The sequence below is a fragment of the Atractosteus spatula genome, assembly GCF_055471065.1.
Source record: "Atractosteus spatula isolate fAtrSpa1 chromosome 10 unlocalized genomic scaffold, fAtrSpa1.hap1 SUPER_10_unloc_6, whole genome shotgun sequence".
In the NCBI taxonomy this organism is placed as follows: domain Eukaryota; kingdom Metazoa; phylum Chordata; class Actinopteri; order Semionotiformes; family Lepisosteidae; genus Atractosteus; species Atractosteus spatula.
In genome coordinates, this window is record NW_028296626.1 from 1,124,891 (window position 1) to 1,196,979 (window position 72,089).

A 72,089-nucleotide genomic window follows, 5' to 3' on the forward strand; every position below is an offset into this window, starting at 1 on the left:
TTGTTAGGATGTTAATTCGCTGAAAGATCCTCCTTTGCGTAGTTTTCTGTTTGGGAGTGTTAAAAAACCTTATTTTAAAACTGCTTAGCTTTTAAAGTTAAAAGCGACTGGTCTGTGCGAGGGTCTATAGGCCGTTAACCACGCCGCTTGACCCAGTAGCGCCACCACAGCCGTAAAAGGAAACCGGTGTAACAACATGTCCGGGTAACTTGTTCCATTCACCCGCAGCCCTTTGTGTAAGGATGCGCCACATGTGTGGCGTTTTTATCATAGTTATCATAGTTTTCTGATTTTGACCATTTAGATTGCATTGATTGGTGTGTTGAAAAGTATTTTATTTTTATCACAGTGTAGTTTTCTGATTTTGAGATGTGGAGCATTGGCGTGGTATTAAAAAGTCTTTTATTTATTCACACAGCAGCTGTATCGACGAGTGGCGAAACAAATGTGGCGGAAACGTCGGACCCTAAGGTGGTGACTGCATCGAAGACGGCTGTTAAGACACTGACCAAAACCAAACGTGTCAAGCCATTGGAGCAATAATAATGTGCCTAAAGACTTGGTGCTTGGTGATGTGGGATACTCAGTGCGGTATATTGCAGAGTTAGAATCAAAGGTGGGCACTAATGAGGTGGATAAAAAGCGGTATTTAGAGAATCTAAATACACCGTACATTCAGTGTTTCCATAAACGATCCAGGTTTACGCCGCTAGCCTCTTAGACGTTTTTTCTAAAGAGGATGTCGATCTAACCTCTGGATTTCGTTACCTGATAATGCTATTTCAGGGAGCATTGGTGAAGAGCCACCGGGATAAATGACTAAACATGCGGTCTAAAAAGTGTTTAAAAGACCGACTGCTTGCCAACATCAAGCGTTTGTACATAAATAAAAGAATTAAACTGGCAAAACCATGTTTGTTGCGTCTTCAAAGATTCAGAAAGAGGCATCAGATTTCCCAAGGGCCGCCCGAACCACACAATGAAAATGCAGTGGTAGAAAATAACTTAATGCCCGAGGGTGCTGTAGCAGAACAGGATGGCGGTAACTTTGAAAACCGAGAACCGGTTGTACTGAACGATCTGAATCAGGTTGGTGGCGGTGCAGGGGCGAATAGAGGCCCCTTAGTTTTCCTGGAGCGTATACGTAGTTATAACAGGTCTTATAATAATTTTAGAGCAACAGAGCACCGTGAAGAATTTTGTTATGTTAATCTCGACAGAATAGCCCCGCTGTGCATGGTGCAGTCCAGAGAATATTGGATGAACTTTCTCCAAACATCGGGGCGAATGATTTTGTACAGTTGCGTTTGACTGCGGGTGGTTTTAACAAACCCTTGTTCTCACGCAGGAGGCACCCCGGAGAATTAAATGCTGCCGATTTTTTAAGCCACATCTCAGACTTCTTACAGAGCCACACAGAGGTTCTCACCGATGACAGCCTCCGATTAGTGATGACGATAGTTAGGAATATGCAGGGGGGTGCCCGCCGAAGATTTAAATCCATTCTGTACAGCCGGGTAATTGCTCAGAAAAAAGCGCACCTTATCGACTTACATTACACGGGCGGTAATCTGTTTTTCGCCAGGAGTGTGTACGGTTTGTTGAATGAAGGTTGTACCAATGGGGAAATGTTACAGGGCGCTAAACGAATGCACAAAGAGTTGGGTTTTCCAGAGAATCGGAAAATTAGTTTGTCAGACATTACAGCTTTTGAAAAACATTTAAAGGTGGTCATTAAAATTTTGTACATCGTCCAGGGTGATTGGAAATATTTTACAGCGGGGCCCACACCACCAAATTCTAAAATACTTTTTTGTTCTACTGCATGAAGAGCATTTTTACGGGGTTTTAAATATTAAAGCTTTTGTTGGGGCGGCGTATTTTTGCACTAATGCGGCGTATAGCCTCAAGAACGCACACGCCTGTGCTAAAGCTTGTAAAACATGTTTAGATCCCCAGTGTTGCGAAATTGATGCAGAATTTCTGAATTGCCCGGCCTGTAAGGTCTTTTGTCGTAGCTCTCAGTGTTTGGCGAGACACTTTCAGAATGCGGCAACAGGTGTTAGTAAATGTGAGAAATGTGGGGTTTATAACCTCGCATGTCACAAATGTAAAGAGAAACTGTGCTCGCGTTGTAACAACGTGATTGACACCCCTGACACACATTTGTGCTACATACCGCCTTTGGACAACCCCAAAATTTCAAACAAGTACATTTTTTTCGACTTTGAATGCATGCAAGAAATGGGGACACACATATCAAATTACGTCCACGCCCTTCATATTAACAATAAACGAAGCTGGGAATTTTATGGTGAAACTTGTCTGAAGGATTTTGTGTGTAAATTTATCGATAGACGTTTCAAAAACCATACGTTCATATCGCACAATGGCAAGGGATATGACAATTACCTAGTAATCAGACAGTTGTTAGCTGAAAAGATGGACGTTGAACTAATTAATCAGGGTGGTAAGATAATGTGTATGACCATAAAAGCTCTGAACATCAGATTTATCGATTCTCTAAACTTTCTACCTATGAAATTAAGTAAACTGCCGGCAGCCATGGGGTTCCTCAGGGGTAAGGGTCATTTTCCACACTTGATGAACACTTCAGAAAACCAAAATTATGTGGGCCCGATGCCACCGCCAGAACTTTACGGCGTTAACTACATGCTGCCAAGCAAGAAAGCCGAGTTTTTGGTTTGGTATGAAGAATGCAAGGGAAGTGTGTTTAACTTACAGAGAGAGTTGAAACGTTACTGCCAGTTGGATGTGGCAATTCTAAGAGAAGGTTGTGTCAGGTTTCGGGACAAGGTCATGAATATGACCAGACAGACACGCTTGACTTAGACAGGGGCCGCCTGCGTTGTGTGAATCGACCCCTTTCAGTTTGTGACCATCGCTAGTGTCTGCATGGCCATGTTCAAACTCATGTTTTTACAGGAAGAGACGATTGCGATGCTACCCCATGACAATTACCACCGCCAGCAAAAACGATTTTCTACACCCAGTATTCAGTGGCTTATGTAGATCGAACACACAGAGCCCGTTAAAATACAACACGCGTTAACCATGGCCGGTGAGTTCAAGGTTGGTCCATATTTTCTGGATGGTTATGCTGTAATTGACGGAGTGCAGACAGCCTTTGAGTTCAACGGTTGCTTTTTTCACGGTTGTAGCGTTTGTAATTGTGAAAACTATTTTAATCCGCTGACAAACACTACTTTTGGTTGGTTGTACAGAAAGACGATGGTGAAAATTAATTTTCTCAAAATGAGAGGTTTTAACGTGCGTTTTGTGGGACACGAGTTCAGAGACATGCTTGTTGAAAATGGAGACTTGGGTAAATTTCTAACAGCAGCGCAGTTACCAGAGCCTCTGCAACCGCGCGATTCGCTTTTTGGGGGGAGAACAAATGCTATTTGTGTGCATTACACAGCGCAGCCCGGTGAAAAAAATCATTACTATGATTTCACCAGTCTGTATCCGTTTGTGAACAAAACTAAAAAATACCCACTGGGGCACCCCCGAATAATTTATAACAACTTTGGAGATTTAAAACAGTATTTCGGTTTAGGGAAGGTGAAAGTTTACCCACCCAGACGTTTGTACTTTCCAGTTCTTCCAACCAAAATTGACTGTTTTTCACACTGTGTCGTACGTGTGCTGAAACAAAACAGACCACTCCCTGCGAGCACAGTGATGAAGATCGCACCTTGACTGGTGTCTGGTGCACCCCTGAATTACAGATGGCCTTAGATCTGGGGTATAGAGTGTGTAAAATTTACTAAATTTGGCATTTCGAAAAGGCCTCACACGATCTTTTTTCCGACTACATCAAACTGCATCTGAAAGGGAAACAGGAAGCTTCGGGGTTTCCAGAGTGGTGTACAGATGTCACGAAACAACAAAGATATATCAGCGAATATTATGAAAAAGAGGGTGTCCGGCTGGACCCCGTCAACATTAAAAAGAATCCGGCCAAAAGACAGCTTTCAAAAATTGCCTTGAACAGTTTGTGGGGCAAGTATGGGCAAAGAGACAATTTACCACAGACCACCATTGTGAGAAACCCCGATGAATTGTTCAGGTACTTAGTTACAGCATATCATGAGGTGTCAGCCTGCAAGTTTATCGATGAAGACAGCCTGTGTTACGTGGAAACACACTAAACACCAGTATACGGGCCATTCAAACACTAACATTTTCATCGCTAGCTTTACATCAGCCTATGCTCGCTTGGAGTTATACAACCTGCTAAATGCTTTGCAAGGCCGCTGTCTGTACCACGACACAGATTCCGTTATCTTTGTGAGCCGGGAGGGTGAGTGGAATCTGGGGCAGGGTGACTATTTGGGTGAGCTGACCAGCGAAATCGATGCTGGACAACACATCACCGAGTTTGTGTCAACAGGACCCAAGTCGTACAGGTACAAGCTGTCTGGTGGGAAAGCCTGTTTAAATGTGAAAGGCATTACACTCAATGTAAACAATTGTGAAAAAGTTAACTTTGAGAGTCTGCTGGACTTGGTTTTTGACTATGGCGTTAACCTTTATGCAGAGTGCCGGGAATTTAAACACATTTCTATTCAACAGCAGATGATCGTACGTGTTAAAAAGGATTGGCGCAGTGAGACCCGGACCTTAAAGAAAACACAGAAGGTGGTGTACGATAAGCGGGTGCTGCAAGAAAATTTGACATCGTTGCCCTACGGATATTAACACGATGGATGTCGGGTTAAAACACACTTTTTCATGCATTTTGTCCAGACCCTCGAATTGCGGTAAAAGTTATTTTATAAAATAACTCTTGGAGAACGGTGATACCATTATGACTCGTAAACCCGAAAACATAGTCTGGTGTAACAGCTGCTGGCAACCTCTATACGCTGAGTTGCTTGTGAAATTTCCATACATTCAGTTTATAGAAGGGCTACCGACGTTGTTTTCCGACGACCAGCTACTGCCACCGGATAGAGTAAATTTGATTATAGTTGATGATTTGATGGAGTCTGCGTGTGAAAATAATGAGATAGAAAAAGCTTTTACCAAATACGTACACCACCGAAACCTCAGCATCATGTATATCGTCCAAAATGTATTTTGTCAAGGCCGGAAAAGTAGAACCATAGCGTTAAATAAAAAGTACATGGTGCTGTTTAAAAACCCTAGAGATAAACTACAGATTACAACCCTGTCCCGGCAGATGTACCCCGGTAAAGCCAAATTTTTTTGGAAGCGTTCGATGACGCTACTAAAAAACCTTTCGGTTACTTGTTGGTGGATTTAAATGCCGACACCCCAGATGACTATCGCTTGTGAACAGGTCTTTTCTCCCCAGATGAACCCGCGGCTTATGTATTTAAAGAATCTAAAAGTCGGTGATCTCGCAACCATAGACTCAGTAGAAAAAACACGTTCGGGCCGTCGTCATGTCTTCAGGCGTTCGGAGAAACCTGACACTTACATTTTCTGGTAAAAGCCAGCCCCAGTCACCGGAAAGCTATTCTCTGTGGGGCTTCAGATGATTTTGTACAGGCAATAGCTAAGCCTGCTAAGCAGTTTGGGACCCTGAAGAGAACGCATAAGCTTTTAAAGACTTTTAGTCAAAAGGGTCTTTCTCTTAAAAGAAAGAGACTCTTGGTGAACCAGTCCGGCAGTTTTATCGGGACACTGTTGAGTATTGCAGTACCATTGATTACGGAGCTTCTACAACACCGATAATGGACTACACTGGAAAAAAAATGTACCTTGTACCTCAGAAACAGCTCGATCGACTCCGAGACTGGTCCGGCAACGAAAGCGATGTGAGAAAAATAACAACCTGCAGGTTGGATGACGAAATGAGAGACATTTTTCAGAACTCGCATCTGCCTGAATATGAAAAAGTGAAATTGTATAGTCAGGTGTTCCAACGGTATTTGACATTAGTACGCCAGGAGGTTTCTGAAGAGGGGACTTTAACTGTTGTACTACCCGAAAATGCACCCGCCGATCTATTACACGTGTTACCACAACAGCCGTCATCGACCGACACTGACTTTGAGTATATTTTAGGCAGCGCGTCTCAGTAGTTCCAGAGAAATGCCGAGATATTGTTAAAGACTATGGCACGCAATAAACCATTAATAGCCTGGAATTAAAAAGGAAAATTTGTGTACAAGGGGGCACCCGTTGAGGGCTCTCACATGATTGATCTTGTCAGAGCTCTCACACAACAGCAATCAGTTGCGGCCGGTAAGAAGCTAAAAGGTTGGGATGTGATCACAGGGGTTGGGATATGTTCACAATCAATGTACCAGGCACCTTGCTAGCCAACGCTGGTAACCGAGAGCTACTTGAAAAACTCAAGTCTGCCCCACTGTGGTGTGCAGCGTCTGTCAAAACTTTAAAACCCCATGTCCCGCCCCCTTTTCAACCAATGGTGTGTTGTTATAGGGCGGATGTCCCGCCTTCCCCCACCGAGCAGTAGTGTGATAGAGAGGTTTAACAGAACTATTAAAACAAAAATGTGGAGGTACCTGACACACAAAAACACTTCGATATATTGCCGATCTGTCTGATCTTATTTACTTTCATAATCATAGTTACCACACGACTATTAAACGAACCCCGGCTTCTGTTACGACTGACAACTCCCTTGAGATGTGGAGAACTGTGTATGGCAAACACTTTAAGCGAAAACCGTCAAAGTTTTCATTTAATGTGGGTGATCATGTGCGGGTGTCCAAAATGAAGGGAGTGTTTGAGAAGGGGTATGAACAGACCTTCACAGATGAAATTTTCATTGTCAAAGAGCGGACCCCGGCTCTGAAACCCTATTACAAACTGCAGGACTACGCAGGCGATGACATTAAGGGCTCCTTCTACGCGGGAGAGCTACAGAAGATAAACACCACTGCTGAGAGCGTCTATCGCATCCAAAAGATTTAAGCAGCCAGGGGGCGTGGTAAAAACAAACAGCTTTTGGTAAAGTGGCGCAGCTGGAGCGATAAATTCAATAGTTGGGTAAAGGCTTCCGAGGTCAGAGACATATAGAGGTACTGAAAAATGAACCCCAATGGCTTCAATGTTATGCTGGCCAGTAATTCTTCCTCAAAAATGTTTCCAAAGAACACCAGCACGTACTTCACAGAGTATCTAGCAAAGGCGATTGACCTGGACGGGAACTGGGAAGTGGGTCTGGTCGAACTGCACTATCCGCATACGCTAAACACGTTTGATCAAGATGAAGATTTTCTGTTCGTCAGCAATGAGACTATATGGACACGTACCTTACCTGGAGGGTACTACTGCAACATCGATCAGCTCATGCATGAAATGAAACGTGCTGCGGAAAAATCCAAGTTTTAATAGTTCTGTTAAACCTCTCTATGACACTAACCTTCACATCACTGGCCGTAACGAAATGTTCAATATTCTCACATTTGAGAAAATTTTGGAAGGTCCCGTTAAGAAATTCTTTTCCCTCGTCCATTTGTAGCTTTTTAGGAGTACGACCCTCTTGAAGTATATTTCGGAAAGCGCTTGTCACGCCCCCTCCAGACTTTCCAGTGGCATGGCCCAGGCATATTTAGACAACATGTCCATACGTGATAAGATGTAACAGGAACCATCGTTGAACTCACTGTAGTCTCTCATGTCCACCAAGTCGGCCTGCCACTGCCAGTCCATTTCGGGTACCAGCGTCCTGTTTCTCTTAAAGCTCAGGCGCGCCGGCTTGTGCAGCGTATAAGCCAGCTGGCCGGACAACCAGTCTGACACCCGGCCGCGACTGGCGCTCACACCCCGGGAACTCGTAGCTCTCGCCAGACTTCCCACGTCGCCGTAACTCCCCGATTCCCTAGGGTTATAATAGAGCGCGCTCAACCCCGCGGCAGACATGATCGCCTTCCAACCCTCGTCGCTAATACGCGCTTTCATACACTTATTTATAAATCATTAGCTCCGGTGGAGGGCGGGACATCCGACCATAGCAACACACCATTGGTTGAAAAGGGGGCATGGTACCTGTCAAAAAGTTTGACGAAAGGTGTCGCTTTATACTACTTACAGGTCTTACTTAATATTATTTTGATTAAAAATAGTATTTTAATAAGCAATAAATGGCACCTAAAATAGTTTGAAGGTGAAGATCACGTAAAATCAACTACAAATGTGGGAACTTAAAATTTGTAAGATTATAAATTGCATGTAGCACATTAGCAACACTACAGTAATGCTAATATAACAATAGTGTAAGAAAATCCTGATCCAATTCCTTTCAAATGTTAATACAAAATGTGAATTAATTCAGAGTTTCAGAAGTGGGTATTGGGTCTCCTGATAGAGATCAGAGATGAACTGAGGCGTGTGGGAAGGTGTACAGAACTGTTGGACTCCCAGTTCCACATCAAGAGGCTGAGCACAATGGATGAGTTCTGTACACACAAGCGAGTCTTTGCTGCTGGTATGATATTACTGTATATTCTCTCTGTGGTGTAGAAAATATTCACTAGTATTCTAGGTTACAGATGGGTCAAAATTTGACAGCCTACATCTGATTAATAGGATCCATATCTGGCATACTTTCTTATTTTTAGTTTATAATGTATAATATTACTTATCTTTTAATGCCAAAATAAAGTGTTTTACATAATGTTCTATGTTCTAAAACGTTACTACAATTTAACTTTGAAATATGGTCACTTTGTATTCTAAGACTGAGCAAATACTGTAGAAAAGTGCAGTTAATACGTGAAAATGTGTTCGTTCCATTGAGTGGTCATGGGTAATGTGTATGTCTGATTAGTTGATTAATGAAGATCCAGTAGTAAAAAAGCTTCTAATATTATTTCAAATATAATATTATTTCCAAATAAACCAACTTTGGAGAGTAGGTGGCAGTGATGTCAGAGGGAATGTGTTCACAGTGTTGTCAAGGTATTGCTTATTGATTTTTAAGATGTTTTTACATTACATTTGTACTTTGATCAAGTTAAAATATCCACAAAATTTAGTTTATAGATATTTATAGAAGAGATAATCATTTATTTGAGTACTAATATAAAATTTTCTCCTAGCTGCAATGCTGAAGTCCCACCCAACAACAACAGAAAAAGAAATAAAGGAGCACACAATGCTTTGTTTGAAGATTGTGTACGCAAGGCAGGGGGCCTGGAAGTCTGGACACTGGAAATGATAAGTTGCTGGTTTTAACTGTTAGGACAATTCTAGAGGTCTTTGCAAATGGTGAACAGCAAAAGTTGGTCTTAAGTTCACATTGTAATAATATTTTCTTGGAAATATAGAACTTATAAGCTTCAAAATTTACATTTGAATTGAAATGTGTTTTTGAGTTAAATATTAGCATGTTCAGGTAATTAGTTTGTGTTTGTCTTTACTATATATATTGCCATGTTACAAGAATTTGTAGCTAAAGTTTACTAGTTGTGTCTTTTTATAATTAGCCTTTGTTGATTACAATATTGTATATAATGTATAATTTGAACTACATATTTTTCAGGTGTGAATGATTGTATATTTTCAGAATAAATTTCTAAAACAAATCATTGGCTTGATTTACTAGTTTCTATGCCTATAAAATCTCTCTTTGATGTATAATAGACCTTTAAACATATGTACAATAGTCCTCTAAGGTTATCCGTATAATAGAACTCCAACCATTTATGTATAATGAACATATAATCTTAGATGTATAATTGACATATAACGATAAATTAGAATTTCTTTCTAGAGGAATTACGGACCACATTTATATGTCTAAGGTATGTGTTTAATAGAAGTATATTCTACATCTTTTGCCCATTGGGCCAATTGCTGTTCTCGAGCTCCTAGCCCCACTTGTTCCCAGTGGAACCAGCCTGGAGCAGCAGAACAGAGGTTTTGTTTCATTATATTGTCTGCTGTTGTAAAACAAGTCATCCCTTAGGGATAAAAACTCTCCCTCGAGTAATGCGTGTCTCCCGTATTTGCCCTATACTCCCAGGGCTCATCTCTCAGCTGAGTGATCAAAAGCTGAGCTCCAAGATACTGAATTTCATGTTGGGGTACAATAGACCCTGCTGTGAGATTGGGCAGGGGAGAGCCGGTTGTGCTCCTGAACTAGTCCCTCCTCTCTTAGTTATTCCTGTATTTACATCACAGTCTATAAACTCCAGCAGTGCCCTATTGCTTTTCTTCCAGTTCCCATATTTTGTTATAAAAACAGCTCTGGTGAGTTAGGTATCTAACTCAAATCTCACAAACCTATCCAAAACGAATTCTGGTACAATTCCTTTTTTACTTGAAGGTCTTTAGCTTAGTTGGCAAGACCTGGGTTCGAGCCTATACAGTGAGGCACGAACTAGGGCAGGAGCGACAAGGACACAAACCCTAGAACCCGAATCCGTTACAATAACAAAAGGACAGAATTATATGGGGATAATTTCGAAATCGCAAATATGAGATACCATAGCACGGTTTTTTCTCACTCCCTGGCGGAAATGGGCTTCATTATTATGTGTATTCTTGATACATCACAAGGAGGTACTGTTCTCTTTATCGCACGTAGCCCCGAACACCGCGTATGGAGTTTGCGTGAGTGAGGTCAGTAACGAGCTCGATCAGACCCAATCTACGGCTTTCATCCAAAACAGCCCTTTATTTGGCTTTAAACTCCACCTGTTACCCCTCACACTCAATGTTTCAGAATAAGGTTTTAATTTAAGCTTTGCCCAGCAGAGTATTTGAGCAGAGAAAATGAATAGAAGCGCTATTCGCGCCAGTCTAGCACAGTAACCACTAACTCCAATAATAAAATAATAATAATAATAATAATAGCAGCGAAAAAATCCCGGCTTCTGCTTAAAAAAAACAACTATTGAAATTGTACATCTCCAACACTGGCTGGAGACTCTGTGTACCCGGGCTCAGCGGTTATATAGGACAGGACTCGGTGAGCTGCAGGTGAAACTCATTGCTCTGCGCTCCCCGTGCGGAATGCGCGTCTCCTCCCTCCAGACTCGTCACACCGCCTTCATACTCTACAGCGGGGAAAAAAAAAACTCCCCTTTACTGTCTTCATACATCCCTCTTAAATCCCAGAAACACAGAAACTCCGGGGCGTTTCTGTGAGTCAGTACTGGGTTTTTCTGTTCGAGGTTACAAGCAGAAACAATAAAAGCGCTGAAAGCAGGAAGTTATTTCTGCTCTTAGGCATAAACGTGTAAAAATACATTTTCTGATTCCTAAAACCTAATAAAATCCATGTAAGTTTCCCTTTTGTTCCCAATGCACATAACTGAATATAAACCAGTCAAGTTCAGGTACTTTTCTGATGTATATGAATACACTAGTTCTGGCGCAGTTCTTACAACAAAGATACTTACATTACGAACTTTTTTTTCATACGAGCTCTTGCCGTTTTTAAATTGAATATTTTGTTTCAATTCGCTAAATCACACGAAACACCAGCAACACTCATCGTAAGCATCTGACCAATCACATTCCTGAATTTTAAAAGTATTTAGTATTTATTTTATTTTTTTTTTTAAATTTTATACACCTGTTTTTCATATTCTTGCCATTTTGGGCATATTGTAAGTGGATTGTAACTTCAAATTGATCATTCCTGAGCTTTATAACTGTGTATCATTTCTTTTAACCTTATTTTATTATTTTTTAATTATTTTTGCATTTTACAGAACTTTTTAAATATATTGTGAGTATTTTAGCATAATTTTAAAATAGGACTATCAATGCTCCTGACTTTTAAACCTGTATTTCTTCTGACATTAATCTCTCCACCTGCAGATGAGGAGGGTGGTATTTGATTTTAAATTGGTTGATTTGGGGGGGAAATGTACATTAATTTCCTTGTGTGTATCACCAGTGGGAAACTTGGCATTTTTGGATGAATTGCAATCTATACTGCAAGGCCTTCAGACTGATATAGTAATGACTGGAGATTTAAATAACACATTTGATACATCACACAGGAACAGCATGTAGCAGCGAGGCTTATTAATAAGGCAGAATTAAGTGTTTCTGAGCTTCCCAAATGAGGCCCCATTTCTCTGTTCATCTCTGTGGTGCAGCCACAGAGAGACCATTAGGGTGATTTAAGGTTTCCTAGGACAGCTCCCAAAGGGGGGTGCACTTAGCTAAGCCTGGCTATCATGATCAATGGTCATCCATTGGCGCCTATCTGTCTAGGGAGTGCCAGTTGGACATCTGGACTGCATTCCTAAGTGTCAGGAGTAAGTGACTCATATCTCACCTTGATCAACCAATCAGGGACTGGTAGGGCCGAGTAACCCACGTGGGACTCTGATGCCCATGGAACTTTCAGCCAATCGACGAGCTGAAGTTCCTCCAGGTAAAAACAGGCAACACAGAGAGCCTGTAAGATTCAGATTGAGATTCAGATTCAGTAAGATTCTGGAGAGGATTCTGTGGACTGTTCTAAAGGGAATTCAAAGGAGAATTCCAGGGCAGGACGGCCCAGGAGCAGAAGGCTCCCAAGGGCAGGACATTCTCGCAGCGCGCCTCCTGACCATCCTGAGACTCAGCCCGGACAACCACGGAACGGCCAGTGTGTCCGAGTGCCAGAACTTTCCTTTGTTCTAAGAGTCTAGAGTGGAGGTTGCCAGAGAGTAACCAGCAGCAGGCCTCGTGAACAGATCGGAACTGTGGACAGCTGAATCACTATTCAGAACTAGTCTTCATCAGGAACGAACCGGTCCTCTTCCTGACTTGCTGGGACCCACAGTCATCTTTTCTCCTGTGCACAAACTTTGCTAGTTAAAGCCAACACTAACTAGCCGGTCAGTGAGCATCAGCAGCGCACCGTCGCAAGCCGCACAGCACAGCCTGGCACGGAGCCAGAGAGCGCGGATTGGACAGCAACAGCCTGCAACTGTTTCTTTGTGCCCGCAGGAGATCTGAATCCCCAGAAATTGGATGAGTATTCAACTTCAATGCATTACAGCTCGAGAATTCAATTGTTATCCCAACCAGTTGATATCAATTTAATTCCTAAGAGTTATGTACTTGTTTTGAGTATCTAATGTACTGTAGAAGTTGTAACCAAGTTCACTTTACGAAACGGTCTTAATGAATGATATACTGAACGTATGTCCTCTTGATATATGTAACACTTCGTAACTGAATGAATATATATCTTTTGTATTCTGATAACCCTCTCGATAAGATCTGTTAGGTTTACATGCATATTCTATGTATTAATAAATGTATCCTCGTGTATTAGTACCTGTGTGTGTGCGTTGTTTGAGTTATGTCGCATGGTTGGATTCTAAAGCCATCAAAAGAATCAACTTTGTGATTTACTGCTACAATTAATAATTGTCTCAGTAAATGCCCAAACCCTACAGAACTGGTGCCTTCAGAGAGCCACTATGATTACATATTTGGCGTCCCTGAACGGCTATGAAACACTACATTTATTTGGCGTCCCTGGGTGGGCGTGGCAAGACTGAAATGAATCAACCAAGCGGAATAATTCATATAAAACGCCGCGGGTTTCATACACGATAATACAGTGTGCTGAAAGCCGAAAGAAAAAGTTCCCCTTGCTCTTTAAGCAGTGCTTGATTGTTTTGTGATCTTTTGCAATCTACCAGGTTGATTGCATACTTGATCTTGTGGTTTTCTGTGGTAAAACTGTGATTTCGTACTTAAAAGTAATACTCTTTAAGTTTAACGATGGTTGCTAAAAGGTCTGAATTCGAGTCGCTATTAAGCACTCTCTCTAGCAGCGACAAGTCTGACCACGATCTCTTCCATATCTCCGTCAGCGGAGAAGCTAGAAGAATAAATCTCCATTCTCTGAGAGAGCTAGCGAAGGACATAGAGAGATTTGACCCCGCAGTGTCAGAGAATAATATCGAGAGTTATATTCAAGACCTCAGCTATAACCTGCAGTACCTGCCAAACGCCACAGAACAGGAGAAAGTGTTTCTGGTCAGGAAAACTACCAGCAGAGCTGTACATGAGTGGATGGCTAGGCAGATGAAAGAAGTCTGTAATGACTTTGAACAGCTTTGTCATGCACTTATCGAAGAATACAGTGCGTTTATTGACCCGACTGCCGCGATAGCCGCCGCCCTTAACATTAAGCACGAGAGAGCAGAGTCCCCTCGCGAATATTACGAGAGACTTAGACGAACTTATTTTGCAGGGCGAAATGATGAGGGTTGCGAAGAGAACATACATTTCAAGGGTTTATTCATTGCGAATCTCCACCCATCAGTCAGAAAGATGATCTTAATGCATACAGATGCACAGACCATGAAAATGACTGATATTAAGAGATTCGTGCAGAAAGCCTGGGAGTATGATGTCCAAAGTCGCTCTGAGCAAAAAGCTGCTAAAGCGACTGTGTTCGCCGTCAGAGCCAGCAGGGTTAATTCCCCCCTGCTCGAAGGAGCACAGGCTCCTGAGCTGGCTAAGCCCCGTTCCAAAGCAGGCACACAGGACCGCACCCAGAGTCCTAAGTGCCATGAGAACACCGGGGGAGGGAAAGGGCTAGAAAAGGCTGAACAAAAGGATTCAGTAGCCACCCGCCTGGCCAGGCTTGAACAAGCTTTATTAGGACAGGGACAACCGCTCCCCAAGGCTGCCGGAAGCGTGAATGAGCTGATACTCTCCACTGGAGGAGGCGGAGACCCGCCCCCTCCCACTCCCTCAGTCTATCTGATTGAGCGGAAGGGTTCCTGCCTGGATGAGGTCGGCCACTCCCAAGTGAGTGCTGACTCCACCCCTGAAGTCACAGAGCAGGCAGTAAAACACAGAGGAAAAGCAGGAAGCTTTTGCCTCAAGGCTGCCATGGGAGGTGCCTTACACAGTGAGACACTGATTGACACTGAGGTTGAAAGGTGTTTGATGTCACACGGCAAGCTCAAACGGGTAGAAAAAGAAAAGGGCATGCGACTCAGAGAGGAACCTTTGGTGGATCACCAGAAAGGCAAAGTGTGGAAACAGGTCAAGGCTCCTAAGCCTTCTGTACAGAAGGAAAGGGGGGCCAAGAGGCAGACTGTGCTCACACAGTGCCCACCGAACACAGAAGCCTATGTGGAGATTCCTTCTGTTCCCTCTGGACAAGAAATAACAATATTTTCTTGTTCCCCGGATATACAGGGAAGTCGTGTCCCGGCTGAGGTCACAACAGCCTCCCTGCCACAGGAGCGGTGCTCCGAGCAGCCGCCTGATCCACCAGGTAAAGCACACACCTTTTACATCCCTAAAGAGGAGCAGATCTCCCCACCTGGCGATGAAAAGGAGCTTTCCCTGTGCACCCTGGCACCCAAGAGGGGTCAGGAACACCACCCTGCAGTGGTGGAAGGGATCCAGATGGCAGGAGAGCAGGTTGGTGATGTAGCCCTCGCCCTTAGCCCTGAGAGGTCCTCTATCAGTGAGGATCTGCTTGAGCAGCTGTCACAGGGCCACCGCCAGGTGCCCCTAGTGCAACATTCACAGGTTACACAGGAGGTCCAGCTGGACGCTGAGACTACTGCGCTGTGGACACACCTGATCCCAGATGCCGATTCCCTCTGCTGTGACCCAGGGAACCTGCAGTCAGGTAACATTATTTCTCACAACTACCAGGTAGTGAGTGAGACTGACCTGATTGTTCCTGCCTCAACGGCAGGGTTTCCAACACACCCAGTCCCCCAGAAGGGACAGGGAATGAAAGCCGTGCCGGTTTTCTTACAGCCACCAGCTCAGTCTGTCAGTCTGAGTCTGACCAACAGTGGTTCAGCCAGACTGGAGCTGGATGGTCAAGCCACCCGCCTGCCAGTGCAGGACATCGCAAAGAGGGGTATCAGAATCCCCGCCTGCACTGACATGGGCCTGGTGGGTGATAGTAAGTTCAAAGACAATGAACTAGCTATCCCAGTGCTGGGGCAGCTCCCTGAACCCCTAGCGAGGGAAGGGGGGAGCGAGCAGGTGTCCTACACCTACCCCCAGCGAACGATTGTAAACATGTCGATAGAGGGATTCCTCAATCAGGAAGTGTGCAGGGTGGACCTGAACAGTGAGAATGGGATAACAATCCCAGATCACTCAGGTGCTCCAGATGACCACTCAGCCGAGGGTCAGGCATGCTCCACCGCTGCACCACCCCCTGCAGGTTTCCTAGAGCACAGGCATGAACAAATCGAAAAAGCAGATGCCCTGGAAAAGGAGGAGCAGCATCAGCCGCTGCGTCAGATCTCCCCTGATTTCCAGGATGTTGGTCCCCAGGATGCCACATGGCATACTGAGAAAGACACCATGTACACGCTGTGCCAGCTTAGAAAGGCAACAGTCACTCAGAAGGAGATGACTGGGGTCAGCCACCCGAAAAGACTTTTGGGAGGACTGATTGCTGCCGCCACTGTTGCACGTTTGCTTTTTCTGGTAGGTTTGTGTGCTACTGGCACTCTCACCCTGACTGCCCCAAGAAGGCAGGTGAAGGAGATGCCAGAGGGTAGTGACAGACTGTATCGACAGCAGCAAAAGTTGGAAAGCTTAGGGAAAACCCTACAGGCAATTTCCTATGCAACAGGGTTAAACCTTATTCCCCAAACAGTGGACATGATTGTTGGTGTTATACAGTGGGTATATGCTTGTGTGCAACAGGCCAGAATGTTGACACAAGACCTGTTAAGGGAGTTTAGTGCCACTGTAGCCAGTCTAGCCATGGCACAAATCCCAACCCACTTGATCCCACTCTTCTCAGTAGAGGAGTATGTGACATTAACCCCATCGCTCATAGCTCACCCAGAAGGCAATCCAAGATTGAATTCGGTTCCAAATCTTGAGATGGGTATGGCTACCAAAGCTATCCATTGGCTGTGTCTAAATGATTCACCAATGAAGGGTGTAAAGCTACTAACGAGCAGAGGGAGGTTAATGAACCCCATGAAGAGCAGGTGGGAAGTAAATGGCTGGTCGGCACACCACGTTTAACTGACACTGTGACTTGTGACAGGCATGATGCAGCTACCTAATAAAACAGTTCCTTTAAGTTCCTGAGGAGGCCATAGTACAGCATGGTAACTTAACACTGTACGGTCTGGAACCAGACAACATAAGACCAAACTTGAGGTCATGGATGCCTTCAGGTGCCACACTATTGAATTGGATAGAAATCCAAGAAACAGTAAGCCCTGAAGAGGTACAGGTAGTTAGTTTGCTTTAATGGAACAAACCTCCAAACCACCCTAGCAGATACCCAACACAGGTGTTGTGGTTTATCGGGGGGCTGGGAACAGGAACTGTTGTTATTGTAACACTACCGCCGGGTAGCTGGATCATGACTGGATGTACTCTGAATGCTGTACTCTCACATCAAGATGTACTCTGGGTAGCACGAATGAGTCAAAGGTAGCATGTCAAAAGAAAGGAAGTGACTTCTCCCCAAATATCTACCACAGAGGTATCAGATATTGACAGTGAACTTCCTGATGTGTAATTCCTTAGATAATGTCTCCTACCGTGTTTATACATACTCCAGATGTTATTCATCCTGTTTGTATCCAATGCTGGTTCCGGTATGAATTCTCGAGGAGTAATGTAGACATTTAAGATTAATGTTCTAATGGCAAGGGACATCACTTAACTCTGTTTTGTTTTGAAGGCAACAACGCCTCAGGACCTCGTGACCTTCAAAAAGGGGGGATATGTAGCAGCGAGGCTTATTAATAAGGCAGAATTAAGTGTTTCTGAGCTTCCCAAATGAGGCCCCATTTCTCTGTTCATCTCTGTGGTGCAGCCACAGAGAGACCATTAGGGTGATTTAAGGTTTCCTAGGACAGCTCCCAAAGGGGGGTGCACTTAGCTAAGCCTGGCTATCATGATCAATGGTCATCCATTGGCGCCTATCTGTCTAGGGAGTGCCAGTTGGACATCTGGACTGCATTCCTAAGTGTCAGGAGTAAGTGACTCATATCTCACCTTGATCAACCAATCAGGGACTGGTAGGGCCGAGTAACCCACGTGGGACTCTGATGCCCATGGAACTTTCAGCCAATCGACGAGCTGAAGTTCCTCCAGGTAAAAACAGGCAACACAGAGAGCCTGTAAGATTCAGATTGAGATTCAGATTCAGTAAGATTCTGGAGAGGATTCTGTGGACTGTTCTAAAGGGAATTCAAAGGAGAATTCCAGGGCAGGACGGCCCAGGAGCAGAAGGCTCCCAAGGGCAGGACATTCTCGCAGCGCGCCTCCTGACCATCCTGAGACTCAGCCCGGACAACCACGGAACGGCCAGTGTGTCCGAGTGCCAGAACTTTCCTTTGTTCTAAGAGTCTAGAGTGGAGGTTGCCAGAGAGTAACCAGCAGCAGGCCTCGTGAACAGATCGGAACTGTGGACAGCTGAATCACTATTCAGAACTAGTCTTCATCAGGAACGAACCGGTCCTCTTCCTGACTTGCTGGGACCCACAGTCATCTTTTCTCCTGTGCACAAACTTTGCTAGTTAAAGCCAACACTAACTAGCCGGTCAGTGAGCATCAGCAGCGCACCGTCGCAAGCCGCACAGCACAGCCTGGCACGGAGCCAGAGAGCGCGGATTGGACAGCAACAGCCTGCAACTGTTTCTTTGTGCCCGCAGGAGATCTGAATCCCCAGAAATTGGATGAGTATTCAACTTCAATGCATTACAGCTCGAGAATTCAATTGTTATCCCAACCAGTTGATATCAATTTAATTCCTAAGAGTTATGTACTTGTTTTGAGTATCTAATGTACTGTAGAAGTTGTAACCAAGTTCACTTTACGAAACGGTCTTAATGAATGATATACTGAACGTATGTCCTCTTGATATATGTAACACTTCGTAACTGAATGAATATATATCTTTTGTATTCTGATAACCCTCTCGATAAGATCTGTTAGGTTTACATGCATATTCTATGTATTAATAAATGTATCCTCGTGTATTAGTACCTGTGTGTGTGCGTTGTTTGAGTTATGTCGCATGGTTGGATTCTAAAGCCATCAAAAGAATCAACTTTGTGATTTACTGCTACAATTAATAATTGTCTCAGTAAATGCCCAAACCCTACAGAACTGGTGCCTTCAGAGAGCCACTATGATTACATATTTGGCGTCCCTGAACGGCTATGAAACACTACAAGCATAACATCTAAAATGGCAGAACCCTCTAAATCACTGAAAAAATTCAGGCACATTCATAATCTATAAGATGTTTGGTGGTTACTGTGTCCTGCTACCCTTTCATATTTTTTAGTGTGCACGAATCTGTCCCTCTTCTTTTACTAGTTTTTAAGGAATATTCTGAAATCTCTGATTACAAGATCAAGCCAGAAAAAAATGACGACAATTAGTAGGAAGAAAGATACAGTACAATGTATTGAAAATGTAATATGTTTTAAAGGATTAAAGGGAAAAGAAATACTTTATCTACGCAAACTAATTCAACTTGTATTCATAGTTGTGATTATAGGAATGTTAAATATCAGGTGAGTAGCTGCGTCAGCATGCGTAGGCTGCAAAGGAACAAGTAAAGGATTATTCCATGCTGAAAAGAGAAGAAAAGAATCACAACGTTTCGGCTGTGGAGCCTTCTTCAAGTGTGAGAAAGACAGGGCAGTAAGCAAAGATAATTTTCTTTTTATCTTTGCTGACTGCAGTTTATCTTTGATGACAACATCAAAGACATTAAGTAATTTTTACTGCTAACAGCTCCACATCAACTTCCTTTTATATCTAACCTCATCAGATCTCTCAACTCCCAACTCTTCCAGTTTCTCACTTCAGAGAAGGATAAAACATTCAATCATCCTCTACAGAGAAAAACCATCAACACCCCTACCACCTCCACCAATCCTAACCTTGTTACTATACCCTCTGATCTTTCCCTTTCACCCCTTTGCATCCTCAGCTAACATATTTTAAAATTACAATAGACTGTATAGTATTTATGTTTAAAATTAAGGTAAATATGTCAAAATATCAAAATCCAACTGCACAGTGCTATCGTAACAATGCTTGTCAAGTTCTCAAACAAACCTGCATTGTATTTTTAAAATATTTCAGCAGAGGATTCAACTGGAGTATAAATGATGATTCGACGATCATTTTTCTTGGGTGAATATGGTTTTCTGGGGAGTTACGATGTTGGGCATTGTTGGACATTTCCTGGTGATCCTGACACGTGTTAAACACTCGCATTTGTTGCAAATATTATAATGGCTATGGTTTCGCTGAGAAATCCAATCGACCAAAGACAATATTTACATCACCAAAGAAACTCATCCCTGGGTGGAATCAAACCACCAACTTTTCGGTTAACAACCGAATGCGCTAACCGATTGCGCCACAGAGACTGACTTGTAGGTTGTTCTCTCGAATCACAAATTCCCGGTTAAAAAAAAAATCTCTAACCGTTTATTTTGCCAGCCGGTAATATTTCTTCTGCACTGATAACCAAGAATTGGATTTCATTTTCCGCAAGCTGTGTGAATTTCATCAAAAATAAGTTTTCCAGAAAGGAAATGAACACATGCATTTAACGAAAACAAGCCCTTTGTGAGTGCCCAAAATGGTACGTTCTGTACTACAAGAAAGGAAGAAAGACACAGCTGGGATTTGAATTTCGTTTTTTTTGTTTAATAAAGAGGCGCTTTAATCAACTAAGCTACGGTGACAGGACAACCATCACCTTTTACAGCCACTTGGACACACCGCTCTGAGACATCTGCGTTCAGTAAGCGCTGAACCTGCTCTCAGAGCAAATTGCCTCCTTTACATACTGTAGCAGCCCCGACACTGAGAAACGAAGAGAACTGGCTTTAATCTGGCATTTTTCATGTCCAATGCGTTTGACATCTCCCAGGGGCGACAGAGTTCTTTTGCGACACTATTTCTTCTTCTTTTTTCTTTCTGTAAGCTTTGATAAAAACGAAAAATCGTGCAAGGGAAAAATGTACTTTTTTTCATAGAGAAAACGTGCACCAGGAAATGTGATGAGAAGAAATGATTTAACATGATACGTGACCTAATTTATCGGAGCAAATGCTCACCCAGCAAGGTCTGGAGAGGTTGGAGAGTCTGGTGGATGTGATAATTATACGGTGTTGTGGAAGAAAACAGTCTTTCTCTGAATTCTCAATCAATCGGAATTTCAGTGCGAAACATAAAACCCTTGTCATATTTAAATAGATTATATTTTAAAACTCATAAAAATCAGAAAACACATGTTTCTCACTTTGAAATTTTAAACGGAGCGGTGCATTACTAGTAGCGGCGCTGAGCACACTATGGGGGAATTCAGGTTATGTGAAATGCCAGTAGTTTAATAAATAACGCGTCTGATTTCGGATCATAAGATTGTAGGTTCGACTTCTACCTGGCTCGTGTAAATTATATTCAAGCTCCTCAGTAATAGATGTCTATTATGTAATGAACCACACCTGAAAGCAAACGTTGGGTCTGTTTCCTTTGTTTTCCAGCATGAAATAGCAAATCGTTACAAAAAGCACCTGCTAATGTCCAATAGCGTTTTTTTTTTCAAATTACATTTTCAGGCTTCAGACACTTTTTTAATAAAACAAAAGTGTCCGGAAACTCATTTACTTTCAGGTTTGCTTGAACCTGTATTAAAAAAAGTTATCTGAAACTTCCGGGATTCCATTCTCTGATGCAGCTGTCTCTAAAGTTGGACGTGATGTTTAGCAGATGTGAACGGTGCCTTTTCTCTTGTGTTCAAGGCTATTCGCTGTGTGAGCTCCACACTGCGTGTCCTGTACTGCTCTATTTTGTTTAGATTATCTATGTGGTGTACAGATAGAACTCAACTGCATGGTGTGAATTCCGTGTTCAGGACCAGCAGAACCTGAAAAATTAACAGCTGACACGCAGCTTTCTGATCTGGAATCAGACGCGCTACCGTTGCGCCACACCTGTCAGCGCCTTTGAATTCCCCAAAGGAGACAAATCAGCTTCACAAAAAAAAATCCGTTAAGAGCGCCGCTCTTCCGAAGAGACTCTTCTTCCCAGACCACATTTTATTCTTCCTGCGCAACTCTTGTGCAGGTGTTGTTCTCAATTACAGATCCAGGAACACTGATTTTTTTTTCCTATTTTTTTGAATTAAGTACCCCATGGTGCAACGGTAGCACGTCTGACCGCAGTCTTCACCTTAAAGTTCAATTCCCCAAGCCTTTTGACCTTATATGTCCATCCCTTCTCGTCAAAACTCGTATTTTCACAGGGTACCCTTCAGAAACCGCAGTATAGAATGAAAAAACTCCAGTAGATCTCGGCCGCTGTTGGTGATTTTCATTTAAAAATAAATGAATCTCTGGAAATTTTACGGAGTGTATCACTTTCACCGAGACCGAGAAGTGTTAAGCTGTACATGAGTCTTTGTGGTTCGGTTGTTAACCAAAAGGGTGGTGGTTTGAGCCCTCCCAGGGACGCTATGAGCCTTTTAATGTACACACCCGTCTCACTTTAGCTCCACGGCTGATCAAATACAGAGCCCGTAGGAGGCAGTAAGCCCGCGTATATAGCTCACTGTGTATATAATGAAGAAGCAGAGGTTAGTTTCTCATCTGCGCGTTACAGAGCCTTACGTAACTCGTACTGTACGAACAGCAAGAGTTTGATCCCGGCACCGGCTATTAGTTGAAAGGTCATTGTAAATGACATGTAAGAGATTTATAGATAGATACTTTATTGATCCCGTGAGGGAAATTAATAAAGCTTATCCAGCTGGCTTTTATGTTTCACACTAAATTGCGATCTTGAAACCAAAATAATTAGAAATATGGAACACAACCGTTGTTCCCCAAGAAGGAAAGCTGTTTAACACTGTCGTCACTCCTTTTTATTTAACCCAGATTGTGAAGACAACTCTGCCCTATCAAAGGAAAATGTTGCACAAAAGTTGGAAAGCACACTCTGAATCCATCTGTACTGTATACTTGATTTCTGCGATCCGTTCAAGGCTGCTTGGTGCTTCGCAAGCGAGTCATTTCAGGGAATAAACTCAGTTTAGAGAACTACTGGTGCATTTTCACTCATTGAATTTGATCTTTGTACTCTCTTTTCATTCTCAGCTATAATATTTCAAAATTACAGTTCGGATTTGTTGGAAAACTTCACAGGCATTATTAAGTTAGGACTGTACAATTGTATTTTAATATCTTGGTATATTTACCTTCATTTTAATATGGATGTAACCATAAATGTTGTACTTTTGTCGTACTTTTTAAAACATTTTAACTGAGGACGCACGACGACTATTATACCTTGTGATACATGCAAGACATCTGTAAACGAAGATGTAATTACAGTCAAATTGGCAATTAACAGAAAACCACAATTTGTATAATATTATTCCTCGATATCGATGATCAGTTGAAGGATTTGAAGAAACAGCAGCGATAGCAGGTGATTTTGGTTTTGAACCCATCTTTACACCTCAATAATCCATTTGTCCTCGAAAAAAGAAAAGACAGGCATGTTTTGAGTCTCATAATGATCATCTTCTCGATCCAAAGAAACGTATAAATTTGATTCCTCCGATAGTATTTTGGATTTTCTTACGAAGATCTCACGAAGTATTGCCAGGATCTATATCTAGCGTTCGGTACCGATAAAACTGCTGATATTGATTGAGTAGAAATCTATGATGTATTGACAACTTTATCTGAAGCGAGAAGTCCTAGAACGCTGCCTATGATGTGTTAGGATTCATACCAAGATATACTTTTTGTTTTCAACCCAAAATGCTGCTAATGCATTACACATTAAATGAACATTACCAGTTTTGGTACCTTCTCTGCACGATTTTTCAAAACTGAAACTAATTACAAAATTACTTAAGATCAACCATGACAAAAACATATAAATCAGGACTAATATTAATATCAACTGATGTTACTACAGAAAAAACTACAGTTAAAATTTAACTGAAATATTAATAAGACTATGCAAGCCTAAAAAGTAGAACAATTCAATTTATATAACTTTTTTTTTTGAGAAATGGCCTCACACACCGGAAGACACTAACGTTTCTCTTCGTTAGAGTATGTGAATAACAGTTTAACCCAAAATGTTTGGAGTCCAGAGGGAGGACTCGCTCGCTGAATGATCTCTCAAGAAATCCCTGGTGAGATTCAACAGGTGTTTTCTTCAACAGCCACTAAAAGTCTGATGACCTTCTCTGGATTTTCTGAATATGACGTTAAATTAGTTCAAATCATTTGGTAGTTAACAGAACGAAATGCTTTGGAGGTACATTTAAAACAGCAGAGCAACACTGTAGCACTTCGTGTGTGACTGAAATTAATTGTGTAAACCTGTCTCTCTATGAACACGAGCAAAGAGTTCTCACTCCACAGAAGACTGTGATGTGAGCACAGTAATATAAGACACCTGGAGATGCCGGGGATTGAACCCGGGACCTCATACATGCGAAGCATGCGCTCTACCACTGAGCTACATCCCCTAGGGTGCCGATGGTGGAACTGACGTAAAGATGTTCATATGTTCACTGAACACAATCCACCCTTCACGAAGAATGCCTGCAGTTTCCCACTTTCGCGTTTCTTCTACTACAAAGTAAATTAATGGGAATGAAGAAATAAGGAAGGGAAAATAATCGCATCGAAGCTTCCAGAGACTAGGCAAAATGAATAATTTATTTTTATATCCAGTCACATGGGCGACGGAGGTTGATTCTTCAACAGGGGGGTGCGTTTTTCTACCTCCTTACTCGATTGTCTTTCAATTATGTTTTCTTTGAAACCTTTTTGCATCTTTTAAGTGCTTGCGATTAAATTACGCATAGAAAAACACCAGTACAGTTGATGTTCATGGACCGATGCACACAACTCCAGTGATAGAGCCCTTGTAAATATTTTAAAAGAACGTTAAAGGGCGAAACAACGCTCCAACCACGTGAATGGTAACAAGAAGGATCGTGTTCTTATTTAATATGTGCTTTTGAATTGCCTTGTCAATACACACAGGCTTTAGAGATGGACAAATAATTTACAGTGGTGTTTGTAAACAAAGATGGAACATGTTATTTCTATACCAGGAAGAAAGGAGCAGACTCTTAAACTTTAAGAGACAGAAACAACACCTCATCACAGCTAACACTAATTAAAATGACATCACAACAGAAGAGTGAAGCCTTGAGTGAATCAAATTAGTTTTTGTTGGTCGTCTGTGTCTTCATAACTTTGTAGGTGAGAGAGAGGATTGCGAAAATGTGCAGGTGCTTCTCAGAAGTGCGTTGGTGGTATAGGTTCCTTCAAATAACTGAGCCAGTGCATCCCCAAATCTTTTCAAGATGATCTGTGATCCGGTAACACATCTCCTGAAACTAACATTCGAGGTAGGAAGCATGCTCTTAAACACCAAAACACTCAAAAAGGAAGAAGCAGATCTCTGTACACAAGACGGTAGTGCGATATTAGAATTTCTGAGTTTTTGACGGATTCAGGCTCCTTCTCAGAGGTCCTTGCTCGCCAAATAACTTTGCATCTGAGGAAGAGCACCACGGAAAAAAACCCAACTCAACAAGCGAGCGCGTTGGTTGCTCTTGCTCTTAATGCAAGGAGCTGTTTTTTTTTTCCTCGCAATAATCATTATTAACCAGAAACAGCAGCACAGGTAGGTCGCATTTGTGATTATGTCACTTCTCTGCTTCAGCAAGGTCAATAAAAGACTCTGAAAGTAGTAAACCAAAACTGAACTCAAAATCATATTAGGAATTCTGAGCGATATCTCCATACAGGTAATCTAATAAGAACGTTGAAATATTTGAATATCATCTCTTTATATATTTTTACCTGGAGTAAAACTATTGGATTGAAGGAATGCTAACCGCTGGGTTAAAATGTATAGTTGTTATTTGGAGAAATCTGTAAACTTGTGATCTTATATGTTTTAAAAGACAGCACAGGAAAAAACGACAGTGCTGATTATTTTCCAGAGATGGAGCACTGATGACCTATCCGAGCTGATTGATAAAGCCCACCCAGTGGATACTCTAGCAGAACGTCAAAGAACATTCACCTTTGTATCCAAGGAAACCACAGGAACAACATCAAGAAGCACAATCAATTCCCCTTTTAAATCTTTCCTGTAAGGTATGCTATGTGAAATCATGAAGTTAATCCTCTGATCTCTTTTGATCACGAACAAAGTATTTCTGATGGAGCACTATGTTCAAAGATTTAATAAGCTTTACCCCTGCCAACGATTCGGTGTGAAGAAGTAAAAGTTTCACAGGCAAAAGCAGCTTGCCACCACAGCCAATATTAAATGTACTTGCTGGCACACGATCATGTGCATTGGCTCAAAAGTGATCTCGGCTGACGTTTTTCCCTACATAAAGCTGAAAGTGCCAAAGAGAATTTCCGTTGAGAAAACAAAATATTTTTTTCTGCCTTGGTGTTAAGCTGACAGCCTGTCTTTTAGAAAGTCTATTTCTAAACACCTCGCACAGCCTCTCAACAGACTAACAAGAAGAGCTTTTATTGATCGTATTGCATGTCTTAAAACACTAACATCTGGCAGTGGTGGGATTTGAACACATGCTCCCAGAAACACTAGAGCCTAAATCCAGCGCCTTAGACCGCTTGGCCACACTACCTTCTGCCATATCTATCTTCCTCACATTGCTGGCTTGGACTGGGGGGGCTTCAGCTCTTGTCGTCGGATCTAATGGTATCATGACATGTGGAAGTGACTGCACCTTCATCTTCCGAGATGCTTTCAATACCACAAACACTACTTTCATCGGCACAAACGTAGCAATAACAAAGGAGGTGGAATTCTTCCTTTGTGCTGTTTGTAGGGGCGCAACTCTACGGTGATCTACTGACTTGAAGAGCAAAAATCAAAATCCTCTGCTATTACTGTTGCTTTTTTCATAGTTTCTTCAAATCCTTCATTTGAACGTCGATTTTGAAGAATATTGATGATAATACCACATAAATTGTGGTTTTCTTGTGATCGCCAATTTTATTCAAATACCAGCCTTTTTTACAGTTCCTTGCGTGTTTCACAAGGTGTAATATCCCCCTCGCATCCTCAGCTAACATATTTTAAAATGACAATAGATTATACAGCATGCATGTTTACATTTATATTAAAATTAAAGTAAATATACCAGAATACATACAGTGCTAACCCAATAATTCTTGTCAGGTTCTCCAACAAATCTGCGTTGTTATTTTAACATGTTTCAGCTGAGGGTGCAACAGGAGTATAAATGAATTTTCCCGCCAGCCATTCAAAGACTAATTCCGAATACTTTTCAAAAATCTGCCTGCATGTTTGTTTATTGTCATTTAATTTGGAAAAAGTTCAATATTGATCACAACTAAAGAAAATAATGATCTCCAACCAAAAAATGATAAAGATTTGAATCGCTCTTGAATCAGAGCTGGGTGACACTGGCTTCTGTTTTGATATGGTTGTACGAGAAACAAGAGGAATTACCAATCTCCTATAGAACATGAGTTGAACCAGGAGTGAGACATTTCGTATACTAATGCATATGTCAACGCCTGACCTACATCGTAAAACTAAATTAAAAACTAACATTAAGTTGTCAGAGACATTCATTTATATACAAACAAGAGACAGACCAAGTAATAATTCTACATTAGTTCAGGTGGGTTAACCTGAACTAACAAACCTATTAATAATTCTACATTAACGTGTCCTACACTGCTCAGACTAATTGAAATGGTCTGATTCAGAGCCTGTGCAGTTCGTGCTGATTACAACAACGCCAGTTCTGAACCCTCATCACCAAACTGAGCGCAAGTTCAGCTGTTCTCCAGCTTTGTTACGCATGGTTTTTCATTGCAATTGAGTTCAGAGCAGGAGCTGATCTCCCGACAGTACAGTGTTAAGTTGTCTGCAGCCTCATGTGAATTTCGACAACTTATCCAAAGTGTTTTCTATAGCTTTCAGGTGCAGTTCATTTACATAAAAGAACGTAAGTGGTATAAACGCAACGAGCCAGCCGGTAGTCGAACCTATAATTTTCTGACGCGAGGCCTGACACGTTATTCATTACGCCACTAACGCTGATATTGTAATGCTAAAAAAACACGTTTTCTACATTTTTGTCTGTTTAAAAATCACTAAAAAAGACAAACGGTTTGTGTGTCGCGCTAAAATTCCGCTTCATTTCGAATGCAAATAAAAACCGTTTTGTTCCAAGAAATCATACATTTGTCACATCCTTCATAGCATACTTCTCTCTTGTATTAATAAAGCATTTTGATTTAAACTGAACAATATATGAAAGGTTTCATCTATACACTTACACATAATAAGTATACGAATACGTACTCGGAAGAATCCGCAGCTCAGGTATTAGAGAGATTTAAAATCGGATCGGAGGATTTAGAGTCCAGACTGCGAACCGAGATCTGACACAGGTCTTTTATGGAACCGTTTTGATTTTCTCTCCTTTGTCCCCGTGGCGTCATTGTCCTGCTCGCAGCCGAGCCAGACACACGTGTGGTTTCTGTCGCTGGGCGCACACCCTGCGGTCCATGTGGGTCCTAATACCCCAGTACAATGACGGGAACACTAAACTGTAAACAGGTGCCGTCCTTCGGCTGAGACGTAAAACCGAGGTCCTGACTCTCTATGATCATTCAAGAGAATGGTGGTGGTGGAGGGGAGTCCCCATTACCTGTAAAGCGCATTGAGTGGAGTATCCAGAACAGCGTTATATAAGTGTAAACAATGATGATGATGATTATTATTATGATGATGTAAAATGCAATAAAAAATGGAAAAAATATCAAACTTTGATTAAAAATAGATTAATGTAAAAACTGATAAAGCTAATGCTTTTTTCAGGGCTATATCTACTTTTTTTTAAAAAAGCGAAGTCTGTCGCGATTGTGAAAGTTAGAGAAGGTGTACCAGCGGGTGCCTTCATATCGCGAGCGTCAGCCTCGCCCGTAGCTGCGAGAAGGTTAAAAGCGCCCGAGTGATCTGTCTTTCGTCAGAGTAATTGCCGGAGCAGTAAGACGCAGAGCACCATCCAGCAGCTGTAGACGATGTTCGGGGAAGAGCTAATTCTGTTTTTAGCACAGGGAGTGAGAATGAGCTCAGTCCGGCTCCCAGCACAATCCATCCTGGTTTGGTTACAGTGCGTCTGAGGCTCTTTGGATCGTAACGTAAAAAAAAAACAATTGCTCACATCGTGTGACTTCCACGACAGGAAGAGAAGATATCACTTAAAAAAAATCAGAACTGAAGATTTGGATCCTGGGCCTCAATTTTCTAAAACAGTCACAACGAGGGCTTTACACGCAGTGTGGGGTATTTTCCCCTTTTATATTTTTGCCACTTTATATCGAACCTGTTATACTCCCAGAAGTGCACAGTAGCTTGTACTTAATAAAAATGTACAATTCACCACTGGTATAAACAGATGTGTGCCGTGTTTGCCTTTGTAAGCATTTGTTTAAAAAATAAGTTCACAATACGATAAAAACACAGAAAGCACAAACTTTATAATACAACGATACAAAATCAATACCAAATCATTATGCCAATTAAGTACCTATCCTTTGAAAACAGAGAACACCTTTATATCTACAAAAAAACTTGACATTTGTATGTATTTTTGACTTACAAAGCAGACAGTGTACAGTAGTCCCTTAATTCAAAGATCAGATCTTGGCCAAAACAAGACAATCAGACGTGGGCTGAATTCGGAACAGGAACCTCTACTTCGTCGTTTATTGAGCTTTTGATCAATGTCTGATTGAAACAGATTCGCTTTTTTAACTCTTTGATTAAAGTACACAAAAAGCACCTTCCTCCGAGCCGGAATCGAACCAGCGACCTAAGGATTCCCCATTGATTTCTCTACAGTCCCCCGCTCTACTAACTGAGCTATCGAAGGAATGTCAAACATTGCTTTCTGGCACATACTGCCCAATGTTGTGAAATGTTCCGGGTGATTTAAATCCCAATTCGACATCAAGTTTCCAACTTGTTTCCTTAGTATTGTTTACCTTGAATTTAAGCCACGAACCAGGATTCTACTGTATAAACTTCCAGGGATATTACAAAATGTTTGATGGGGCATCAATCATTCCAGGCGGAAATTGACTCCTTTTTTTTTTCTCGAGGGATCATATTAAACATTTCATTAGTATCGAGAGGAGGATCACCATGAGACACAAAACAAACAGTTTCTTTCTGTCTTTATTAGAAAGTAGCGTTTGTGCTACATTAATAATATTTTCGTGGAAATAAAGAAGTTGTAAATTTTAAAATTTATATTTGAATCGAAATGTGATTTTGAGTTAAATATTAGCGTGTTCATGTAATTAGTTTGTGTTTGTCATTACTATATATATATATTGCCATGTTACTAGAATTTGTAACTGAAGTTTACTAGTTGTGTTTTTTATGATGATTAGACATTTGTTGATTACAATATTGTATATAATCTATAATTTGAACTACATATTTTTCAGGTGTGAATAATTGTATATTTTAAGAATAAATTTCTAAAACAAATCATTGGCTTTATTTACTAGTTTCTACACCTATAAAAATCTTTCTTTGATGTATAATAGACCTTTAACTATATATGTATAATAGTCCTCTAAATTCAGCCGTATAATAGAACTCCAACCATTTATGTATAATAAACATATAATCATAGATGTCTAATTGACGTATAACGATATACGTATATTAGAATTTCATTCTAGACCAGTTACGGAGCACATTTACACGTCTAAGGTATGCGTTTGATAGTCGTATATTCTACATCTTTTGCCCACTGGGATGTGCCGATTTTAACTTAGCAAACCAAGATACACATTTTCTAATGCAGCCTTAATTACAAGACAGTTTGTTTCTCGAAAGAGTGTTATGTAAAAAAAGAGAAAAACGAAAATATATGGATGACAATCTTTCAAAGCTGAAGATTTTACTTTTGAAAAACTGACATTTTATGTATGCAGATGCATTCGCTTATTTTAGAACTTTGCTGTACTTCCTGAATCATTTTCAGTGTTAAAAAGTGGGTGTAGATTATTCTTTCACGCTAGGACGCGAGTGTGTACATGTGTTTGATTTTCGTTTCACTGATTCTCATTGAAGATTTGGGAATTAACGACGAAAGAATCATTTGCCTCGGAAAGCAAAAGGTTTGCTTCTCAACGATATTGAAGACACACCCATGTAGAGCAGCGTGTGATGATTTGTACTATAAAAGACCAAGTGCTCAAAGTGACGTCTGCGATTACCGTTTAGACTTTTCATCTTGGGCGCACTTTTAGAAAGCAAAGATAGAGCAGTTTTGTTGAATCACTCTACAGTCGCTGTCAGCAGAGTGGCGCAGCGGAAGCGTGCTGGGCCCATAACCCAGAGGTCGATGGATCGAAACCATCCTCTGCTATGTACATTTTATGCACGATTGATAAGCACATCATCAGTTTAATGAAGTGCATTAAAACTGATTTTTTCTCTCGTGTGTATGCAAGCTTCACACTTACGGTACTCTTTCATCTTTACCAATAGCAGATGCCCAAATGTATCTTTGGTTGTTCTGCGATCCTTCATAGTTTCCTCCATTCCTTCAAATGAACATCCATATCAAAGCAATTATGTATATATATTACAATTAAGGTACATATTAAAAAATATCAACGCACATTTGTATAATGGTCATTTAATAATGATTGTCAAGGATTGTCAAGATCTCCAACAAATCTGTGTTCTAATTTTAAAATACTTTTGCTAAGGATACAACGGGTGTATAAATGAATTCTCCCAACAGACAGTTAAAGAAAAATTCCACACCTGAAAATGGTTTTCTTGGACATTGACTTAGGTACTTAATTGTTTACTTGTTTTAGTTCCACACGAGTAAAACACGAAGATTTCCTGCAACATTCAAGAGGGTTTGCGAAGAAATCCCTTCAATTTTTAGTGGAGATTATGTTTACATCAACACAATCTGAAGCGCGTCCCTGAGTGTGTTTGACCCACCAGCCCTTTGTATAACAGCTGCACAGGGAAACATTCCAGTTGCTTTTCACAACTCACATGTTTGTAGTTAAAGAAAATAAAATACTGTCATTTTCCTGCCAGCTGGCAGTATTTCTGGTGCACTGACCAAGAGTAACCAAGAACTTCATTTAATCTTTCGCAGGCTGTAATCTACAGAAAAGGGAGTGAATACATGTATTAATTTATCTTTTAGAAGTTGTATGAATTTCTTGAAGTTCAGAAACAACTTGTTCCAGAAAAGAAATGAACACTTGCTTCAAAGTAAATCAAGACGTATGTCTCTCTCGCTGTGTGTGCTCTTATCTGTCCATCTCTCTCTCCTCTTCTCTCACTCTGGCAGTCTGTGCAGAGTATCTGAAGGGGATGTAACACCACTTGGCAAAGAATAAAAATTCTCAGAGGCAGAATAAAAAATCATTATTCTCTTCTCAGTCAGATTCACAGCTCAGACTCACACTCAGACAGAAGCTCAACGCCGTACTGCTCTCTATCCTCACAATCCAGAACCAGAAGATATTCAGACAATCAGTGCTGCTACATGAACAATATCAGACAGATCAGCCTGGACTCAAGTCACATCTCCCCCTTTTCTCCTTTCTCCCAGCCCTCTTAGAGACATAAAAGAGCTCCTGGTTCTCCTCTCTGTGAACTGGGCTCAGGGGTCACTGATCTGGCAGTTGTGGGCTCTGTTCCAGATCGGAAGCAAGAAGGTTCTATTAACCCTTTCCAGGACTTCCAGCCCTTCAGTATTACTTTCTTTACTGTATATCAGGCTCCAAACATGTTTTTTAAGTGTTTTATAACACAAGTGAGTGTGGAATTATCTTTGTATTTATGTTATAAACACCAGTATTGACACTCTGATCAGTATATTGATTATTAGTAGCCAAAGGCCGATGGTCGTGACTACAATAGTGACCAGTTGACCAGTCTGTAGCTCTGAGCAGTGGGACTCAGATCACACAGAAGAAGACCTGTTTGTGTGTGATTCTACACCAGCCCTGGGATTCAGCTGCTCTCACAAGTGTCTCACAGACAGTCTTATAAATGTACAATTAGATGAAGTCTTGTAACAGTTATACAGTTAATTTAAATCATCAGACTACCTATAGAGCTGAGAGCTGGGTGGAAATAAAACCAGGATACACGTTTTAACCTCCAGGAACATGAGTCTGATCCTCCTGGCTTCTATACTCTGATGATTCATGTAAAACCCTTGAAAGCGCTTATTTCAAGGACTCGTGCTCGTTCTCTACTGCTCCACACGGGTACACTTTGTAACACATTAATCTGTGAAGTAAACGCTTTTCTTTTTGCAACATTTCGAGTACCTCTGGCATTCATGAAAAAGACACTCAAAAGCAGCAGAGACGCGCTCTGCTCTGTCAGAATAAGCGCTGTGACGTTACAGACACCAGCCAGAGCACCGGGATCAGAGAGAGAGAGACCGCGGGAGGTGCACGGAGTGCACGGAGAAGAGTTATTGATCACTTATCTATCGACAACCGATTATTTAAACTGAAGAACCATAGAAAAATCGATTAACTTCACCAATTGGTGAGTACTGATTCATTTCTTGACCCTGTTTAAGTATCTAGAAAACAGTTAATAAAGACTGTATCGACCAATTACCATAGTGCTTTTAGGGTTAATAATGTTCAATCCGAAATTAAACAATGATTATTCATATTATTATTTAGGTAACTGTATCCTAGAGCTAGAAAATGATATTTCAAGTTCATAAATGTATGTAAGTAACAGTTTAAATGCATTTTTCCAGTGTTTATAAATCATAAGAATGGTAATATCGGCAACAGGCGCCCCGTCACTCCTCGCGTATAAGTGTCTCGCATTTGTCACAGAGAGCGGTGTGACGTCACGGGTAGCAACTAATACTAATATCAGTGTCTTCATGTTAATATTAGTGAGATTACAACTGGAAGTTTTAATGCTAGTGTTCATGTGAGTATTAATGACAGTGGCACTACTGATTGTTTTAGTTTTAATGTTCATATTCATGTTAATATTAATTATAATTATAGTGTTACTGTTGAAGTATAAGTAGTATTTATATTTGTGTTAGTTATCGTGTATCTGTAGATAAGTGTGTTTGTGGTATCTGTGCGTGTGTGGGTGCGTGTCTGGAAGTGTGTGGTGTCTCTGTGTGTGTGGGCTGTGTGTCTGTGGGTATGTGTCTGTGAGCTTGTTGTGTCTGTTAGTGTGTGAGCGTGTGGGGTCTCTGAGTGTTTGGTGTCTATGAGTGTGTGTCTTTGAGTATGTGTAGTGTCTATTTGTTTCTGTGAATGCATGACTGAGAATGTGTGTGTATGGTTTGTGTCCGTGAGTGTGTGGTGTCTGTCAGTGTGTAGTTTTATATTTGTAAGTGTATGTGTGGGCATGTCTGTCAGTGTGTGTAGTGTCTATGTGAGTATTAATGATGATAGCATTACTGATAGTTTTAGTTTTAATGCTATTATTTATGTAATATTAGTGATACTTATAGTGTTAGTGTCAGAGTATTAACACTCATCATCATCATGTTAATTTTCATGAGAGTATTACTGTTATTATAAGTATTATTAATCTAGTAGTAGTTTTTGTCAGTGTTAGTAACAATGATAGTGTAAGTTTTGGTGATAGTGTTACTGTTGTAATATTAGCAGTATCTGCATTAGTGTTAGTTATAGTGTATCTGTACCTAAGAGTGTATGCGGTGTCTATGTGCGTATATAGTGTCTATTTGTGTATCTGTGAGTCTGTGAGTGTATATATGTGAGTGTGTGAGTGTCTTATTGTGTGTATAAAGGTGTGATGTGTCTGTGAGTGTAAATGTGTGTGAGAGTGTAGGTGTACAGTATATCTATCAGTGTGTGAATGTGTGTGTAGGTGGGCTTGGGTTCCACTGATGTGTCTGACAGAAGTGACCCATCAACAGGTGTTGAGTTCCAGAGCCGCTTGCAAATAAAAAGACTTTCTAGAGTCCAGGCCAACGTCCAGAGAGCTGTGAGTTCTCTGTTTTTATCAGTATTAGTAATAATGACAGAAGTAATTCCCACGCAAATGATTATTAACCAAAACAGACATCAGAAAATATCGCCTTTGCAATGATGTCACTCCTCTTTTTAATGAATTTTCTTTAATGACATTTCTCTGTCTGAGTGCCTGCTGCGAATAGTGTGACAAGCCATTTCTTTCCAATATTTTCTAGTTCAGTTATTTATCGCATACAAAATATTATTTTACCTGCAAAGTCACAGTGAAACTACTACGGCGAATGAACTTTTTATGGGTGGAAAACGTTCAAAAGACTTAATGCTCCAGGGAAGGCTTGAACACACAACCTCATTATAACTCCACTGTGCACAGCTACATGCATACCACACACTGACCAACTGTGCCACTGGACCTCTGTAAGGCAGGCTCCTACACCAACTGTAAAACTGGCACAAACGTAGGGCGAAACACAGGGTTTTGGCTGTGGATACATCTCCACATGGGGGAAAGGGACAGTCAAATAGTAAGGAAAATAAAAGAGAAGGAACTGAAATATACAGTATGTGCTCACTGTAATGTAGGAAGAGGTGGTCAACAAGCAAAACAGCTTTGCGGATAATGTGAAGCGACATTGTTTTGTGTCAATTAGCCCATGGATTTCGCTTCATGTGCCTTAAGCTGTGCAATTTGTATGATTGTTGAATGAGATTGGTTTCTTCACAAGCCCGGTCAATTGCCAGTGGAGAGCTTGACGACGCACACCTTCATGAAGACTCTCTTTAAGATGATCAAACCTTTCATTGTCAAGTCGCCTCCTTTGCATACAATAGTAGCACCAACACTAAGAGAAAGGATGAGAAATGGCTTTTATCAAGTGATTGCAGTGTTTGTTTGACTGAGGATCCTTGTGTGCTGAACTGTGTAGTGCAGTAAAAGAGAAGGTTTGTGTCACTCAAGACTGTAACGGAACAGAACAATACAATTACAATACTTTTATGAAAGTAAATAATACTGGTGCATCACAGTTCTTATAATGGTGAAAATAGGAGCACCTTCTCTACATTTTTGACTGACGTATTTAAACGGCAAGAAATACTATCACTATGCAATTAATTAATGCAGTTGAGCTCCTCTAAATGTTCTAGTCTGATGAAACAATGTATAGAATTAGGTGACAATATCGGAATTCATTCAAATGCACAAGATAATTTTCAGCAGCAAAAATACGCTCGAAAATATTTTACAAGAAAGAAACCTTACATTCACCCTCTACATTAGCAGAGAACAGTAGGACAGTTAGTGTCACTGGACACTGCATCACAGAGGCTGATCTTTTCGGACTTCAGTGAGTCTTCCGACTTGTCGTAACTGTTGAAGAAGCACCTGTTGAATCTCAACCGAGATTTCCTGAGAGATCGTTCAGCGAGCGAGTCCTCCCTCTGGACTCCGCACTGAGCTGAAAGCTGTGCGAATTCCTCACTGTATGTCCTGTACTGTTACATCCGTTCTTGTGTACATGTTATCTTGTGTTATCTACGTGTAGAAATGTGACAAGAACACATTGAACTTTTTCCATGTGTGAAGGAAAATGCTAAAGAGCCTGAAAACTTTGAACATTTAAGTTCGCGTGCTTTATATACTGTATATTTTTTACTTTACTTTATATGCTTGGGGTGGCTAAGGATCTGTGCCTGTGGCTGGAAGGTTGCTTGTTCAAATCCCTCTGCCGGCAGAGGAATCCTACTCCGTTGGGCTCCTGAGCAAGGCCCTTAACCCCAACTGCTCCAGGGCACCATACAATGGCAGACCCTGTGCTCTGACCCCAGGCTCTCTCCTTATCTGTGTGTCTCATGGAGAGCAAGCTGGGGTATGCAAAAAGATAATTCCTAATGCAATAAATTGTAAAGGGTTAATAAAGTGATGTTATTATTATTCCTTACAGCAGAACAAGCAAATTGTTACAAAAAACACCAGCTAATGTACACCAGCGGAATTAACATTAATATACTGTAAGGTGCTGTTACTTGGGAGTGTTAATCTACAGATAAATTAAACAAATGGTATTTATAGCTCTAAAGAGGTTAACATAGACGTCTGTAACAGATCTTTTCAGTTCATTGCTGTTCCTCTGACTTGGTGAGCCTTTGGAATTTTAAAAGCGTTTTGCTTGCCTCTCGTGTGGTCTGTGTACCAGTCCATTAAGAGCCCCACTATCACTGTGTCGTGTGTGGTCCTACACAACTACACAGCTATCTACTGGAGTCGTCTTCTGGCCGTTGGTAGTTGAGAACAGATTTAATACGGAGCTGCGCAGAAATTTCTGTGGCAAATATCGCTGCAGAACTAGCCCGTGCACAACAACGAAGAGAAAAAGAAATACCACAGTGTTGCCCATAAGAGGGAAAAATAGAAATCAATTGTTCAAACAATTACAACATTCTTACAGTGGTCTCATGTTATTTTTCTTGCCATAAGAACAGTGGGATTGTTCAATTGTATTGTTCCCCAAATGGTTGAATAATAATAATAATGATAATAATAGTGGTGGTAGCTGATCGTTCTTGTCCGTGGCAGAGTGACCTGTGCGAATAAAGTATGTTGATTTATTCTCCACAAGGCATCACTTTAGCGTGAGTTTTAACCCATTCAGTGCTTATTTCAACTAACGCCACGTTCCTTTCTCTAGGTCTTCAAATAGTTTACAATGTAGAGGTATCTTTAGTAATAAGAAAAAAGCTGCACCTCGGAGATCCATCTCACAAAAGCAAAGACTTCTTAAAGTGCACTTATGAGCTGTAGAACCTGAAGGAGTTCTCTCTCCTAGATATTAAACGTGCAGATAATGAAATCAGTGATTTACGATTTCCGCAACCTTCCAATAAATACATCTAAGACATGTAACAAACACATTGTGCAGCTCCAGTGGTGCATTTGGTCAGCGTGCAGTACATAGTGGAGTTATGGCAAGGTTGTGAGTTCAAGCCTCACCAGTGGCAGTTTTGCCTGTGATTTCAGCTGCAGAAACTTGCTGTTGGATTTAGATTGGTTCTTCTGTTACTTTTTCCGCTCGATGGAGCTTTATTAATGCAGGCACACCTGCTTCCTCGGCATTTTATTTTATCGCTGCTCACAAACCAACATACTGCAGACACCTCTGATACTGTTAATGCTTGTGGGCCACGTGTTCCTGCTGTCAGCCTATTATACCATGTTCATGCGCGTCTAGAAACATTACTGCTCTAGTACAGGAGCGAAAGACTAAACGAAATCACACCCACTTTGAAAAAAATCACGTTTGACAAACCATAGGATGACGAGAATGGGATTCTTTGGTTGTTTGAGTACATAAATCAAAGACACTGCGTTCAGCATATTCACATCAGGCTCTCGGACAGAGATAAACCCAGAGAAACTCTTCTCACGTTTTAATCTGTAACTGCAGGAATCAACAAATTGTTAATTATCTCAACTTCACTTACAATTTTTAAACAATTTACAAAGCCCACAGTTGATGACAATTGGCTCCGGCACACATCAGTTGCTTGGAATATCATTGTAATATTTTATTTGCTTTCCTGTCACACCACTTTTATTAATAATGAAGTTTATCAATAAACGTTTATTTAAAACGTCATTTATTATTGATACAGTTTCATTCTGTCTTTATTAGGAGCTGTATCACAGCTAATGCATGTAAAGCCTTCAGGATGCGATGGTGAGAGTTCAGTTATCCCAGGGAGTGAAGAGAACTGAAATTTAGTAAATACATATTTTAATAGAGTGAAAATCTTCAAAGTGTTCTGTCACTTCAAAAGCAAATTACAGGAGAAGGGATTGAACCCACATAGACATTTGCTTAGTGGGCTGTAAATTCGACACCTTAACCACTCAGCCATCCTGATCGACAGTTTCAACTGCTCAATTGCTCAGCCATCCTGATTTCACCTTTCCAGCTCTGTGTTACACAGTTCATTGAATATATTAATTTAATAAATTTGTTATATTTTTGAATGGAATGAGACGGTACACTGGTGGTTCCCAGGGGAAAACAGGGTTATTGAGCCATTTGGTATTCTGAGAATAAATTGGGTGGGTGAATGTAACCGTGCGGTAAAGTAAAAGAGTTCTCTTAGTTGAAGCGCTACAGATGCAGCCCCTGAAAGTGTATAAGACTTACATTTATAGTACTGCTGACACAAATGGAGCCTCTACATCAGACCGAAATAGCGATGTGTTCGCTTAATTGTGCGTAGGATCTCCTCATGAAACTGTCTCATTCATCAGTGGAAATAGAAGCCATTACAATACGATACATGTTCACCTTCAACCCCGCAGCTGTTGGACGTGCTTGTTTTGGGACTATTTGCAATGAGTACTGAATTACGAGTTAGGTGTCCATACTGGTATCTTCTAAACTGTGAGGGACATTGGGTTATATACGAACAGGACAGAGACACAGTAATAATCCTATATTAATGTGTCCTGCATTTTAATTTACTGATCAGATAAATTGAAATGTTCTGATTCAGAGCCCGTGCAGTTTGTGCTAATTATAACCACAACAATACCCCTGTGTCCTGAGCACCACACTGAGCACACGTTAAGCTGGGCTCTGACTTTGCTCAGCACGACTGCTTGTTGCAGTTGAGCTCAGAGCTGGAGATGATCTCCATATTCTACTGCACTAACTAGTCCGAAACTTAGTACACAGTACACACTTTCTAAATGAAGTCAGGTTGTTAAAAAATTTAACCAGCGCCCTGTCACAGAAACGTAACCCGGTCTCTCGCGCGACAAGCGAGGTTACTCAGCACTGTACTAACGAGGAGCGCTTGTCCGCAGCTGAGGGTGAGCTCTGTTTACTGTCAGCAGACATTTCCTCTTTTCCAAAGACGTTTTCGACTTCTCTCAGCTTTTTAAAGACGGTCATAAACGCTCATGAAGTAATTAATGTCAGTTTGAAGTCTGTCTCTGTTGCCTCGGCTCTTGATGAAGAAAAGCCGTGCGTGGGAGACTCCCTCTCTGAAGAAGTTTGCCGTCACCCTGCAAGAGAGAAGAGCCATCAATCACCGAGGCAACCACTGAGACAATTAACATTAAACACGTGAAATGCGAGATGTTGTGATTTTTTCCCACTTAAAGCTTCTATCGTTTCTACTCTAACGAGAAAAAGAGTACTTATTAGAAGTACGATTTGAACAAACGTCTCCAGAGGAAACTGCGACCTGAACGCCTTAGACCATCAGCCATCTTGCCTTTAGTTCTTATAATGAATTATGTATTTTATTTCTTTCTCCTCGTTGCTCATGGAATAATGTAATTAGAGAAATTTCTTTTTTCATGAGGAAAACCAGCACAAGCAAATGTAAAGTTTAGAGCAGCGCTCAATAAAAACGATCAGAAACGAAAGCGCTTATTTTGCGGATCAGTATATTCCGATACCGCTGGTTCTGCAGAAGAAATAAGAAAAGCCGGACTCCTAACACTGTGTTGCCATTAAGGCTACTTTTTGAACGTGATTATTAGAGACCTGTTGAATCTCCACCGGGGTTTCTTGAGAGATCGTTCAGCGAGCCAGTAATAAAAAACTACTTCGCTCAATCTCTGCTGTCACTATTAACTCGGACGTGATGTTCCGCAGATGTGCAGTGTGTGCTTTTCCTCTTGTTGTATTCAAGAGTACTCGCTGTGTGAGCTCCTCACTGCGTTTCCTTTACTTTTCCTGTGATTATCTACGTGGAGTGCGGTGACAAAATAGTCTTGAACATTTTCGGTTTGTGAAAGGAAACACTAAAGAAAATACAAGTGATGAACTTTTAAAATATCAACAGTACAGCTAGAAGAGTGGAAGACAAAATACGAATTATAATGAAATCCACAATACACTTAAGGAAAACACAGACGCCCGAACGGGGACTTGAACCCTGGACCCTCAGATTAAAAGTCTGATGCTCTACCGACTGAGCTATCCGGGCTCTGGAAAACAAGCGACCCTGTCGGGATCCTCGTAAGTCACATGTCTCTTCTTGTGCCGAAGCGCAGTCATACCTGACCCGTCTGGAATGACCACTGACAGACTTTATCCAGAAGCGACGGCACCTCACCCAGTAGAATGAGTGAGAAATACAGCATGATATGGGGAGGTAAGGGGCTCCCACAATTAATCTTTCCTCACATTACTGATTTTTTCAATAGCATTTTGACCTTTTTTCACATTCAGATTTTTTCGCATTTAATAAGATCTTTTAATCAACAACATTAAGAAAGAAAACAAATGGAACATTTTTTGGAACAACAATTTAAAAAAAAACCTTTCAATGCCTTGGTTCTATAACTGTGCACACCCTTTATAAAGGGAGTTGTAACTATGTTGAAATTTAAAGAGCATTTCTGTAGAGAAAACAAAACATTTTCTCTGCCTTGATGTTAAGCTCAGGGAGCCTGCCTTTTAGAAATTCTATCTCTAAACACCTTGCGCAGCCTCTCGAGAGACTAACAAATATTGTTTTGAGAAATTGGCTCACACACCGGAAGGCACTAACGTTTCTCTTCGTTAGAGTATGTGAATAACTGTTTAACCCAAGATGTTTGTAATTGTGATTTTGTTAAAATTCAATAAATCGTCTATCAGCAGCAAGAAATTACTATGAAAGTAAGATTTTTGTTATATCATAAACTGTAAGACATGAAGAGAGTTTACAGGTCGTATCCTTCGCTTTGTCTTTTAAATTAAGCGTTCAGGATTCAAACCTGTGTTCGGACTGTTGTGTTTCTTGAATTTCTTATAATCATCAAATGTCATTGTTTAGTCCATCAGTTTTTTTCTCAGTTGTACAATGGAATTCGCGCAGCTTTCAGCTCAGTGCGGAGTCCAGAGGGAGGACTCGCTCGCTGAATGATCTCTCAAGAAATCCTGGGTGAGATTTAAAAGGTGTCTTCTTCAACAGCCACGACACGTCTGAAGACCTCTGGATTTCCTGAATATAACATAAAATTAGTTCAAATCATTTGGTAGTTAACAGAGCTAAATGCTTTAGAGGTACATTTAAAACAGCAGAGCAACACCATAGCACTTCGAGTGTGCCTGAATTTAATTGTGTAAATCTGGCTCTCTATGAACACGAGCAAAGAGTTCATATTCAACAGAAGATTGCGATGTGAGCACAGTAATATAAAGCACCTAAAGATACCGAGATCTCATACATGCAAAGCATGCCTTCTATCACTGAGCTAAATCCCCAACAGACCTATCAATGGAACTGACTTAGAGATGTGCTGATGCTCTCTGAACACAATCCACCACTCACGAAGAATGCCTACAGTTTCCCGCTTTCGCGTTTCCTTTACTACAGAGTAAATTCGTAGGAATGAAGAAATAAGGAAGGAAAAATAATCGCATCGAAACTTCCAGAGACTGGGTAAAAATGAATCAGTTATTTTTATATCCAGTCACACGGGCGACGATGATTGATTTATCGACGGGGGAGTGCTTTTTTACCTCCTCACTCGACTACCTTGATTAAACTACGCATAGAACAACAGCAGTACTGATGATTTTCATGGACCGACTTGTTTTGTACAACTCGAGTGATAAAGCCCTGTCTGCAAATATTGTAGAAGAACGAAAAAGGGCGAAGCAACGCTCCAACCACAGGAATGGTAACAGGAAGGATCATGTTATTTAATATGTCCTTTGGAGATGCCTTGTCAACGCACACAGGCGTTAGAGCTGGACAAATAATTGATAGTGGTGTTTGTAAACAATCATGGAACATTATTTCTAAACCAGGAAGAAAGGAGCAGACTTAAACTTTAAGAGACAGAAACGACACCTTATCACAGCTAACATTAATTAAAATGACATCACAATAAAAGAGCGGAGCCTTGAGTGAATCAAATTAGTTTTCATTGGACGTCTGTCTCTTCATAACTTTGTAGGTGAGAGGGAGGATTGCGGAAATGTGCTGGTGTTTCTCAGAAGTGCGTTGGTGCTATAGGTGCCTTCTAAATAATTGAGCCGGGTTTGAATCCCGGTAAGTGCATCCCCAAATCTTTTCAAGAAAATCTGTGATCCGGTAACATATCTTTTGAAACTAGCATTCAAGGTAGGATACGTGTTCTTAAACACCAAAACACTCAATAAGGAAAAATCAGATCTCTGTACACAAGACGGCAGTGCGATCTTAGAATTCCTGTGTTGTTGACGGATTCAGACTCCTTCTCAGAGGTCTTTGCTAGCCAAATAACTTTGCAGCTGAGGAAGAGCACCACGGAAAATACCAAACACAACCAGCGAGCGTGCTCTTAATGCAAGGAGCTGTTTTTTTTTTCTCGCAATAATCATTATTAACCAAAAACAGCAGCACAGGTAGGTCGCATTTGTGATTATGTCACTTCTCTGCTTCAGGAGGTCAATAAAAGACTCTGAAAGTAGTAAAGCAAAACTGAACTCAAAATTATATTAGGAATTCTGAGCGATATATCCATACAGGAAATCCAATAAGAATGTTGAAATATTTGAATATCATCTCTCTATATATTTCGCTGCTTTTTACCCGGAGTAAAACTATTGGATTGAAGGAATGCTAACCGCTGGGTTAAAATGTATAGTTGTTATTTTGAGAAATCTGTAAACTCGTGATCTTATATGTTTTAAAAGACAGCACAGGAAAAAACGACAGTGCTGATTATTTTCCGGAGACGGAGCACTGATGACCTACAGATGCAGCCATTCAAAATGCGTGCGTTATTTTGCGGCATACCCCGGTGGGCGTGGCGCGGCATCTCGCAGTGTCACGCAGTGTGACGTGTTAATCGCGCGTCATTTGACGCTCTGCCGGAAACTATCCGGCGTCACCTTGTAAAACCGCCAGGGGGAGCTTAACCTCTCATGTACAGCATTTGAGCCTTTAATTTTGAACAGTGTATTACAGCATGTTAATCTTCAGTCATTAAAATGTTGGTATATTTTATGAAAGCAAGATTGCTCAGTTGGACAAAAGTACACAACCTACCTTTATCAGAAATATTTATGCATCAAAGCCTTTACCGGAGATATTACTAATAGTATTAATAATGGATGACTTTGGACAAGCTGTATACTCAAAGTATAATTTCTTTAGCACATTTGTACAAGCACTTGGAATCTGTCCAAGCCATACTTTGTCAGGCATTTTGTTTTACTTCAACGGGCATAAAAACTTCCTTGCTTTTAACAGGGCGTTTCATAATTTCTAACTACGAAAATGATTTAAAATGCGACACCTATCATTCAACTAGAGCTTAAAATATCACAAGGAAAAATACACACCGGTATTCCATTTCTCCCTAAACATTGTAAGCTTCGAAGTCTTTAACTAACGTGATACCGGAGTCAACAAGCATACTTTTAGAATTTGATTAAAAGGGAATATAATATGGAATCGCGTATCTCAAGAATTTAATAACGGTATGATTATATCCATGTACTGCGGCAGGGCTGTGTAGGGCTGTTTCGCCTGCCTGCTCATGCGAGCTGACTGTAGCCGACTGGTCTAGGTGCGTGCTTGCCAACGGGCAGGGTGTGTGCTCGAATCCAGCTGGTGCTGAACCTTCCAGTTTTATTTATTTATTTTTTAATCGCGTAACATATTACCGTATGCAAACTGTACTGTATACAGTATGTATATGTATATTTAATGTCTTAATTGTGCCCGTTTAATTGAATTTTAAAAAATTATTTAACACGAACATTAAGCTGTTTACATCTTCCGCCTGAGAACAGTCACCCGTTGCTACCCAACGCAGAATGGTGATTGGCTGACACCATCTGACACCCCTCTGATTGGAGAAAAAAGACGTGCTAGTTTGCTATACATACTGTAACAGGAAGAGGATTTCTTTCTATTCAAAACGTGTACTTTAAAAGTTTAAGAAGTAAAAACCTTACAGCGTACACAGATTTCTAAACTGATCAGGATCGTTATCTTTGTCTTATGCATAACAATATTCACCGCTCTGTGCAGCAAATTAATAATAAACTTTATTTTATATAGCGTTTTAAACGAATAAGTAATTAGATTGCTCATAAACCTAATCACTTGCTTTTTCTTTTTATTTAGGCTCAGATTTCAACTATAGATCGTATTATTAATACCCTTGGTGATACCCCTTGGTGTTTCTCTCGCTCTCTCTCGGGTCACCTGATCATTAGCTCGAAAGATTTGAGTGCTTTGTGTATATTCTAATGGTAGTGGGGGCAGGGTGTGTGGGAACAGGTTTGGTTGAAATTGCATTGGAGATCTATGTTCTTCACACCTGAAACATTTTCTCTGAAAGCATTTTCTTCGCTGTTTAACCGATCTTGTTACAGCATGTTACAGTTTACTATTATTAACCATATTAATTTTAAGTGCTTAATGTAAAATCTTGTAAAAATATATTTTCATTGTTCAAATATACATTAAGTCTGACTATCATATAATAAGTTAAATACAAAACTAAAGAAAAAATAGGGTTAAATATAATTCAAAATATTTTGCTAACAATGTTAACTGTTTATGAATAATAAAATGTATTAGCTAAGGCGTAGGATGGCACAGTTGTTAGTATGTTTTTTGTTTTGTTTCTTTTTCATAAATACAACAGTAGTACCTGATGTCTCAGTGGCTTTCAAAATTAAATTATGCATGCAAACCTGTGAACTAGAAAGATAACTAAGATATCCATCCATTTATAATGGTGGCAAAGTGGTTAGCATTGCTATCTTGCAGCACTGGGGTCCTAGGTTCAATTCCTGCCATCCTGTGTGTGTGGGGTTTACATGTTCTCTCTGGGTTACATGGTTTTTCTCCATATGTGTGATATGACTCCCTCTCGCACTCCAAAACATACTGGTAAGTTAATTAGTTTATGGGAAACCTGGCCCTGGTCTGTGTGTGTTTGTGTCTGTCTGTCCTGTGATGGACTGGCGCTATGTCCAGGGTGTATTCTGCCTTGTGTCCGTTGCTTACTGGGATAGGCTCCAAATCCTCTGTACTGGATAAAGAGATTAGAAATGGAAGTAAAGGCACTGTGTGGATGGAACTATACACAGTGTTAGAAACCCACTATGAAATGGCAGCATCTCACTGAGAATAAAATATTTTTTACTGCTGGCTTAAGGAAACAGCCTTTCCACCTCTCTTGCACATCAGTATCCATACCTAGTTATTTAAACAAATTGCCTCTAATTATAAACATCTTAATATGCTGGCTCTGTGGATCCGCATCAGCTATGTTTGCCCATTCCTTCAATTCATGTGCATCCAACACACAGTTCAATGCCAGCAACTACACATAATCTAAAATACAATCCTTATTTCAGTATCTATGTAAACATATAGTCTGTTAACTTCATCATCTTCATCAAAAGTATGCCTAACCCCATTAGGAAGTGTTCTTGTTATAAGTGTATTCCTCAGCTTTCCCCAAACTATCTTCTTCTTGCCAACATCTCTAGTCTTTTATCCTGCAATAACTCAGCCAACACTTAAATCTCCAAAAGCTGCTTGTGTTAATTTCTTTAAATCACAAATATCATGTGTAAATACTGGCCATGTAATACTCTGCATTGTGGAATAATAGTTTATTTTAAAGGGAACTAGAGAAACTAAGAACTAGAGAAATCAAGAAAGGCTTTTTTTCTAGAATTAATAAATGCACATCCTGTTCACTGGGGAAATTAAATCCACACTGAGCAATCTTCAATATGTTCAGAATATGACAGCAAGAATCCTATCAGGGATGCATTACACCTGTTTTCAAGTCCTTGCACTGGTTACCTATCAGATTTCGAGTCAACTTCAAAATCCTTATCCTCCTTATATACTGTCCTACAACTGGTATTATTGTTCTCCGAATTATTGTACTTGACATGACTTCATTCAGCCTTTCCTGAACGTCTATGACAGGCAGAGTGAGTGCTGTTTCTGGTGCGATCTTTTACAGCTGACATTTCACTGTTTTAAACGAACAAGAAATTAGATTGCTCATAAATCACTTATTCTATATAAACACAGCGTAATTGCCCTCCGAAAATCTTCTTTTTCTTGTTCGTTTTAGAGACCTTGATCGAAACTGATTTTAGATGTCAGAAAGAATTTATTTTCTCTGTATTTCCTACATTGCTTTGTCAAGATTTTAACTTTATATCTAACTTTATATCTAGGCTCAGATTTCAACTATAAATCGTACAGTAATTAATAGCAGTAAATACTGATGTTTATACATAAAAAAGTCATGCCTTGGAGTCATGCAAAAAGTCATGCCTCAAGAGCACAGCAAAGAGTGTATTAAAAGACACTTGTATTTATCAACGCTTTCTTTTCCGTATACCAGATTTTATGGAACCACTTCAGAGGGGTGTCAGCCAGTCAGATTCCAGGATTCGGCACTTTAAAGGAAAAATACACACCGGTATTCCATTTCTCCCTAACGATTTTAAGCATCGAAGTATTTAACTAGCATGTGAAATAGCGTGTGAAAAAGTGGTAGTTTTAAGCTTTTCTGCTAATATAATATGGAATCGATATTGATTTAAATCGTGTTCTGATTTAAATCGCAAACGCGTGTTTAATTATATGTGTTTTTTAATCATAATCAGGCTAATGCAACATAAATTGATACAGTATCTTTGTCTTCTAAGCATCTTAATAAACTTTCAGCATAGCTTTCTACCCGTCAAGATTTATATTTCTTGGGATTTTGGGATCAAACGTGGAAGGATTAGATTATAATCGTTTTTATTTGTCAAATACGTGATTGTATTTCTGAATGTTATGTGACACCTACAGTAGTTCACTGCTTTAAATACATCGAATTAAGAAAGTTATGTGTAGCACTTTAGATCTTTTTTCTGAACCAGGGAAAATCTGATCATGTTTCTCTATAACAATAATAAAAAAAACTTTATTTTACATATCGCCTTTAAAAGTGGCATCTCAAAGCAATACAGTAGATCGAAAAACAGTTAAAAGGGACCAGATTAAATACCAGACAATCGCAAACGCATTTTCAATAAAATTATTTTATTCATTCAGCAGTTTGTGAGAGGAACATCCAGCAGGGAGAGACACACACACCGGTTTTCATTGACAAAATTGGTTTTTTTCAATTCCTTTTGTCTAACAGGAATGTTTTGTTTGTGGACAAACTGTTAGACAAGAGGAAAAGACCGCCTCCTCCTACGAAGCATTAATCGCGTATCTAAGGAAAATTGCAGTATACCTTTGTTCATGCACATCATTATACAGTACAGTATCTCAATTTGTATTTCGATAAAAAAAATCGTTTGCCCAGCCACTACTGTTGTTATTGTTTTTATCCTGTAAAGCGTTTTCTTTTTCTGCGTTTTCCATTTCCTTTTTCTGATCACTCGCTTTCTGGATACACATCTCACCTGTCCTGTTCTTTGTTTTCCTGGTTTGCTGATTATGCCTGCTGCGGTCCACTCCTACCCTCACACCTAAAGAATACTATTTTAAATTTCTTGGCGCAGTTCATTAACCCTTGTATGTGCTGTCCGCGCCCAAAATGCAATTAAAAAAAAGTAAAAAACCGCGCTCAAAATGCAATTTAGAGCTTAATAAGATACACTCCACAGGCAAAATTAAAGACAAAATTAAAGACGATTAAAATCTGTAATCTTTCCACTTGTACTGTGAGTCATCGGACAGTTTCTGCTTTGTGTAAGGATGGTGAGAAAGCTGTGTTCAATGTATTTAAGGGACTCAGAAGTAAAAGAAGATGCTTCATATTGCTTGACTAATTTTAAAAACCAAGTTATAAATGCAGACGCTCCCTCGGTGCCGCGCCGGGTGTAAATATCAAAGTATACATTCCCAACAAGAATTGTACCCATCTGTCATGCAAATAAAACACCTTGAATTGAATTGAGGGAGAGATGGGGGTAGTGGGACAGAGATACTGTAGACAGACTCAAGGCAAATAAGATACTTATGGGTACGCAGACATTCACGACAGCAACATACGAAACGTTTGCACGTACTGTATAGTTAAGTTATTACTTGGTTTTCAAAGTGCAACGAAATACAATATTGTTGTTGCTGCTGTTCTGGTTGTTTTTATCCCGTAAAGCGTTTTGAGAAGCCACCTTTAAAGGCGATATATACTGTAAAACCACTGATTCTTATGGAATGTGTTCCGCGGGAGATTCAAATTTTTATTTATTTATTTTTTAATCGCGTATCTTAGGAAATCTCAGTATAACTTTGTTCATGAACAGTGGCATGTTACATTATCATTCGTTTTTTTAACAAGGCTCGCCAGCTAATGTGAATCGAAACCTGTCTTGCTAGCTTTTAAAGTCGTGCATGTGTAAACTGTACTAGAGGGCATGCAAGTTACTCTGCCCCTTTCAGCGGCAGGGAGTCCCTCTGCTGCAACACACAGCAGACAGAACGGGAGACTATTGCCTTTCATATCTGACACCAGTGAAGTAAAAGGGGTGTCTAAAGGGGTGATTTTAGACCACATTTTAGTTACTTTATTTTGTTTACTTTTAACATTTCTGTAATTTACAGTAGATGTCACAATAGAAGCCCGAAGCCTATTATACTCAGTCTAGCCTTGGATCCTCTGAGTCCCTTGACTCAGTTATTGCATATTAATTTCTTGAGATACGCGATTCCATATTATATTCCCTTTTAATCAAATTCTAAAAGTATGCTTGTTGACTCCGGTATCGCGTTACTTAAAGACTTCGATGCTTAAAATGTTTAGGGAGAAATGGAATACTGGTGTGTATGTTTTCTTTAAAGTACCGAGACCAGCCATATACTGAACGTTTAAGTTCCAAAATTAATATCGTTTATGGACTTCACACGCGTTGCAGTATGCTCCTATTCTTTTTATGCTCAGGCACTAAAATCTCCCTTCTGCTTTGTGTAAGGATGGTATCAAGAGCAATCTTAAGTGGTGAGAAAGCTGTGTTCAATGTATTTAAGGGACTCAAAAGTAAAAGAAGATGCTTCATATTGCTTGACTAATTTTAAAAACCAAGTTATAAATGCAGACGCTCCCTCGGTGCGCTGCTCTGGTGCGCCGGCTGTTACACAGTGCCTGTCTGCCGTAAGCGTTACAATATACATACCCAACACTGCTTGTACCCATCTGTCATGCAAATAAAACACCTTGAATTGAATTGAATTGAGGGGAGAGGGGGGGAATACTAAAGCCAATACTGGCTCAATACCCTCAATGGGCTTTGACGTGCTAATGCGTTGGTTTAACAGTCCGGGTGTGGCAGGCTTCCAATGTCAACTCGACTCGATTGGAAGACAATGAACGTATTTTAGCCCTAAATGAATTAATAGCAAACATGGTTTACATAAAATACATTTTTCCAAGAAAGTTTATAATAATACGATCTATAGTTGAAATCTGAGCCTACTTTAAAAATAAAGGAAAAGCATTTTCAGAGAGTAATCATGCTGTGTTTATGTAGAAAAAGCGATTAGGTTTACGAGCAATCTAATTACCTATTCGCTTAAAACGCTATTAAAAATTTACTCTGTTGCACACACACACACAATAGAAGCAGGCACCGCTGTCAGAAGGGAAGATATGTTCAAAATATCGCAAATATCGATCATGTTGCGATATTTTGAAATATAAAAGTCAATTGATTGTCCATAATATCGCTATTCTATTTTTTCGAAGAAATGTTTCTTAAAAGAAAAGACCAGCACCAGCTGGATTCGAAAACACAACCTGTCAGCTGGTAGTCACGTCTACAAGACAGCTCACATGAACAGGCAGGCGAAACAGCCCTACACAGCCCTGTCGCAGCACACGAATACCATTATTAAATTCTTTAGATACGCGATTCCATATTATATTCCCTTTTAATCAAATTCTAAAAGTATGCTTGTTGACTCCGGTATCGCGTTAGTTAAAGACTTCGAAGCTTAAAATGTTTAGGGAGAAATGGAATACTGGTGTGTATTTTTTTCTTTAAAGTACCAAGACCAGCTATACACTGTATGTTTATGTTCCAAAATTAATATCGTTTATGACCTTCACACGCGTTACAGTATGCTCCTATTCTTTTTATGCTCAGCTACTAAGATTTCCCTTCAGTGGTAAAATTCAATACCTACAACGGGCACAGCAAAGACGTTTACTGTCTTTCTACGACAGACCAACGGACCACGAGTGCCCCTGTCGGTCAACCAATCACGTACTGCGGTGCCCCGCGTCATCTTGCGTCATACTGAGCGACGTCACCTGCGGTACGTGTCTGTAACGCGCACTTTGAATGGCTGCATCTGTATCCGAGCTGATTGATAAAGCCCACCCAGTGGATACTCTAGTAGAACGTCAAAGAACATTCACCATTGTATCCAAAGAAACCACAGGAGCAACATCAGGAAGCACAATCAATTCCCCTTTTAAATCTTTCCTGTAAGGTATGCTATGTGAATTCATGAAGTTAATCCTCTGATCTCTTTTGACCACGAACAAAGTATTTCTGATGGAGCGCTATGTTCGAAGATTTAATAAGCTTTACCCCTGCCAATGATTCGGCGTGAAGAATTAAAAGTTTCACAGACAAAAGCAGCTCACCACCACAGCCAATATTAAATGTACTTGCCGGTACACTATCATGTGCACTGCCTCAAAAGTGATCTCGGCAGATGTTGTTCCCTACATAAAGCTGAACATGCCAAAGAGAATTTATGTTGAGAAAACAAAATATTTTTTCTGCCTTGATGTTAAGCCTGTATTTTAGAAAGTCTATCTCTAAACACCTCCCGCAGCCTAACAAAAAGCGCTTTTACTGATCGTATTGCAGGTCTGAAAACACTAACATTTGGCAGCGGTGGGATTCGGACCCACGCCCCCAAAGAGACTGGAGCCTAAATCCAGCGCCTTAGACCGCTCGGCCACGCTACCTCCCTCCATGCCCCTCTTCCTCACATTGCTGGCTTGGTAAATGCCGGGGGCTTCAGCTCTTGTCGTCGGATCTAATGATATCATGACATGTGGAAGTGACTGCACCTTTATCTTCCGAGATGCTTTCAATACCACAAACACTACTTTCACCGGCACAAACAGCAATAATGAAGGAGGTGGGATTCATCCTTTGTGCTGTTTGTAGGGGCGCAACTCTACGGTGATCTACTGACTTAAAAAGCAAAATTCAAAATCCTCTGCTACTACTGTTGCTTTTTTCATAGTTTCTTCAGATCCTTCATTTGAACGTCGATTTTGAAGGATATTGATGATAATACCACATAAATTGTGGTTTTCTTGTGCTCGCCAATTTTATTCAAATACCAGCCTTTTTTACAGTTCCTTGCGTGTTTCACAAGGTATAATATCCCCCTCGCATCCTCAGCTAACATATTTTAAAATTACAATAGATTATACAGCATGCATGTTTACATTTATATTAAAATTAAAGTAAATATACCAGAACACATACAGTGCTAACCCAATAATTATTGTCAGGTTCTCCAACAAATCTGCGTTGTTATTTTAACATGTTTCAGCTGAGGGTGCAACAGGAGTATAAATGAATTTTCCCGCCAGCCATTCAAAGACCAAATTCCATGAGTAAACATTATTTTCTCAGACGTTGCCGGCATTGGACTTTGCCGGTGGTATTGAATTATGTCCACAACTATTGTAGTAGTTCCTTCTTGAAGTTCGACACGTGCAAAGCACTCGTAATATCATAGGTGTTAAAGTTCGCTGAGTCTATTCGAGTCGTGGTGTGTATCTCTGCCTATCATTGGGAGACGGGTAGCTTTTTTACACTCAGATTCCAATCTTCAATGCTTTGTGTGAGAGCTTACATAACTTTCATTTTCTCACATTTTCTGACGACTGTTCCAAAGGGGCACCCTGTCAATTCTGAATACTTTTCAAAAATCTGCCTGCATGTTTGATTATTGTCACTTCATTTCGAAAAAGTTCAATATTGATCATAACTAAAGAAAATAATGATCACGAACAAAAAAGGGATAAAGATGCCAGTTGATCTTGAATCACTGCTGGGTGACACGGGCTTCTGTTCTGATATGGTTGTACGAGAAACAGGAGGAATCGCCAATCTCCTATAGAACATGAGTTGAATCAGGAGTGAGACATTTCGTATACTCGTGCATATGTCAACGCCTGACCTACATCGTAAAACTAACATTAAGTTGTCAGAGACATTCATTTATATACAAACAAGAGACAGACCAAGTAATAATTCTACATTAGTTCAGGTGGGTAAACCTGAACTAACTAACAAACCTATTAATAATTCTACATTAACGTGTCCTACACTGATCAGACTAATTGACATGGTCTGATTCAGAGCCTGTGCAGTTCGTGCTAATTACAACAACGACAGTTCTGAACCCTCATCACCGAACTGAGCACAAGTTCAGCTGTTCTCCAGTTTTGTTAGGCATGGTTTTTCATTGCAGTTCAGAGCTGGAGCTGATCTCCAGACAGTACAGTGTTTTGGGTAAGTTGTCGAAATTCGCATGAGGCTGCAGACAACTTACCCAAAGTGTTTTCTATAGCTTTCAGGTGCAGCTCATTTATATAAAAGAATGTAAGTGGTATAAACGCAACAAGCCAGACGGCAGTCGAACCTATAATTTTCTGACGCGAGGCCTGACGCGCTAGTCATTACGCCACTGACCCTGCTACTGTAGTGCTAAAAAAACACGTTTTCTACATTTATGTCTATTTAAAAATCACTCTCTAAAAAAGACAAAGGGTTTGTGTGTCGCGCTAAAATTCCGCTTCATTTCGAATGCAAATAAAAACCGTTTTGTTCCAAGAAATCATAAATTTGTCACATCCTTCATACTATACTTCTCTCTTGTATTAGTAAAGCATTTTGATTTAAACTGAACAATATATGAAAGGTTTCATCTATACACTTACACATAATAAGTATACGAATAAATACTCGCAAGAAGCCGCAGCTCAGGTATTAGAGAGATTTAAATCGGATCGGAGGATTTAGAGTCCAGACTGCAAAAAGACAGCTGACACAAGTCTTTTATGGAACCGTTTTGATTTTCTCTCCTTTGTCCCCGTGGCGTCATTGTTCTGCTCGCAGCCGAGCCCGACACACGTCTGGTTTTTGTCGCTGGGCGCACACCCTGCGGTCCATGTGGGTCCTAATACACCAGTACAATGACGGAACACTAAACTGTAAACAGGTGCCGTCCTTCGGCTGAGACGTAAAACCGAGGTCCTGACTCTCTGTGATCATTCAGGAGAATGGTGGTGGTGGAGGGGAGTCCCCATTACCTGTAAAGCGCATTGAGTGGAGTATCCAAAACAGCGCTATATAAGTGTAAGCAATAATGATTATTATTATTATTATAATGTAAAATGCAATAAAAAATAAAAAAAAAATCAAACTTTGATTCAAAATAGATTAATGTAAAAACTGATAAAGCTAATGCTTTTTTCAGGGCTATATCCACTTTTGTTTTAAAAAGCGAAGTCTGTAGCGATTGTGAAAGTTAGAGAAGGTGTACCAGCGGGTGCCTTCATATCGCGAGCGTCAGTCTCGCCCGTAGCTGCGAGAAGGTTAAAAGCGCCCGAGTGATCTGTCTTTCGTCAGAGTAATTGCCGGAGCAGTAAGACGCAGAGCACCATCCAGCAGCTGTAGACGATGTTCGGGGAAGTGCTAATTCTGTTTTCAGCACAGGGAGTGAGAATGAGCTCAGTCCGGCTCCCAGCAGAATCCATCCTGGTTTGGTTACAGTGCGTCTGAGGCTCTTTGGATCGTAACGTAAAAAAAAACAATTGCTCACATCGTGTGACTTCCACGACAGGAAGAGAAGATATCACTTAAAAAAAATCAGAACTGAAGATTTGGATCCGGGGTCTCATACTTATAAAATTATTAAAATAATAATTATCAAAATATCAGATTGTGTTTCTGCAACATTTCGTGCACAGTACGCCATTTTTATCTAAAACAGTCACAACGAGGGCTTTACACGCAGTCTGGGGTATTTTCCCCTTTTATATTTTTGCCACTTTATATCGAACCTGTTATACTCCCAGAAGTGCACAGTAGCTTGTACTTAATAAAAATGTACAATTCACCACTGGTATAAAGAGATGTGTGCCGTGTTTGCCTTTGTAAGCATTTGTTTAAAAAATAAGTTTACAATACGATAAAAACACAGAAAGCATAAACTTTATAATACAACGATACAAAATCAATACCAAATCATTATGCCAATTAAGTACCTATCCTTTGAAAACAGAGAACACCTTTATATCTACAAAAAACTTGACATTTGTATGTATTTTTGAATTACAAAGCAGACAGTGTAGTCCCTTAATTCAAAGATCAGATCTTGGCCAAAACAAGACAATCAGACGTGGGCTGAATTCGGAACAGGAGCCTCTGCTTCGTCGTTTATTGAGCTTTTGATCAATGTCTGAATGAAACAGATTCGCTTTTTTAACTCTTTGATTAAAGTACACAAAAAGCACCTTCCTTCGAGCCAGCGACCTAAGGATTCCCTGCTGATTCCACTACACTCCTACGCTCTACCAACTGAGCTATAAAAGGGATGTCAGTATGCTCTTTGGCACATACTGCCCAATGTAGTGAAATGTTTCCAACTCGTTTCCTTAGTCTTGTTTACCTTGAATTTAAGCCACGAACCAGGATTCTACTGTATAATCTTCCAGGGATATTATAAAATGTTTGATTGGGCATCAATCATTCCAGGCGGAAATTGACTCCTTTTTTTTCTCGAGGGATCATATTAAACATTTCATTAGTATCGAGAGGAGGATCACCATGAGACACAAAACAAACAGTTTCTTTCTGTCTTTATTATAAAGTAGCGTTTGTGCTACATTAATAATATTTTCGTGGAAATAAAGAAGTTGTAAATTACTGTAAAATTTATATTTGAATCGAAATGTGGTTTTGAGTTAAATATTAGCGTGTTCATGTAATTAGTTTGTGTTTGTCATTATTATATATATATATTGCCATGTTACTAGAATTTGTAACTGAAGTTTACTAGTTGTGTTTTTTTATGATGATTAGACATTTGTTGATTACAATATTGTATATAATCTACAATTTGAACTACATATTTTTCAGGTGTGAATAATTGTATATTTTAAGAATACATTTCTAAAATAAATCATTGGCTTTATTTACTAGTTTCTACACCTATAAAAATCTTTCTTTGATGTATAATAGACCTTTAACTATATATGTATTATACTGTAGTCTTCTAAATTTATCCGTATAATAGAACTCCAACCATTTATGTATAATAAACATATAATCATAGATGTCTAATTGACGTATAACGATATACGTATATTAGAATTTCATTCTAGACCAGTTACGGAGCACATTTACACGTCTAAGGTATGCGTTTAATAGTCGTATATTCTACATCTTTTGCCCACTGGGATGTGCCGATTTTAACTTAGCAAACCAAGATACACATTTTCTAATGAAGCCTTAATTAAAAGACAGTTTGTTTCTCGAAAGCGTGTTATGTAAAAAAAGAGAAAAACGAAAATATATGGATGACAATCTTTCAAAGCTGAAGATTTTACTTTTGAAAAATTGACATTTTATGTATGCAGATGCATTCGCTGGTTTTAGTACTTTGCTGTACTTCCTGAATCATTTTCAGTATTATAAAGTGGGTGTAGATTTTTCTTTCAGGTTAGGACGCGAGTGTGTACATGTGTTTGATTTTCGTTTCACTGATTCTCATTGAAGATTTGGGAATTAACGACGAAAGAATCAGTTGCCTCGGAAAGCAGAAGGTTTGGTTCTCAACGATATTGAAGACACGCCCATGTAGAGCAGCGGGTGATGTTTTGTACTATAAAAGACCAAGTGCTCAAAGTGACGTCTGCGTTTACCATTTAGACTTTTCATCTCGGGCGCACTTTTAGAAAGCAAAGATAGAGCAGTTGTGTTGAATCGCCCCATGACAGCTGTCAGCAGAGTGGCGCAGCGGAAGCGTGCTGGGCCCATAACCCAGAGGTCGATGGATCGAAACCATCCTCTGTTATGTGCACTTTATGCACGATTGATAAGCAAACCATCAGTTTAATGAAGTGCATTAAAACCGATTTTTTCTCTCGTGTGTATGCAAGCTTTACACTTAAGGTACTCTTTCATCTTTACCAATAGCAGATGCCCAAGTGTATCTTTGGTTGTTCTGCGATCCTTCATAGTTTCCCCAATTCCTTCAAATGAACATCCATATCAAAGCAATTATGTATATATATATTACAATTAAGGTACATATTAAAAATATCAACGCACATTTGTATAATGCTCATTTAATAATGATTGTCAAGGATTGTCAAGTTCTCCAACAAATCTGTGTTCTAATTTTAAAATATTTTTGCTAAGGATACAACGGGTGTATAAATGAATTCTCCCAACAGCCAGTTAAAGAAAAATTCCACACGTGAAGATGGTTTTCTTGGACATTGACTTAGGTACTTAATTGTTTACTTGTTGTAGTTGCACACGAGTAAAACACGAAGATTTCCTGCAGCATTCAAGAGGGTTTGCAAAGAAATCCCTTCAATTTTAAGCGGAGATTATGTTTACATCATCACAATCTGAAGCGCATCCCTGAGTGCGTTTGACCCACCAGCCCTTTGTTTAACAGCTGCACAAGGACACATTCCCGTTGCTTTTCACAAATCACTGGCATTTTTTTGCAGCATTTCTTCTGTCCTGAGAAACAAGATTTGTATTTTATCTTTCAGAAGTTGTATGAATTTCTTGAAGTTCAGAAACAACTTGTTCCAGAAAAGAAATGAACACTTGCTTCAAAGTAAATCAAGACGTATGTGTCTCTTGCTGTATGTGCTCTTATCTGTCCATCTCTCTCTCCTCTTCTCTCACTCTGGCAGTCTGTGCAGAGTATCTGAAGGAGATGTAACACCACTTGGAAAAGAAGAAAAATTCTCAGGAAAATTCTCAGGCAGAATAAAAAATCATTATTCTCTTCTCAGTCAGATTCACAGCTCAGACTCACACTCAGACAGGATCTCAACTCCGTACTGCTCTCTATCCTCACAATCCAGAACCAGAAGATATTCAGACAATCAGTGCTGCTACATGAACAATATCAGACAGAACAGCCTGGACTCATGTCACATTTCCCCCTTTTATCCTTCCTCCCAGCCCTCTAAGAGACATAAAAGAGCTCCTGGTTCTCCTCTCTGTGAACTGGGCTCAGGGGTCACTGATCTGGCAGTTGTGGGCTCTGATCCAGGTCGAAAGCAAGAAGGTTTTATTAATGCTTTCCAGGACTTCCAGCCCTTCAGTATTACTTTCTTTACTGTATGTCAGCCTCCCAAAATGTTTATAAATGTTTTATAATACATATGAGTGTGGAATTATCTTATTATTTATATATAGTATTTATGTAATAAACACCAATAGTGACACTATGATCAGTATATTGATTATTTGTAGCCGATGGCCCGATGGTCGTGTCTACAATAGTGACCATTTGACCAGTCTGTAGCTCTGAGCAGTGGGACTCAGATCACACAGAAGACCTGTCTGTGTGTGATTCCATACCAGCCCTGGGATTCAGCTACTCTCACAAATGTCTCATAGACCGTCTTATTAATTTACAATTAGATGAAGTCATGTAACAGTTTTACAGATAATTTAAATAATCAGACAGCAGTTTTGGCAGTGGATACATCTCCACATGGGGGAAAGAAACTGAAATATATGTGCTCACTGTAAAGTAGGAAGAGGTGGTCAGACAAGCAAAACAACTTTGCAGATAATGTGAAGTGACATTGTTTTGTGTCAATCAGCTCACAGATTTCACTTCATGTGCCTTAAGCTGTGCAATTTGTATGGTTGTTGAATGAGATTGATTTCTTCACAAGCCCAGTCAATTGCCAGTGGAGAGCTTGCCGACGCACACCTTCATGAAGACTCTCTTTAAGATTTCATTGTCACGTCGCCTCCGTTGCATACAATAGTAGCTCCGACACTATGAGAAATGGCGTTTATCAAGCGATTGCAGTGTTTGGTTGACTGAGGATCCTTGTGTGCTGAACTGGCCTCTGAAGAAAGTGTAGTGCAGTAAAACAGAAGGTTTGTGTCACTCAAGATTGTTACAGAACAATACAATTACAATACTTTTATGAGAGTAAATATTACTGGTGCATCACAGTTCTTATAATGGTGAAAACAGGAGCACCTTCTCTACATTTTTGACTGAAGTATTTAAATGGAAAGAAATACTATCACTGTGCAATTCATAAATGCAATTGAGCTCCTCTAAATGTTCTAGTCTGATGAAACAATGTATAGAATTAGGTGACAATATCGGAATTCATTCAAATGCACAAGATTAATTTTCAGCAACAAAAAAAGTGCTTGGAAATATTTTACAAGAATGAAACCTTACATTCACCTAAATAAACATTCACCCTCTACATGAGCAGAAAACAGTAGGACAGAAGGTTAGTGTCACTGGACACTGCGTCAGAGAGGCCGATCTCTTCTCCCTCATTATGCAGGCTTACCCACTCATGATGAACTGTCCTCCAGCGATACTCAGCTGCCATCATCGACGTTCATGTACATATCATACCTTAATATGGCACTGCGTTACAATAATTTGATCAAAACAACTGGTGAAAAAAAATAATCAAATATTTCTTTCCTTCTTTTAGTAGATAAAGACTTTGTCCAAAAAAGAAGCATTTATACCTTTACTCTCCTACCAGCCCTTACAAGTCACCCAGTTTTTAATTTAGAGCTGGATTAAAGCTCTAGTCTCTTTGGGGGTGTGAGTTGGAATCCCACTGCTGCCAAATATCTCCAACTATCTCAGTGTTAAGAAGCAAAAAACACACATTTGCTGCAGAAGTAACAGGATAATTTGTGCCATTCAGCCTTATAGCGTGATGTCATTTTCTCATGCTCATTTTTAGATGCTTGTGATCGAATCTATGATTATTATGAGTGTGCCCTCCATAAAGGTAGCACAGATATAACGTGCCAAGTTTTCAGAGAATCATATTAAATACAGGTCAGAAGAAGGCGACAAAGTGTCTGCTAGGCAGTTCAGCGATTTCAACGGTGTTCTCTGTTGTTTAGGTCCAGAATGACACCCGTTACAACCAGGAAACACACAGTGTCAGGCATCAAAAAGACTTCCCAAAACCCTGATCCTCTCCTTGATCCGGTAATGGCATCCAGACATTTCCTGCAACAAAGCCAGCATACAGTCTTCAACAACACGAGTGAAAGGCTAATTCCCAACCTTTGCAATCCTTTGCAAAGAAGGACCGCATGTGCTCAGTGTTAAATGCACTGTTCATTATTAATAATAATAATAATAATCTTTACATTATATAGTACCTTTAAAGGTGGCATTTCAAATTGCTTTACAGAATGAAACCAATAAAGTTAAAAAAAATACACAAGATAAGCAGGATGAGAATACACAGTTAGAGGAGACAATAGATGGTGGTATTAAATACAGTAGGAACAGAGGGGTAAAATTTAGTTCATTAAAGGCTCTTCTAAAGAAGAGGGTTTTGAGTCTGGATTTGAAGGAGTTTAGAGAAGGTGACTCTCTGATATCCTTGGGGATAAAGATCCAGAGCTTTGGGGCAAAACAGGAGAAGGCCCTGTCACCCATAGAGTGTAGATGGACTGGGGGACAGATAGGAGACCAGAATTAGAAGAGCAAAGGTTGTGAGGTGGGGAGTAGGGCGATAACCCAGACAGGTACTGAGGTGCCAACCCATGGAGAGCCTTATAGGTGAGCATGAGGATTTTGAAGTTGACAGGAAGCCAGTGCAAGGAGTCCAGGACAGGAGTAATGTGATCACAGTCCAGTGCTAATTTCTTTCTTGTGGCTGCTGGTTCATTTTCAACTGTGGACTCTTAAGAAGTCCTTTATTTGACTTGATCAACACCAATCCCTAGAGGATTTCGAAAGGTTGAATCAAAATGATACATGACTCTGGTGGGACTCGAACCCACAACCTTTTAATGACTTCATTCTATCAAACCCTAGAAGTCCAATGCACTCTCAGCGCCAAACCTGCTAAATGTTATCCACAACTTCAAACACCTGTTAGAAACGGGCAACTGCACTGTTACGCCTGCTGGCTCAACAGATAATCCTTTTCGAAGTTTAAGGAGAGGATTTCTTTGTTAATTCAATTAAACGTTTCAGAAATGCTGAACGATTGATGTGTTTCGCGCGCAGCACTGGCTCTCCTTTGCTTACAAATATTTTTTTTTACACCAATTTACTCAACTACGATTTTTGCTGAACATTTTGTTTGATTGCTTCCTATTGTATACTGCACTGATTTCTGTATTGTTCAATTTCCCTGTTGATTTTAATTTCTTGTTTTCTAAGACAATCAGACCAGCTGTTCTGACCTTACCTTGCACTGGAGCCACTCTTTTCTTTCCAAAGCCGTGGAGAGAGATGCTACTGCAGGCAACACCCCATGAGAAACATCATGAGCATCTTTAAAAGCTCTCTACCTGCCCGCTCCCCACACCGATGTGTGTGAGCAGGGATTTAAAAGGACATTCTGAAGTGTAGAAACATTTTATCGTTACGTACTTTTTCTGTGCAGTTAGTTCTCCTTCAACTCCGCCCAACAACAGAGGTCGTTTTTAATACAGGAGTAAAGGCACATTGCACATCAGCAAAACATCACGTACGGGTTTAGGGAGAGCGACATCAGTGATTGGAAGGTTGGAAGTTTCGGGTCACTTTTTTTATTATAGATTCAAGCAGCCCTGAATACCTTTTCAAGAAACATTTCAGAATCCCAGTCACATCCAGTATGATTTCTACACAGGTCTACAGTATACAATCAGAATACTGTTTGTGCGTTATATAAAACACACCGCCCAAAGCATTTCTAAAACAGGAGTTACACGTTTCTGAATGCGCCCTCCTTTATAAATCAAATAAAAGGTCTGAAGCCTTCTCCAAAAAAGAACTATATTCAGAGCTGACAAAGAAGTGATAGGAAACATCTCGGAAAATGAAGGTGCAGTCATTTCCACTCGTCTCACAAGAGCTGAACCCACCCGGCGTTCTCTGAAAAAGTAAGGTGTTGGGAGTGTGGCTGGGTGGTCTAAGGTGCTAGTTTTGTGCTCCAATTTCTTTGCTGGGTTAGGTTTGAATCTCGCCTGTGCTAAGTATTTGTGGGTTAAGACCTTCCTTCTATTGCGAGTTCAATGGGTAAAAGCTTTGCTTGACAGTCTGTCAAGAGACTGAACTAGGTGTTTCAAGATAGTCTTTGTCAGCTTAACATCAAGGCATAAAAAAGCCTAATTTTGTCTTCCCAACAGCAAAGCTCTTTGGTCCCTTCAGCATTATGCAGGGAGCAACATCTGCCGTGATCACTTTTGAGTCAGTGTGAATCGTAGTGTGCCGCAGTTGTTTTTAAAATTGGTTTTGTAGGCATGGTACATTTGTCTGTGAAACTTGAATGCTGTGCTTTTTCACGCCTAATCATCGGCAGGAGCAAAGCTCATTCAATCTTTGCGCACAGCGCTCCATCAGAAATACTTTGTCCAAGTTTTGAAGAGATTGTGGGATTCTCTGCACGCGTTCACATCGCGTACCTCAGACAACACCACCATTCGATGAGAAATTGATTCTGCTTCTTGCAGTTGTTCCTGTGGTTGTGATAGTTACAAAGTTGCACTTTCCTCCACGTTCTGCTATAGTATTCACTGGTTGAGCTTCATCATTTGGCTCAGAAAGGTCAACTGTGCTTCGGAAAAAATCAGCAATCAGTCTTTATTTTGTCGGTGAGTATGGCTGTCTTTTAAAGCACATGAAAATCACGAGTTTGTGGATTTCTCCAAATAGCAACGAATTCAGTTGTGCAGTGCTTTACTGCTTTCAGAGGGTCTTTTATCGCCGCTGCTGTAGTAGAGAAGTGACATAACCACAAACGCAATCACTTGTGCTGGCTGTTTCACTAAGTATTAAGCTTTTTTAACTATCACATGATTTTAACTAATTTAACATAATCTCCAGGAGAGCACCTCGCACTGCTCACTGAGCTGATGTATGTGCCCATTTCTCAAAAAATTAAATATCATCTGAACTGATTTTTTTCTACTTTAAATGCTTTCCTACTCTTTTAATATTTCAGTTAAATCTTTTATTTTGAAGTACTTTCCATTGATATTAATCCTAGTCCTGATGAATGAATCTGGGACATGGTGCGTCTTGAATAATGTTCTTATAGGTTTCAGTTTGGAAAAGTGCGCTCTTCAGAAGCTACCGAAACCTGTAATGGTCGCACAAAGCTTAATGCAATAGCAACGTTTGGGGTTGAAAAAGAATATAACTTGCTATGAATACGAACACTGTTACAGGAGGCGTGTAAGGACTATTTTAGCTCAGATCATCAATTTATCTTACGTTTCTACTCCATTAATATCGCTATTGAGTGCTAAAGGTAGGTCCTGGCAATACTTCTTGAGATCTTCTTTAGAAAACTTAAAAAAATATATTTCCAGTACTAAACAAAAAGTAAAAAATACCGATTACGTGCAACTGATAAAATCTCTCTTCCAGGGACGTTGTAGCTACATGCAAATTACAATGGAAAACTTTTATCAGCGTTAAAAGTTTCTTTTGCATTTATAAGACGATCAGCATGACACTCAAAACATACTTGTATTCAGTAAGCGCTGAGTCTGCTGGCTGAGCAAGTTGCCTCCTCTACACACAATAGCAGCCCCGACGCTAAGATAAATGAAGCTTTTATTGCTTTTATTGGGCACTTTTCATATCCGATGAGCTTGACATCTCCCAAGGGCGATGGAGTTTTTTTGCGACACTGCTTTTCCATTTTTTCTTCTTTCTGTACTCTGATGGAAAAAAAAAACTAGAAATCATGTTAGGGAAAAATGTATTTTTTTTCGTGGAGAAAACGTGCACCAGGAAATGTTTTGTTTTGAAGAAGTGATTTAACATGATACATGACCTAATTTACTGGAGTAAATGCTCACACTGCAAGGTCTGCTTTACTACAAGAGAGAAGTAGAGTGAAAGATGTCATAATTTCACTGCGTTGTTGAAGAAAACCTTTTTCTTTGAATTCTAAATCAATCAGAATTTCAAAGTGACACACAAACCCTTTGTCTGTATGAAAGAGATGATATTTTAAAACTGATAAAAATGTAGAAAACACGTTTCTCACTTAGAAATTTTAGATGGGATGGTGTATTACTAGTTGCAGCGCTGAACTCACCATGGTGCAATTCAGTTACATGATTGGCCAGTGGTTTAATGAATAACGCGTCTGATTTTGCATCATGAGATTGTAGGTTCGACTTCTACCGGGTTCGTGTGTTTTTAAATCAGGCTACTCAGAAATAGATGTCCATTATGTGAATGAACCACACCTGAAAGCAAACGTTGGTCGGGTTTCCTTCTTTCCAGCATGAAATAGCAAATCGTTACAAAAAGCACCAGCTAATGTCCAATAGCGTTAGTCGTTTTAATTAACATGAATATACTGTAAGGTCTTGGTACATGGGATTGGATTTCATCCACAATTTAAAAGGGCAAATTATATTTACAGGCTTCAGACACTTTTTAATACAAAAGTGACCTAAAACTCTGTAACTTTCAGGTTAGTTTGAACCTGTAATGAAAAAGGGGCCTGAAACTTCCATTCTGTGATGTACAGATGCAGCCATTCAAAATGCGCGGGCGATACCGCATTATTTTCCAGTACACTGTACGCAGTCTACCGCTAGTTACCGGTAAATACCGCTAGCAAAATAATAGTATCCGGAATTTCCGCAAGGTGGAGCTAATAAAGCTCAACCTCTCATGTTTGAGCTGTAGCTATCAAAGTCTTTAACGAAGATATTACTAATAGTATTAATAATAAATGACCTTGGACAAGCTGTAAACTCAAAGTATTGCCCTGGTCCACATTATTTTTTTCATTGACCGTCTTTGTAAAAGTAACACCACAGCATTTCGCAATCACGCATTTTTTTCCAATCATGCAAAGTACAGTAATTTTTGAGAATCGATTCACCATGCCTTTCACATGCTCATAAAAGAGATTGATTTAAGAACATAAACATATTACCGTATGCAAACTGTACTGTATACAGTATGTATATGTATATTTAATGTCTTAACTGTGCCCGTTTAAGTATTGAATATTTATATGGAATTTTACCACTGAAGGGAAATCTTAGTGCCTGAGCATAAAAAGAATAGGAGCATACTGCAATGCATGTGAAGGCCATAAACGATATTAATTTTGGAACATAAACATACAGTATATGGCTGGTCTCGGTACTTTAAAGAAAACATGCACGAAACATGGTTTCATAATGACCAGAATCGGTCTTGAGATATTTTTAACTTGATTTACAGTATTTGAGAGGTATGTCTTGACACCGATACTACGTAAATACTGCTCACGTATATGTTTCTAGGTTTATATTATGCATTTCATACGGTCAAATTACTTTTGAGCAACTGATAAGAAGCGTGAAACGGTAGGCCCAGGGCGTTTTAGTTTCGTTTTGTGCGGGGACTGCTTTAACTATATCGCCGTGGATTGATTAGAGATATCAAGTACATACAAGTCATTTTTTAAATGTTGTAGTTCGTCTTGTAAAAATGTTATGAGTACATCATCTGTCAACAATTACACAGGTTCTGTTTCCATATTGCGGATTTTGGTTACGTAATATTATTTTCTAATTTCACGTTGTGAATATATGATTTGGGCAAACAGAGCCGCAAAGAAGTACATTATGGGTTGTTGGTTTTTTTTTGCAGTTTTATCTAGAACAAGCAATGCTTAAACCTTTGTCTGATTCTTGTGAAACTATCCACACGACAGTTACCTAGGAGTTGACTTCAGTGATGTCACTGATGGGATGTTTCTAAAAATCCATCCACTGTAAAACTTCTCCAGTTATCCTGCATATGTATTCGCTAATGAAGCTGTGTGTTCTGAGCCTGGTTCTCTACATTTCTGTATGAACCAGCTTAGAGGGCTAAAGACAGCTTGTGTTTAAATTGAGTGTAAGGTAATTTATGCTTCTAAAATCATGGTCAGCATTTATTATTGTACTGTGCTGTAAACTTGTTCTGTGCCTAATTACATTATTTTATAGCTTTATCAAATCTGTACATTGTCTGTCGATAATGTTTCTGTAGTGCTTTTTCAGCCTTCAGCATGTGACCGTGCTGGTGGCGCTGTGGGTTAGTTTCCTGACTCCCATGTCACATGGTCTGTGATTGAATCCCATGGAGCTATGACTTTATTTTTTAACAAACATTTCTTTGAAAAAATGAAACGTTTCCCTTGGTCAGAGATTAAATAAAACCTCACTCGCACCAAACAAATTTATATTTCTAAATATCACAACATGATCAAATTTAAGTCTTTTTAATAACAATGAATAGTCACCTATGCGTTACAAAATAAACATTTATATTGATTTGAATCGCGTTTTGATTTAAATCGTAAACGCGTGTTTAAATATATGTGTTTAAAGGCGATATACTGTATAAAAGCGCTGATTCTTATGGAATGTGTTCCGCCGGGGATTCAAAAAATGTATTTTTTTTAATCGCGTATCTAAGGAAAATTGCAGTATAACTTTGTTCATGCACAAACAGTGGCATGTTACATTATAATTTGGGTGTCTCCTCTTGCCAGAAAGCTCTAAATTGCATTTTGAGTGCGGTTTTTGACTTTTTCTAAATTGCAACCCATAAATAAAGCTGATACAGTTTAGACTTACTGTATTCTAAACTGTATTACAACAGCACATTGGACAATGCAACGTAAATTGCAAAAATGCACTTGGAATCTGTCCAAGCCCTACTACGAAAATTATTTAAACTGCGACACTTATCATTCACCTTTAATAAACTTTATTTTATATAGCGTTTTAAGCGAATAGGTAATTAGATTGCTCATAAACCTAATCGCTTTTTCTACATAAACACAGCGTGATTGCTCTCTGAAAATGCTTTTCCTTTATTTTTAAAGTAGGCTCAGATTTCAACTATAGATCGTATTATTATAAACTTTCTTGGAAAAATGTCTTTTATGTAAACCATGTTTGCTATTAATTCATTTAGGGCTAAAATACGTTCATTGTCTTCCAATCGAGTCGAGTTGACATTGGAAGCTTGCCACGCCCGGACTGTTACACCAACGCATGTTAAAGCGATTTCATTGAGGAGCCTAGCTACTAGTTAACACTGTACTTCCTACTTTGAAAATACCTGTGAAACCGGTTTAATTCGTCACAGCCAGCACTCCTGCAGAGAGGGGGGGTTGTACTTGTTAATGTCCGATGACATACAAGTGGAAAGATTACAGATTTTAATCGTCTTTTTTCTGAAACAGGGAAAATCTGATCATGTTTCTCTATAACAATAATAAAAAACTTTATTTTACATATCACCTATAAAAGTGGCATCTCAAAACAATACATTAGATGTAAACCACAGATTACAAGGTAAATACCCAGACAAACGCAAACGCGTTTTTAATAAAATGCTTTTATTCATTCAACAGAGAGAGAGCGTAAAACCTGGGTGTAAAAGCTGTTCCTTTTTCTGATCACTCGCTCTCTGAGATACATGGGAATCCAGGGTTTTTTTTATCAACGCTTTCTTTTCCGTATACCAGATCTTATGGAACCACTTCAGAAGGGTGTCAGCCAGTCAGATTCCAGGAATCGGTACTTTAAAGGAAAAATACACACCGGTATTCCATTTCTCCCTAAACATTTTAAGCATCGAAGTATTTAACTAACATGTGAAATAGCGTGTGAAAAAGTGGTAGTTTTAAGCTTTTCTGCTAATATAATATGGAATCGCGTATCTAAAGAATTTAATAACGATATGATTATATTCGTGTACTGCGACAGGGCTGTGTAGGGCTGTTTCACCTCTCTCTTCATGCGACTGTACCAGGAAGAGGATTTCTTTCTATTCGAAACGTGTATTTTAAAAGTTTAAGAAGTAAAAACCTTACAGCGTACACAGATTTCTAAACTGATCAGGATCGTTATCTTTGTCTTATGCATAATAATGTTCACCGCTCTGTCCAGCAAATTAATAATAAACTTTATTTTATATAGCGTTTTAAACGAATAAGTAATTAGATTGCTCATAAACCTAATCACTTGCTTTTTCTTTTTATTTAGGCTCAGATTTCAACTATAGATCGTATTATTAATAACCATAATAACAAACAACCAACAAAAACAACCATATAAACATAATACCAACCAAAAACATAGATAACAACCACAATACAAAATCAAATATATCAAACCATTATACTCTCGCAAATTCCTCCAATTAACATAATCCCGCCCCTTATGCAAAACCAAACCCTCCTCCCATCCCAGTTTATCCTCTTTATCATAAACAAAATCCACCTCAATTTTCAACATAAAGCATTACACAAAATCAATACCTCAACACTCCATACTCAACAACGATAATTCACAAACAGCCAGAACATGTAACTCCACATTCCCAAACAGACCTCATTTCCATAGCCCCGCCCCTTATGCAAAACCAACATCCCTCCCCTGTTCTCTCTCTTCCCTGGCGTTTGTAATAGTTTTTATTTTCAAATAAATTTTAGCAAAGTCATGTATTTTAAAAATCTTAAGAGTTTTATATTTATGTCTTTATTTAGTGGTTTCATTAGTGACAAAGGCTAAACTTTCTTGGAAAAATGTCTTTTATGTAAACCATGTTTGCTATTAATTCATTCAGGGCTAAAATATGTTCATTGTCTTCAAATGAAAGAAGGGTTCCTTTCGCCGTGGTCGGGTTGAAATTAGAAGCTTGCCACGCCCGGACTGTTACACCAACGTATTAGCATGTTAAAGCGATTTCATTGAGGAGCCTAGCCTTTCTTAACTAGAACTGTACTTACTGGGTTTTTGAGGAGGGGGGGGGAGGTGTCTTTCGCTGTGAAACCAGTTCAGAAAAAAGACGATTAAATTTAATAAACGATTAAGGGTATTTACCTTGTAATCTGTGGTTTACATCTACTGTATTGTTTTGAGATGCCACTTTTAAAGGTGATATGTAAAATAAAGTTTTTTATTATTGTTATAGAGAAACATGATCAGATTTTCCCTGGTTCAGAAAAAAGACGATTAAAATCTGTAATCTTTGCACTTGTACAGTATGTCATCGGAAAATACAATCAGTTTCTGCTTTGTGTAAGGATGGTTTCAAAAAGTAATCTAAGTGGTGAGAAAGTTGTGCTCCTCAAAGCGCTTTACAGGATAAAAACAATAACAACAATATTGGCTTGGGAAAACGATTTTTTTTATAGAAATACAAAATGAGATACTGTATAATGATGTGCATGAACAAAGTTATACTGCTATTTTCCTTAGATACGCGATTAAAAAAAATTTTTTTGAGTCCCCAGCGGAACACATTCCATAAGAATCAGCGCTTTTATATATCGCCTTTAAACATGCGTCCCTGAAAAAGATTTTTTTTCATTCTCTCCTGTGAGAAGCGCCGCTCTTCCAACGAGGGTCACTTCTTCCCAGACCACAGATTATTCTTCCTGTCCGGCTCTCACACAGAGAGCAGACACACTGTCTCCACTGATGTGTTTACTACATCTACAGATCTGACCCCCTTACAGCCCTGATATTCCTGGACAGGATCCCATATTGAGCAGTATTTCTCGCGTTCTGAACTTACAGTGTGTACCAATGTACTTTATACACAAAGTAAGTGTTTTCGTAACTCTTGGACGTTTTGTGAAAATGTTACTAGCATGCCAAAATCGCCCCCTCAACTGAACAGTCCCACCCCCCTCAGTTTTGGATAAAAGGTTTGGATAAAAAGCTTTTGAACACTTTCACTTACTTAACTTGAGCCGTAAAAAATAGTTGTACTTTGTCAATGGTCAGATAACTACACTAACCCCGAATTCACAGTTACTACATCAGACTGTTTGATGTGCAGGAGGGCTATCCGTCCAGGAACAGCACGTTACATAGTGTCTATGTTTTGGGGTGTCAACATTATTATGACCTTATTTTCTCAGGTGGACCAATGCCTTGCAGTAGTTTATCCTCATACTTACAATCGTTATATAACTAGGACTGTAGTTATAGAAGTTTGTACTTTCTGTTGGTTTTACAATGATTTCTTAAAGATTCAGAACCTCGTTACCGTTGATGTTGTTGCAAAAATGAACACATATGGTTGATGCCCCAGGCAAAAATAATCACGTGAGTTCTGATGAACGTGGAACTGTTCTTCATCACTAAATACCAGATTGCTTGTCATTATCTTCTAACATGAAATACTAATCAGTGGCATGCTTGCGAGAATTCACTTGGATGGTTGCAATGGCTCCGTTTAAACCGAAATATCACTGCCCCCCTCAGGATTTCAGACCCCCCCCCCCTACAGATCATTCCCCTGGCGCCAGTCCTGGGTATAATGATGAACATAGCTGCCTTGCAAGCAGTGAATCCGGGTGTGATTCCCACCTGACCCATCGACAAACCTTTTCCAATGAATCTTTGATCGATTTAAAAAAGTCTTGAAGCTGGTAGGCTAGGGAAGAAGCACTGTTTGAGTGCACTGAGGAAAATGTGCTACTTTGCTATGCTGCTCCAGTAGCGCAATTGGTCAGGTTGTGGTGCTTTTATAGTGGAGTTATACTGAGGTTGTGAGCTCAATCATCACGTGGAGTAGGTTCCGTTTTCAGCTGCAGAAACGTGCTGTTGAATTTAAGTCGATTCTTGTGTTACTTTTTCCTCTCGATGGAGCTGTATTAATGCAGGCACACCTGCTTCCATGTCAAGTTATTTTATCGTTGCTCACAAAGCAACACACTGCAGACACCTCTGATATTGTCACTGCTTGTGGGCCACATGTTCCTGTTGTCAGCCTACCATGATCATACACCTATAGAAATATTACTGCTGTAGTACAGGAGCGAAGAAACGAAACGAAAGCACACCAAGTTTAAAAAGGTCAAAATGTGTCAAAGCCCTTCCTTGAGGAGGATGGGGTTCGAACCTACTTGTGCAGAGTATAATGTATTAAAAGGTTATTGCCTTAACCACTAGGCCACCTCCATACACACTTTAACCTCCTCCGGACATGAGTTGGCTTCTTTCCCCATACTCAAGGGTAATTTTCCTCTTCCACCTACAATTTCAACATTTACCTTGGGAGATGTCAAACCACAGAGCCTGTGCTGCGCTTCAGTGTTAGCTGTAGTGGACACCCCATTGAACATAAAAAGCATATTGAGCTCCTTGGACATAAGCCATTTCTCGTCACTTGCCCAGCGAGCAGGCTCAGCGCACACTGAACGCAGGTGTCTCAGAGCAATTGAGATGTGTACAAGTGGCTGTAAAAGGGATATTTGATGCCAGTGCCATGGCTTAGTTCTCCGACGGCAGGCGTAGCGGCGCGCCGGTTGGAGTATTCTCGGTTGCATTTAATGGCAACGTCATGGTAACGTCAGCTCAAACCACCAAATGGAGACGGGCGTACCGACAAGCTGACCCTGCTGATGCGGGATTAACATTAGGATGAGAGAATGCTGTGGCTTAAAGTGCTTACCTAGTAAACAGGAGATCCTGGGTTTGAATCCCTGTGGTGTCTGTCTTGCCACACAGTTTATCATTATGGACAGCAACATGCTTCTACATTAAATTTAATGGAAGTGTTCATTTAATTTTTGGAACAACTTGTTTTTTAAAAAATCCATACAAATTGCGAAAGATAAAATACTCATCTTTTTTGTCAGTGCAGAGGAATTACTGCCAGCTGGCAAGGAAAAGAAAACTTTTTTTTTGTCTTTAGCTAAAAACCTGTGATTGTAGAAAAAAGGTGATGTGCGTTAGTTTCTATGGCACAATCAGTCAGTGTATCCTTCAGTTAAACATAACGTTGGTAAATCAAAAGTCCCCCAAGACGCATTTCAAATTAATC

At 39.9% G+C, this 72,089-nt stretch overlaps 4 non-coding genes across 4 annotated transcripts; all 4 read right to left on the reverse strand.

Moving 5' to 3' along the window:
• Window positions 1-24,397: 24,397 nt before the first annotated feature.
• On the reverse strand, window positions 24,398-24,469 carry trnaa-cgc (transfer RNA alanine (anticodon CGC)). The gene has a single exon. It is a non-coding gene; the product is annotated as a tRNA-Ala (tRNA).
• Window positions 24,470-29,829: 5,360 nt separating this feature from the next.
• trnay-gua (transfer RNA tyrosine (anticodon GUA)) lies at window positions 29,830-29,917 on the reverse strand. Its single transcript is given in 2 exon segments — window positions 29,830-29,865; window positions 29,881-29,917. It is a non-coding gene; the product is annotated as a tRNA-Tyr (tRNA).
• An 11,022-nt stretch (window positions 29,918-40,939) lies between these two features.
• trnak-uuu (transfer RNA lysine (anticodon UUU)) lies at window positions 40,940-41,012 on the reverse strand. Its single transcript has one exon. It is a non-coding gene; the product is annotated as a tRNA-Lys (tRNA).
• A 10,878-nt stretch (window positions 41,013-51,890) lies between these two features.
• Window positions 51,891-51,972, reverse strand: trnal-uag (transfer RNA leucine (anticodon UAG)). Its single transcript has one exon. It is a non-coding gene; the product is annotated as a tRNA-Leu (tRNA).
• Window positions 51,973-72,089: the final 20,117 nt, after the last annotated feature.